The sequence below is a fragment of the Solea senegalensis genome, linkage group LG20, assembly GCF_019176455.1.
Source record: "Solea senegalensis isolate Sse05_10M linkage group LG20, IFAPA_SoseM_1, whole genome shotgun sequence".
In the NCBI taxonomy this organism is placed as follows: domain Eukaryota; kingdom Metazoa; phylum Chordata; class Actinopteri; order Pleuronectiformes; family Soleidae; genus Solea; species Solea senegalensis.
In genome coordinates, this window is record NC_058039.1 from 13,359,124 (window position 1) to 13,414,332 (window position 55,209).

Genomic DNA, 55,209 nt, shown 5'->3' on the forward strand with positions numbered 1-55,209 from the left:
TAAATGAATCTAGTGTATAATATTATATTGATTGACTTGTTTCTTAAAATATAATTGATGATATAAAATAGAGAAAAGTAGCAAATCAACAACATTTAAGATAGGATAAGGATACAACACGATAAGATAAGCAAAATGTAATAAAAATGAAAATGTGCATAAAATATAGGACAAATGAGATCAAATATTAAATACAGTGCATGAAAACAGCTGTGTTTTTGGACTATTATGATTAGTTGGAGATTAAATTAGTTGCATTTTTTCTTGTAAACAAATGACTAATATACTGATATAGTGGCTCTTATAGGCTGACATACAAACTGTCAACACTAAAGTGAATTCAGAGAAGCAGAATCAGACTGAGCAGAGACGCTGCAGCTTTGACTCTCTTGATTTAAGGCACACAGACTCAGATTCACACGGACACAGTTTGTTCCCACAGCTCAGCCTGGGTTAGAGGGCTCTGTCTGTCTGTCTGTCTGTCTGTCTGTCTGTCTATGTGTGTGTGTGTGTGTGTGTGTGTGTGAGAGAGAGAGAGAGCAGGAGATGCTGACAGAGAGGTGGAGGGAAAGGAAAAAAAGAAGAAGAGGTGATGGGAAAAGAGAAAGAGAAAAACAGACGTGACAGAAAGTGGGGGTGGTGTCGTTCCAGAGCAGCATTCTTGTGTTGAAACGGACGCGGATGTTCACGGACATTCATGTTCAACACGCACGCACACACACACACACACACACACACACACACGCATACACACACACACATCTCAGGCCCTGCACATAACCAGGGCGCAATGTTTGTTAAATGTGTGCCGAAATATCATTTTGGATTCATTATTGCCTTGTTCCATGCACGTCTTATTCTACAGACTGAAGAGAACATGTTTGTTTCTCACAGTTCTGCACAAATATCACACAGTAATTATTATGAAATGTGTTTTTCCAAAAGAAAATGAGAATAACAATGTAATTTTTCTTTTACCTAAACATAACCAGTTCCTCAGAAATTAGTTTCTGCCTCGTCAGGACCAGGTTTTGGTCTCCACGGGGATGAGTGGTCCTGACAAGTTCAATGTTTTTGACAGAAAAGATCGATATCTTCCACTCTGGTACGTCACAGTTAACATCATGAATAAGACATTTGAATTTCTGCTCCTCAATGTCACCCTACAACATTTGCATTTGGTGTGGTGGTTAAACAGCCACACCAAGTGGAAAATATGCATTTCTGAACAGAAATCCCTGAACTCGGTGACTCTGAGTCTGAGCAGAATCTCCTGATTTAAATCAAGGTCACTTATACTCTGAGTGAAGTCCTTTATCTACAACATCAGAGACACTTGTGTGCTGCAGTCTTGTAACTCACAGCAGTGGACTGTGACTGTTTCTTAAGAATGCACACAGCAAACAATTAAAACTGTCTGTGTGGATATGTATTATTATGATTATTATGATTATTCTGATTATTATGATTATTATTATTATTATTATTATTATTATTATTATTATTATTATTATTATTATTATTAATATTATTATTAATATTATTATTAATTTTATCCTCCAATATTTATTAATTTTTATCCTCCAATATTTTCACATGTGACTGAAGAGGAGGTCTAACATGAGATGAGCATTTGACCATCTGGTATAAAGCAGCAGGGGGGATGTATATAAACCATAGTAAGACATGTGTGTGACATTTTGTCTGGTCCTCACAACTTTAAAGGGTTTTTGCGGGGGGTAAAGACCTGGGTTTTTAAGGTTAGAATTAGGATTAGGTTAAGGGCCAGGCATTTAGTTGTGATGGTTAATAGTAGAGTAAGTGGTTAGGGACTGCATTATGTTCCAGGTATTCCTGATGTTGTGGGGACCTAAATCTGTTTATACAGTCACATTATATAATTTTAAATATTAAACCCTTTAAATGAAATGCTAACCAGCTAATGTGATAAATGTAAGTACAAATATAATGAAATATGTGATTTACATTAACTAGATCCTTCAGTTTCACCTAATTTTGTACATATGAAATATTCCAGTCACTGGGAAACAAAATACTGTTAACAACTGTCGATTTTCTGGGGATTGAAAAATATGAAGAGGATATGAAGCCGCTTTTCTACTACTACTCTGCACGACTCGACTTTTTTAGTACCTGCTCTGGCGAGGTTCAAGGCGACCTGAGCTGATACTAAAATGTGACTTCTGATTGGTCCGAGAGTGTCGTCACTGGAAGAGTCATGATGAATGCTGTACATCGGTTAAAAAAAACTTAAAAATCCTGAAAACGTGCGTTAATCTCCAACATTTAGCAAGGAAATGTGAATATTTCACAGAGGAGTCTGGTGTATTTAGTGACAGCACTGCTGAAAGCCGCCGATCATGAGCCCAATCACAACGCGCTCAGTGACTGATGGAGTCTGTGCTCCGATCATGCAGGAAGTACTGAACGCATCTTTTTAATTAACTGATTCTAATGATTCAGTTACACAGAAAACAACTGCTTTACAAGTCACTAGTTGGTGTGTGTCGCGTGTAAAACAAACACACAGTGATGACTCCGCTCACGCTGAGGAGGTACTATAGTAATGACAACACAACCACACCGTGTAGAGTCCAGCCGTGGCGTGAAGTATGGCCCCCTTCCAACCCCTAAACTTCCTAGAAACACCTCTGCTAGACAGACAGACACAGACAGAGACAGAGCCTACAGAGATGAGACCACTGGGATTCATAAAGCCTCACTCATCAGGTGGAGGTAGAGGTGGAGGAGGTTATAATGATGAAGAGTCTGTGGCTGTAATTACCTGCGGGGTTTGTGCACAGATCAATAAAAATATAAAATGTCTGTGCACATTATTGGATGAAATAAAGAGAGTTACAGCTGCCGCTGGTGTTTTTAAATGCCTTTCTCTTTCTGCCTCTGTCTGTCTCTCTGTGTGTTTGTGTATGGATGTGAAGGGAGGGGATGTGTTTGCATGAATGGACATCAGACATGGACACCACAGCATGTCTCTGTGAGCAGATTTGGTCTCTTTGTCCAGCAGCAGCAGCAGCAGCAGCTCTGCCTCTTCATCATGAACACATATAAACCATTACATTACATTTAATTACATTTATCCATTTGTGGCTGTTAAGGGAAAACTCATGCTGATGATGATGATGATGCTGAGGCTGCTGCTGAGTGTGACATTAGTGGATATAAAAACCCTCATGAAGCAGAAAAACCTCCTCTGTGAGTGACTCTCCCTCCACATCAAGCACAAACCCAACGATTCCCGGCAATAACACAGATTATAGGCTGCGTCCCATTCAGATGAGTGTCAATAAAGGGACAGTCGCGCTAGTTTTCGGTCACACAGCACTAAACTAGTGCCGATTAACTGTGATCGATTAGACTGATTTGGTTTCCTATGAATTTTTCCTCCTCAGGAAGAATTCACGTCACCACACGATTCCAGATAAAACGCGTGTTTAATGGTGTGAACGAGCACAGAGAAGCAGCAGTAGCAGTAGCTGCAGTGTGAGCTGCGGAGCCTCTTACCTTCACCGGGCAGCAGCGCTCCTGGAATCCGAGCAGAGAGCAAGGGAGGCCGGGGAGAGGATGGTGCCTGCCGCCGCCGCTGCTGCTGCTGCTGCTGCCTCTCCTCCTGCCGGGTGTATCGCTGTGTGGATGGATGTATGGTTGGATGAACGGATGGATGGAGGGTTTCGGCTCCACGGATCCGGGATTAATGTTCCTTCGATTCCTCCCGAGACGGAGCGAAACTGAGGCGGAGGAGAAAGGAAGCAGCGTGATCATGAATGTAATGGCTCCTATTCCTCCTCCTTCATCCCCTCCTCTCTCTCTCACACACACACACACACACACACACACTCTCCCTCTCTCTCTCTCTCTCTCTCTCTCTCTCTCTCTCTCTCTCTCATACACACACACACACTCACACACACACACTAACTTACATTCATTTGGACAGCCTGAATAAAGGTTTATCCCTAACCTCAATAAATCATAATCTTAGCCCTCAAACCCAACCAGTTTCTCAGATACGAGGTTCTGCCTCATTAGGACCAGGTTTTGGTTCATGAGGACCCTCTGGTCCTGACAAGGTCAGTGTTTATGCCAGAAAAAGTTCCTAAAATGGTAACAAATACACATACACACACACACACTTGGGGCGTTCACTGTGGAATATTTGCAGCAGATTCATATTTCAGGATTACACAGAGGAAGCAGATCATCACAAACACATGTGAGATAGATAGTAGTAATCTCAGTCTTTATAATCCCTACACACATGCACATTCATTTCCTATAGGCTCGAGCATAATCCATACTCACCTGAATTTACATTAAAGTGATAGTTCAGGGTTTTTATTTGAGTGGTTTATATGAGGCACAGCAACATTAACTAAAACACAACAATCCTTTGCCCAAGATTGACACTGACCCTTGGTGGAAACAGTGTTGACACAAGGAAGCCATGTATTTTACAATTTTCTATTCTTTTCTATCAAAATTATTTTGTTTTATTTCTTATATTGACATTATTATTTGCCTGATCTATCCATCAACTACATATCTACCTAATCAGATAGACATGTATGATATAGATGTGTATTGCTGAGTGATCTAATAATGTTGGTTGGGGGGTGATGGTGACTGTTGTAGGTTAATCCAGACTCTCATCCTCCCTCCACTGCTGGATTATCTCTGCTGCTGCAGCAGCTTTAATCGCTGACCGCGCTACATGAACATGAACCAGAGGCTGTTGTGACCACAAACAAAGGGTAAAGTTCACCGTACAATCACTACTCATTCTCCAGTTAATCAGTTAATTATTGAACAGCTTCACATTGATCCATCTTTTCTGCAGAAATGGAGCGGAGGGAACATAGAAAGTGATGTTACCTCATCATAATGTGAGTCACAGATTGTGCATTTCTGATTTAAGGCCAAAGATGAGATCAATGAGGACCTTCAGACGACGCAGCTTCTTCTTTCTTTTTTTTCTGTGTGAGTCATTGTTCATGGAAACATTTGTTCATCCACACGTGGACCAACACACAAAGACAACTCAGCTGGGTTTAATGGACTGGATTTTAAGATGTGACAAGTAAAGTTGACTACACAGTTTAGATGTACATGTTCTCACAGGAAGACAAACATCCCTCACATTCACTTTGACTCCGACATCAACTGTTAAAGCGGTTACAATAATTGCACTTCTGTGATCAGACCTGAGTGTCAGAGGAAGGTTTCTGGGTCAGCAAGTTTTTATTTTTGATGTTCTAACTAATATGCAGTAATTATTTTTTTAATTAATTGATTCATTGTTGTATATTTTTATCACATACTTTTATATTCTTGTTTCCTTGTAGTATTACATATTGTATACTTTATATTTGTCTTGCATATTTTATCTCTTATCCTACTCCTGTTTGTATTTGTCATGTCAACCCTTTTTAGCTGTTGTCACAAGTGAATTTCTTCAGTGTGGGCTCAATAAAATCTAATCTAATCCAAATGGAGAAATGACTAGACATACCTGACACTATTCGTATCATTTTGGCTCCACCTTGTGGTGACTCGCGGCGCCCCTTAATCCCATCAGCCAGATTTAAATGCTGTAATTGAATCAAAGATGTCAAAGAGCACGCATTCATCCAGTATATCCTCCTGCTGTCTTCAGACTGAGTGGTCCAGTCCTCCCCCTCGGGAGCATTTACTTGCTCAACTGCTGAGCGCTTTACTAAAATTAGGTCAGTGGGTTATGAAAATGGACCGTAGTTCAACTTCCACTTACATGGAAGGAGGAGGACGGACATAAAATCATTCAACAGAGGCCATTAAACCTGCGTGTTAAGTAAAAACCTGTTGCTCTGCCTCATGGTACAAGTATTGACGGCTTTTTCATTGAGCAAACACGATTGAATTTACCGCCTCTATGATCAACAACAACTGACATCAACACATGAACAGTAATATGGTTTTTGTCTGTTTTATACTTGAGGTACATTAATCATTAAAACTAAATAAGTCCTTTATCAGTCCTGCAGGGGAAATTCCTTCTGTGTATTTAACCCATCCTCTAATAGAAAACATCCTAGAATCAAGAGCAGCAGGCAAGCAGCCACTGAGCATTGGGGGTTGGGCACCATGCTCAGGGGAAATGCAGCCCTTTTTTGACCTGGTGGGGACTTGAACTGGCCCCGTGGTTACAAGCCGGGCTACCCAAGGGTTTACAAATAAAACAACTCATTAGACCTCATTGTGTGTCGGGTTTCAAATCCAGACCATTTCTTGGCAATTGTTTTCAAAATTTAGTTAGTGTCAGAAAAATGTGACAGTCAAAGGAAAGACATGAGGGAGAGGAGGGTGGGTGTTAACATTTATTTGCAAACTTGTACAGGAGAACAGGATATAGTGACATCTGAATTATTATACACAAGAAGAGAGCGAGCTATGGACGCTCGCGTGTACCCTCACGGCACCTGCTCTTCTTTGCCTGAGTGGCTGGGAGGTGGAGTGTACTTCCCCTCCTTCACCAAAGCGTCTCGCTGCTTCTTGATCGTGTACAGCCGCTTATTCTGCAGGGAGGACGAGGAGAAGTCATTCAGAGGCAGGAAAGATGGTTATTTTGAATGAGTTAGCCTCAACCAAGGGTCAAAACAGTCTTTTAACTAAACAATTAAACCCTCACCGTCTTCTGCCTCCACATGCACTCATAGAAGTCCTCAAACTCCAGCTGACACTCCTTCTTGGCTCGCGTCTGCCCGATACCATGGGAACATTCGATCCACTCCTTCTCGAAGGCGTGGCAGCGACCTGCCCGCTTGTATGGCTGCTCGCTGCTCTGCAGCAGCATCCAGCGGTCCATGTTGATGCCCAGCCATGACTGCACGTCGATGAACGGCATGATGGCGCTGCTGATGGAGGAGGAAGTGGAGGATCGGGGGAGGGGTAAAAGTGATCATAAATTGGGGGTGTTACGGGGGAGACGGATAAAAAGGAAGACAGGGAGTGAGAGACAGGTTAGTCTCTGTTGTTCAGAAAAAAAAATCTAATAGATAAATCATCTGAACATGAAAGGTGTTAGATTCTTTTTATTTTGGGGGATTGTTTCAAGACTCCAGTTTGTACTAGAAGCTGGATGAAATGACGTCACCTCCGATTCGATTGTGTTCCAGTGAAGAAATGTAGGAAAAAAACAACAAGGTTTGTGAGGTTGTTCCAACTTTGACTTAAACGGGGCGTTCCATTCGAAGGAACACACCATAAAAGCAGGTGGCATCAACTGACGCAGACCTGCTTCTGAATGCTGACAGGTTTCAGTTTTCTTTCAGGAAATTAATATTAACAATAAAGTAAGTCAGTCTCGGCAGAGATTAAGTTCTGCTGCTGTGCTTCCACAAATCTTAGTATGTTACAACATATCCAGGAACTGAAGTCTTCAACAATAGATTAAAAAGGTCTGACTGTACTTGGATATGGATGAATGTAGGTCAATTTGAAAATTACTGGTTAAAGTGGTTAAATTACACACAGAAAAGACAGTATGACTAATAATAATACTATCTAGACAGAAGTTATATACGTGTATATTTGTATACAGTATGTATGTGTGAGTGTGCATGTAAATATGTATACACAAGTTTTTATTACATATATAATTATATTTCCACAGTAAATGTCTTTGACATGTATGGTGTTTTTTTCAAATGACATATATTTATACAAGTATTTTGTTTTTTCAAATGTGTTTTTGTAAATGTCATTGTTATACGATATTATTAGTTATATTTATGTTCTTCTCAAAGAGAAGAACAGTATTTTCTGTTGTTAGCTGCCCGTAGCTAGCGAACTATTTAGCTCCGTACCAATGATTCAAACTGTTACTTTTTACTGTATAAGAAAAATACTTGTGTGATTATATAGTGATGTAGTGAAATAGATGATAAATGTATAGTTTGATGAATGTGTGACCGGGTTCTGTTTTTATTCGGTTTAGTTGCACGCAGACTTGCCGTGTCTCCTTCAATGACAACCGACTGTGTTCATGCTAATGACAAACCGCTTGCGATTAACACAACTTTACACGTCACACAGTGACAGTTTCGAACATTAAATACTTTCTACTGTGTCAATAAACGGACAAAGTGTCGATAAATAAGTGTAAATACCGTTTTGTGGCACTCGCTTTAACCTTCCTTCGACTCCGCACGATGTACTTTACGGCAGCGAAGCTACACACGGAAATCGTCACCGGTTGTCGTTCTTCTTCACGAGTTTTACCGCAGGTTGGGAAACAAAGGAAATGGCTCATTACCGCCACCTGCTGGAGGCAGGTAATGAGAAACGAGAAACGAGAATTCCATTCGTTTCCAAGAAACGAATAGAATTCTCATTTACATGATAAATATTATATTATATTATATTATATTATATTATATTATATTGTGTGCAATGCAACATTAAATATCATTAGCTGTGTGTTTTCCTCAAGAAACTACATTATGGGTGTTTTTTAAACCAAAACAAATACCATGTATCATCTGTAATTAACTTCAATTCACTGCTTTGGTGCAACGTCAGATTGTGTTTATTTATTTTTTTCCCCCTCAAAGATCCACAGGTTTTTCTTTCACAGTCCTGTGTGTACAACCCCACACAAGGCAGAGCATCACCAGTGACAGGAAATACACAAACAGAATCAGAACACTTAAATACAGTATTGCTATCTATATACTCTAAAAAACAACAAAAAATAAACAAAAAACCTTTTCAAATGAAGACAGGAACACCTGTGTTCTTAATCCTCTCTGTTAACACTCGCTCACACTCTTCTGCTCGGGAAGTCTGGGTTTCTGTACGTGGTACATTTGTGTGTTTTCTCACAGGCAGCCAGGAACACGTGATAAGTGCGGACCAAACAAAGCAGTTTCCAGTTATACACAAGCAGCTAAATCCATAGAGTTACTCTGAGATGATAGATATAAAAAAAGGTTTCCTTGGGGAGTGAAGGGAAACAAAAAACTTTTTCTTTTTTAAACAGAAGCACAGAGGTGATACAAAGATAAGAAGCAAGTAAGAGTAAGACGAGCTTATTGGCATCAGTGATGAAGAGTTTGGCTCGAAAAATGACTTGAACATTGACCTGTAAACTAGGGATGAGATAACTTAATATGTGTCAGTGAGATACTGGTCAAAACAATACTTGAAAAAGAGATTTTTAATAATTTTCCTGGTTAAATAAAAAAGAAATGGCTGTATCTGATATTGGACAGACACAAAATGGAAATAATAATCGCAAAATTCCATATATTGCATGCTTCTCTACTCACAGACTGTAAAGAATGTAACCGCATTTTAGCCGAGTCATGTTGTGTGCTGCTTATTTCATCAAAAAACTGATACTGGTAGATAATGTTATGGTGTTAGCATCGGACATGAGAAGTTCATATCAAGTCATCCCTATTTCAAAACAAAATAAAGTACAGAGGAAATGTATTTTAAGTTTAAAAAAAATATTTATTTGAATTAAAAGTGGTTTGAATGTTTTTGAGCCAAACTCTTCTCAAGTTACATCCAACATAAAAGGCCTGGTGGGTGATTTATTTTGGTTGTACCACAGACTTTAATACGCAACTGAAGTAAACTCACGCATAGCGACATGAACGACAATGAACTGCAAAAAATGTTTTTTAAAATTAAAAATACAAAAAAAAACATAAATAAGATCAATTCCGATAAAGTGCACAAGTGCTCATTCAAAAACAGACAAACATAAAGAGTGTACATTCATCAGGAGTCACATTTATACACACACACACACACACACACACACACACACACATTCAAGTGGTCAAACGGCCAGTTCACACACCAGAAACTGAACCACAACAGAGTTCTGACAACGAGGCGTTCACTGACACCACGCAGAAAAAACACAACATTCGTCTGTGGATCAACATGTGTTTTTAAATGAATAATTCCAAACATTCTGTGCTTACAGAATGTTCTCATGGATTTTGGATCCAAATAATTTACATTTGGTTTTGGGTTTTTTCACTATTTTCTGAAATTTTATTACTGATAATACTTCAAAACTAATCAGTATAATTTCATCTGTTACGGGAAATAAAAACTTAACTAAAGGTTCCACTTAATAGCTCATTCTGAGGGCATTTCCACTTAATTCCCATTTCCTATATTGAGACTTATTGTTTCTATGACGACACTGTTTGTCAAAAGAACACACACAGAAAACTTAGAGTAGAGATGTTTGGTCCAAACGCTGTTTTCCAATTTGAAAGAACAAAATGGCAAGCTTAATATTTCAGAAATGTTTGTCCAGTCCGTGTTGATTCTAATAAGGAAAATAAAGAAAGGTTGAATTTGTCTAAACTTTAAAACCACTTAAAATGGTTACATCTAAGATTGCTGTAATGTTTTTTAGTGCTGTTAATTAATGTGTCATGTGTGTTTTTAAGATAACACTTAATCACAGTCACAAGGTCAAATATGCGATTTAAATTCAAATCTAATGTCATATATGTCATCTATGATAAAAATCGAAAATAAATATTAATATGACTGTTGTTTTTACACACTTATGCTTGCAACTGTGTTTACGCTGAAAAATCTCTTTTCCTTTCAGTTAAAAATCACTGAAAAGTTTTTTTCAGTCAAAAATCACTGAAAAGTTGCAGGATAACTAACATCATTTTTAATTTATAGTTTAAGTTTGCTTGATGTCGATCAAATGTACTTGTTAAATACTGTATGTTTTCTATATTTTCTTTATATAAATGAATCAGTTTGTGTGTTTTTTCTTAAATACATATAGTTTTAATATAAGTTGTCTCTGTATCCGAGCGTCTAAATTGTAAACATATTCTGATTTCTTTGTTCATCTGCGACAGTAAACTGAATATCTTTGGTTTTGTGGATAAAACAAGACACTGATCAATATTTGCCACTATTTTTTGGACTAAAAAACAAATAATCATACGTCAGTGTTTATGAATCCAATTTTCCTTAAATTAATAAAAAAATACACATAAATCTTTCTTTAAATGGTTGGAACATTTTAGGGGGGGGGACCCATAAGAACTCTTCCATGACCCATCCGTGGGTCCCGAACCAGGATTTGGGGACTACTGCTCTACGTCATTGTCAGAACTCGGTCATAATGGACTATATTTTTGGCCATGCCCCCTCCCTCCTTCCTCCTCATGTGCAGCTTTTTTTCTTGTCTTTCTTTTACATAAACGTGAACTTTCACCAGTGCAAAAGAAACTTGCTTTCTTTCTTTTTTTTCAATCTGTCACGGCTCATGCAGACTCATGCACACATGGCGAATGATGTGATTTTCAACATCGTCTGAATATAAATAGAGGGCGGGGGGAGGGGGGAGAAAAAAGAACACAGAGTAAAATAAAGCCACGATAGTCGCGTACAAAGTCCACATTCATTCACTCATCGTGTTGTCATGAACATCCCAACAATCCGACTCCCTCTGCTGTGCTCGGTGACACTTCACCTTCACCATATTTTTTGTTTTTTAGTTTTTTCTTGTGGAAAATTTGTACCTCTTTTCTTTTTCTTGTTTTTTTTTTCTTTTTTTGCTTCAGTAGCCAAGGCATTTTGCACCAAGGAGTAAACATAAATGGTCATCTTATAAATCTCAGAGGTAGAACCCTGACAATATGCTCTGTGAGGAGATTGACAGGTAGAAAGATAAGACAGACAGAAGTAAACAAACATGTCTGTGAAGTAGCAGAAAAGCAGCAAAAATATGAAAATGACAACAGAAGAAAAAAGCTTGAGAGTTTTGTCATGTAAATGTCGCGCGATTCGTTTTGGGCTGTTGTTGTTGTTGTTGTTGTTTTCTTGTGCAATCCTGAGTCTTCTCTCAGACGTAGAGGATGACGTTGCTGTCCGCGGGACAGTGAAGGCCTTCGGTGGACGGGTTCAGAGCTCGACAGGACGGAGGCTGCGGTTGCGGCCCGGCGGCCACCAGGTGGCAGCTCTTGGGGTGCGGCGAGTCGCAGTCATCCGATGTCAGCTCAGCGATGTCGTCCGACTGCGTGTCCGACATCTCCAGGTCGCTGCGGATGCTCTCCGGCTGAGCCAGGGTGACGTCTCTGAGCCCCTCCCTGATTGACACCCCCGGCGACAGTCCCAGCACGGAGTCCGACAACGCCCCGCCCCTTCTGGAGCTGCAGTCCTGAGGCTCCTCCCCGCCCAAGGTCGCCGCTATCGTGGCGGAGCCCGGAGGCGGGGTCAGGTCCTCTTCACTGGTCAGGCAGAGATGGCTGGGTTTGGTCTCGATGTCCACCTGGATCTCCAGGTTGGTGCACTCCCTGCAGAAACACGTAAACAAAAACCATTATTAACCTATTAAAGGTGCAGTGCGTAACTTCTGGTCATTATTGTTGTTTGGTCTTCACATACAGAAACAATGTCGGGGGGAAAATCTAAACTGGATGAAACGGCAAACACTCTTTATCCGTCTTTTTTCATTTTTCATTCGTGCACAATATTGGAAATTGGAACTAACGACTAAGTCGTTAACCATTTTTTAATTTTTTTTTATTTTGAAAATCAAATTAACAGTGTGTCCCTGCTGGTGACATGCCTGCCTATTTCCTAAATGATCACTTTAATGTATGGAAACACTGGAAACCACTTCAGACACCGTCCTGATGTGAGCAGAAAAACATAGAGCAACAAGGGAATAAAGCACAAATGTTCTGCTCCGATCAAACACACACAATCTAACAATCACGTGTTAACGCTTCAAAATGATTTGCACGCTGGAGTGAAAGAGAAACAGGAATGAAGGCGGAAGAACAAAGAGCTCCTTTAAACGCAGTCACTGGGGCTCTGGCGTGATATTTGGGACGGGGTTTATTTGCTTGTTTGAGAGGGATTTGTGCCGCTTTAAGTCGACAGGCCGCGGAGGAGAAAACAACCTGAGATCATCAGGGCGTCAAAGCTGCCAAGTCATCAGATTAGTTTTAATCCAGTTTCCTCAGTTACATCACGTCTAAAATCCAAAACAGTGACGGTGGCAGAAGAGTCAGTCCTGTCCCCTGACGGCAAAAACCAAAACTCACAAATGACTCTTTTGTTTTAGTTCTGTTGTTGTCTGCAACCTTTAGAAAGAAAAGAGACATTTCTGTCCCTTCTCCACCCGAATAACTAACAAAAAAACAGTTTGACCCTTAAAGTTAAGATATTATCGTGTGTTAAGTTATTTAATACATAATACATATACACTATATTTAAAGAACTACAATTTGTCACATTTATGAAATTTAAGAGCTACAAAAAGAAAAACCTCAAAAAAAGAACTACTTTGAAATAAAATATAACAATATTTATGTAATAATTATTTTGGCATAAGTACACATTACTTTAATTTAATGGCTTCCTGGGAGGTTTTTTAATATCACATTTGACGTAAACGTTGGATGTGATGCACAAAATATCAAATCACTTTTATTTATGCCTTCATTTCTATAAAAGGGGTAGAAAAACATGGAAATAAAATGAAAATAAACAATCCTTTTTCTTCAAAGCTACAAGGAGCCACTGCAGGGGGGCTGAAGAGCCACATTTTGTACTTCTTGTTTACCTGTTTAGTTTTACTTCCTGTTCTGTTTGTTCACAAGGATTTTACTGTTTTCCGCTTTGTGTTGTTTTTTGCCTCCTTTCTTCATGTTTATTTTTTATTTTCATGGTTTTTTTTTTGACATGACGTGGGACATCATGACATCTCACCTGTCAGGTAGCGTGTAGGAGGAGATGATGGATCCAGCCATTCCTCTGGTGCTGGCACAGTCACTTCCTGCTCCCAGGCTGCCCGTCTCCCTCTGAGCAGATTCTTTAGCCAACTCTGCTGCTTGAACCTCCAGCCTAGAGACAAAAAACAAACAAACAAAACTCTCAGTGACACAATTCTGTCCATTTTGAAGCCAAATGACATAAAGAAAAAGACATATTAACAGTTTTAAAAACAGTTCTCTCTCTGCAGGGAAAAAAAAGAGCGTGAAAAGTGAATCATCACCTGCTGTATTTTCCAGTGCGAGTTCCCAGAGCTCCACCTGCCAGAGTGTTGAAGTGCGGCGTGTCTCCCAGAGTCCCAGGGGCCACAGAGAGGCCCTCACTGGGGGACGTGGTGCTCAGACCACTGACCGCGCCGTCCAGGCTGCTCTCGCCGAGGCTCGGGGACTTGAGCGCGCGCCACGCGTCCGCCACTGCACGGGTTTAGAGAGAGTCAAGTCTGAGTTTGCCGCAGAGTGAATTAAAAGCCAAATGTGAAGATTTGTGGTTCTCACCTGTGATTGGACCGTCATCCTCGTCAAAGTCGATGCGTACGCCTCGTCCTTTTCCTCGGCTCACGCCGCAGCCTCCACCTCGACACAGAGAAATGGGCACCACGCCGTAAACATAGGCCAACATGATCGGGACACCGATGCCTGGAGGTAAAAAAAACAGGAACAATTATTTAATGAAACATAATGTTAGTTTTCATTATATTGAACTCCTGGACTGGAGACTAAGTGAGTTCATTTCATTTATTCATTGTAAATGAGGTCGGCCTCCATGAGAAGCACTTGTTTTTTGTTTTCATAATCTGCTGGTAAATGTAATCTAAAGTTTTCTTTTACTTTTTTGTTTCATTTGTCTTTTGCTTGCGTTTTAACTGTGTACTGTACATGTGTAAACTTGTGCTGCTGTATCAATGTGAATTTCCCATATGGAGGATCAGTAACGGTAAATCTTATCTTATTTCGTAAAGCAAAAATAAAGAAAACAATGAATAATATTTCTTTACTTTCAAGCTCTTGTGTTTCCTTTTCAAAGACATGCATTCTGATAAAGTGACTCAGCAGATTCTCCCACACTAAATGTGCTGTAATTCTCTGGATTAAACAGCAAAAGCGTGTGTATTTCTTTTCTTTTCTTCTGTCTCCAGTGACGAGCAACAGACACATCAGTTCATTGATGCTGATAAACACGACGTCCTTGGTTTGTTTTGGCCGTCAGCCTCACAGATTCACGCTGCATAACAGACGGCGGCTGCGTCTCTTACCCACGCTGACAGCTGCGATGACGGGCGCAGTGATGATGGACAAGGCCACGCCTCCGGTGATGGCCAGGTTCCTCCTGTGACGAGACGCCTTCTTCAGCTCATAGTGAGCGTGGATCTGTGAGAGGGAGAGACAGACAGACAGACAGACAGACAGACAGACAGGTGGACGGTTAGACATTTCTGAACTTGGAGGACGTGTTAGTGAATTTAAAGGACCAGTTCGTAGGAGTTGAGAGGCTCTATCAGAAGAAACTGGTTATATCATAAATGAATATAAACATGATGTCATGTGTGTAATCATCTGAATCACAGGACAACTGTTCTGGGGGCGGGGCCTTTTCTGCCATGTTTTTTTATATAATAGAAAACATGACGTACAAACCAAACAGTTGCGTTACAGGTGGTTCATAGATGAGAACACAAAAGTTACTGTACAGTCTATTACATGATTAGAGAAGGATAGGTGACGTATACCACCACTAGATGTCAGCAAATCCTACACACTGACACTTACAGCCAATAAAAATGTGTATTTTTCCACGTTTAAATATGTATTGTATGTATTTTGTCCACTGAATTAATCCTTATTAGGAGTTTATTTGTTTACCTGAAAGAAAACTTTTGTACACAAAATTGTTCACAAACTGTTTTTTTCAGAGCTGGATCTTGCAAAATCAGGATCTTATTGTATGTTTTGGTCAGGTTAGGACCACTGTCCAAGATGAATATGAACAAAAATAAACCCATTTTGTACTATACATTCATACATTTGGGATCCATGTAAAATGATATTTTGTGCGCATTTGTCTAAATAAAGGTTGTAAACTCCTGGGTTTAACACAATGAATTCCTTGTTAACTCACAAACTCAAAATCCAACAGTATAAAGACGGAGATAAAAGCAAAAAGCTCTGTGAGTGATTAACTGTGATCTACACCGATCTACATTCAACACACAGACCCAGTTCTTTCAGGAGGATTTTAAAGACCAGCGTCTCTGTCGTGACTCGTTCATAAAAACCTCCATTAGCACTGACATGTTTTCTGAAAAGGTTCACTGTTTTAAAAATGATGACCTTTATATTTTTTTTGGAGCTTTAAAAAAATAAAATAAAATAAAATAAAATAATTCACACAGTTCCAATAGCACCCAGAAGAGGGTGCTACAGTTTTTTTTGTAAGCCCACTGTCATCGGGGAAAATTGATCACATTCACAGGAAAGAGAGAACCTTCAATGGTATTTACTGGAATTGCTTTATATTCCAACTGTAACTGAACTACACATTATCAAATATGAAGTAAGAAGTATTTATGTCTTAATTGATGGGATGTTAAGTGAAACAGACATTTTCATTTAAAAGATTTAAGATGATATAATAACATAAAGACATGACATTTTGCTAATTTGAGAATTTCTGGAGGTTTCAAGCATTTAAAGGGATAACATTTAGCCAATTTCAAAAACCCTCGGATGGTTTAAGGATTTAAAGACTCAGTTGAGAATTTAAGTGACATTTCAAGTATTTGAAGACACAAAATGTAGCTAATTTGAACATTTCTGGATGTTTCAAGCATTTAAGTACATATAATTTAGCTTATATGAACATTTTCATGACGTTTCAAGTATTTAAAGCCATTAAATTTAGCTCATTTGAGAATTTCTGAATGTTTTAACTGGATGTTTGAATGACTGAAATATTTGCACTTTAGTGCAGTCACTTATTGGTTCTGCTTTTGAAAAAAAAAAAAAAGTCTTTGATTATTATTAGCGTGAATAGAAACCGCTTCCTGGAAATCAAGGGAAGTGGAAAACTTCCTGTGCTGTATTTCCTGTCATTTCCAGAAAACCCTTTTAACAGGGCAGCGTAACGAAACTTAGACAAAGAATCTTTGTATTTCTCATTATTATTATTGTTATGTCTGCGTTGTGCGGTGAATTCCACTTAATAGGCACAGTTTTGTAAAACAATGACCCTGCTGTGGTGTAAAGTGAAGTCTGTGGTTTTCACTTCTGTACAAAGAAAAACAGCGAGAGAAGCGAACAGAAAGATTAAAGAAGTGTGGAAAAACTGAAAAGCAACAAGGACAAAGAAGCTGTTTCGTTTTCACTGAAGTCAAATATGTATAGAACACATATAAAGAAGACACCTAAGTTCCGCTTTAAGATTATTAACTCACGAATGGTGTTTCATAATTTCCTCTTTCTTTTAGAAGTCTGTTTCCTGTGTGTGTCTCTCTCTCTGTTAATACGATTTCATTTTCTATTCAATATATTTATATATAATATAATATATATATATATAATTTTCTCCATTATTTCATCATGCTTTTTAAATTTAGTCCAGGTAAACAAACAGTTGAAGCCTTATTAGCTAAAAAATCAATAAAAATAAACTAATACTAATACATTTGACTAATCCAGATACTTCATAATGATTGATAACAAATTAGGAGTAGTTTGTTACCTTGCGGCCAACGTAAACGGGGATGCCGATGACCATGGCGGGAACAGCGATGCCCGCGATGAGGGTGATGCCGACTGGAGCTCCGATCAAAGTGCCCAGCTGCCACAGAATCTTCTTCTTCCTGCTCCAAGGCTTCTTCCCCCAGAAAGTGCAGCCGGATGGACTGATGGACGGTCAGAGAGACGGTTACGTTTGAATATGTGAAAATGCCAGGCAGACACATTTTTAACACATGTATTTATTATGGTAGTAAAAGTTTATAGAGTTTGGTTTATGGTTGTTGAGACAGAGAACGAAGATAAGCACCAACTTTTTTTTCTTTTGCACCACACAAACCGTTTTTATCGTTGTTTGTTTGTCTGTGTTCAGATGTAATGATAATAATTAACTTTGTGAAGACATGAAAGCAGAGTGTTGATACTTTTAAGAGCAGATTCAAGACCTACCTTTTTAGTCTGGCTTTTAATTTAATTAATTTATTTTATTTTATCATTTATTTTTATTTTATTGTATATATGCGCATTTATTTATTAGGTTATCTATCTATCTATCTATCTATCTATCATCTATCTATCTATCTATGTGTCTATCTTTCTATCTATCTATTATAGTATTGTATTTTTTATCTATCTGTCTCATAGACACATAGATTGTGTTTATAAAGATGTGTGAGTGAATCTGGGTGAGTGAATGTGTGATTGAGTGGGATGGGTGGGGTTATATATGTATTTTATTTTATGTAAATCACTTTGTGTTGCATTTCATATACATGAGTAGTGCTATATACTGTAAATAAAGACTGATTGATTTGTTTAATGGATGAGATTTTTATATAATGTGGCCCAATGAGAAACAGAATTGGTCCAAGAACTGAGCCTCGGGGAACTTCACAGGTAATTGTGGTCAGCCAATTAAGACAAAATTGCTTCAAATGTGTTCAGTAGTTTAAAGCGAGCTGTGACTGTCATGAAACAAACTCGAGCTGAGACTGGACCTACAGCACATTTGTACATTGTCAACGGAGATATTTTCCTACCTGAGGTAGTGCAGGTCGGAGATCTCCTTCATGCAGAGCCAGCAGAATTCGCAGCCGCAGACGGCGCAGGTCATGTGATTACAGCTGCCATCGTTCATCTTGATGATGTAGGCGCCGCAGCGAGGACAGGGTTTGATGTCATCTGCTGGAGACAGAAAAAAATAACACCTGAGATGAAAATACAACTGACATGAATAGTTAAAGCTCCAGTGTGGAACTTCTATCGCCGCCCCTGTACTTTATCACTTGTTTTCAGTCGCAGCCCAACTGTATGAAGACATCTCGCTTTACTAGCACTTTGCAGCTGTTGTGCTTACACCGTGCCTCCATAAGCCGTGATGTAAACTGCATCACACCGGTGATGTCGCCAGGCGACACCAAAACAAAAGACCATTGTACAAAACGTTTTGCATTTAAAACTTACACACTACAGCTTTAACTTGGTCGTCTGTGCAAAGCTGAGCTAACAGTCGACTTCTTTTCCACTTTCATGTTTATCATGAGGCGATCTACACACTCAGTTATAAGTCACTGAGGTTCATTGTTGTTTGGAAAAATCAGTCTGGAGCTGAGAACATAAGCTGTGACTCAGGAAGAAATTAGAGGTTTTAGACACAACAACTGTGTTCACAGCCCTCAGGCTTCTCCCCCAGTAATATCAAACACCAAACACTCTCTGCTTTGTTCTTTTTTAGTGTCTGCTTTAAAACGATTACATCACTAAAACCATGTGTTTGTGTGTGCCTGTGTGCAGAACGTAGCCTCCGGGCATCAGAGTAAAAGAAAACCATTTAATACTACATTTAAACATGGAATCTTTTTCAACTTCTGACATTAAATCAAACCTCATTATGGTAATGGTCGGAACAATCGCAGAACTTTGTCCTCTGAGGCTTTTTTAAAGGGGGGGCCAAAACAGGAATGAATTGATTGTGTGGTTAAATTCTGAGATGCCGGGTATGTTCTCTGCTCTTTAAAGGGCAGTTCAAGACATTTGAAGAGAACCTTCTAGAGGCCGCTGAATGTGTGTGTGTGTGTAGTTATTGTTTCTGTGTTTCTGTTTCTCTTCATTCTGCAAACATTACGTCTTCCAACACTCTTTCTTTTAGCTTTTTTCCCCGTTCCCTCTCTTTCTCTTGTAACTCTCTGTATATCTGTCTGTGTCCAGTCATTATTACAGACAGACAGACAGATAGACAGACAGACAGGTGGGCGCAGCAGGACAGCGGCCCGGGTCTCTTCATGAGTCAGCTTTGGTCGTCTGGCTCGCTGTCAGTTCTTTTTGGAAACTTGGCAGATGGAGGAAAAACTGGATGTGATGAAGATTGAGAAATGGCCAAGGACAGCTGGAGGGATTTATTTAATCAATCTTTAATCAAAATGTGATTAAAGACACACACACACACACTAGAGACAGATAAGAACGTAAAAGCTCTTACAGTTGTGTCCTGTTGTGTTTGCATCCACAACAAAACAACTGTGTTTACAGTCTTGTTGCTTAGCAACTGTACGTTAACCATCTCCTGGCTGTAGTCAGTGTCAGTGTTTACAATTAAAGCTGCGGTAGGCGACATATCTGTGTCACTGTTTTCAGTGTCATGTAAATAAAGAATTAGACAGTAAGAGAGGGGCCCTCCTATTGGCTGTTCTATAAAACTGCTGCCTTTACATATGCCTTCATTCAACAGGTGTCTTTTTCAGAATTGGTAACATTTTTAAAATTCTTTTTAAAGACTCACCTGTTCTCCTTTGCATTTTGAGACAGTGTGAGTCTGTTGTTCTGCATTTTCTCGGCGAGACATCGAGATGTTGACTCGCGTGTTTGGTGTCTCTTCTGTTTTTATTTAGTCGTCATATTCATTTAATTACTACTGTGCAGCACTTTGGTCAACTCCTGTTCCAATGTTGGGAAAGTGCTAACACGGTGCAGTTGCTTTGGTTTCTCCAGGTGAAGATTGCTCAACCTTAGGCTGTGGCTAAAGACTTAACCTCAACAGTTTCAGTGTGATGAGTAAACTTGTGGCCCTGGCAAACAGACAGACACTACAGACGCCATTTTCCACTCTGGCTTTGCCAAAAAAAATCTGCTTTACAAGGCGAATTTCCAGAATGTACAAGAGAGTTGGACATTAAAATTCATCATTTATGATGTTTATTCACTTTGGTCAAAGGTACTCAGTAACTATGATAAATCCTAGGCTTTTGTGACACTTCTGACAATGAATTCCTTCAATTGTAGTAAAATATATACGTATATGTAAAAGTAGTTTAAAAGTCATTTAAAAGCTGTTGCTTTTCTTTCCAAATGACATTGGCTTGCAAAGCTTTCCCTTCTTCTTCTTCTTCTTCTTCTTCTTCCTCTTCTTCTTCTTCTTCTTCTCCTTCTTCACCACCACACGAATCACAAGACGTTTTTTTAATTACCCTTACTTTAATAACACACTCGCTCCTTTTGTTCCACGGCCCAGTCCGTCCACCAGAACTGAAAATAACCGATTTCCTGCTATTTAACTGTTCTGTGACTTTTTAAAGTTTTCACATGTTTGAAGTAAAAAGAGCCACAAGGACTTTTCTTTTTTCTTCCACAAGCAAAGATTAAACTGATTATTTCAAACATGGCTCAAATGAGACACTGAAATAACTGTGTCTCTTTGGAAAGTCTGAGCAGCTTAGACGACATTTTAAGATGCTGCACGACAGGACACATGCTGCCGCTGCAGTCATCAAACTATCCAGCAGAGAAGCTGTGATATAAATAGTGTCTCATGCGTGATTGAGCGCTGTAACTTTTCCCTCAGCTGTGGGAAACGCCAGGGAGCCGCCGCCGCCGCTGCCTTCACCACCACCACCGCCGCCGCCGCAGACATGAGTCAACTTTGAATCAACACTGTGTGACAGACTGAGATCGACATGCGACACGAGTGACAGAGACTGAGATACAGACTCAGACAGTTCTCAGGGCTGTGAAGTAGACTTTCAGGTTGCTGGAGGAGAGGATTGTTTTTTTCTGTCTGTTTAGGATTGTGCAAAGACACACACACACACACACACACACACACACACACACAAAACCACAGAAACACACACGCTGTGCAGATGTGTGTGGAACTCTTGGCTCAGTCGCTGTGCGGTGAGAGTCTGTGGGTGTTTCTCAGAGTCAAGGTAAGGTAGGATGCTGAGATTTCAAAGATATTACGTCACTATACTGTTCAGGATGTTTCAAATTCCTCACCACTGAGATTTCAGGATGCATGTACCAAGCAGAAGTACCCACAAAACTTTGTGCATGCATGTAATTTGCAGGTTTTGCAAATGTAACTCCAGGGTTCCTACACCTTGGTTGACGTTACATACAAGGCATTTTCAAGGACTGTTCAAGACCGATTCCCTCAAATTCAGAATGTGCTGACACAGCTAAAGACGGGAGGCCAACTTGTGGGAGCCGCTTCGCCCGTGGCATCCACTGGGATCATGGGCAAAGTCAGCCTTTGTAAATTTCGTCATTTGCTCTCTCTCTTGCTTAACGTTACTCGCTCATTGTTCTGCGTGGATTCTCATGTTAAACAGCAGAGAGGGAGACAGTGGACAGTGTCCACAACGGCGCTAGTTATTACAGCTACAGTTTATGGACTCACAAGAATCTTGAATTTGAGAATGTGTTCCATTTATAATGGAAATTAGACCTAGGAGTGATGTCACACCCAAGTTCATCGCGTTCCAGGTGAGGGTTTGTGAGTTTCCGAGTCGGAAACACTCCATGAGAAACAACACATGTTTTTTTTGTTTTCCAGGTACTCACCAGGTCCCTGCTCCTGTGTGTAGCTGGGCGAGTGGTTGCTGTGGGTGTGCAGGGACTGCGCCCTCTGCTGGCGAGCAGAGTCGCAGGTCTGGTTGGGGTGCCAGGCCTGTTTGCAGTGGTAGCAGAACTCGGCGCCGCAGCCCTCTCTGCCACAAACCAGCCTGGGACAGCTGGCACAGCCTGAGGCGATGACGGCGAAGCTGAGTGAGAGAGAGACAGACGGAGAGAGAAGAGTTCAAAAAACGTGGGAACTGAAGAAACCAGTTGATCTTTATGAGGCAGTGACTCACAATCCTGCAGCAAATTAAAGCTTCATTAGCAGCGTTTTCTAAATGAAAGGACTGTTTGTACTCATGATCAAAAACAGTGGCTGCTCCGTTTTCCTCACTTTGACACCCACATCGAAAAACTGTGGGCAGCTACTTGCAGATGGAAAGCTCATTAAAGTTGATTAATCTATGCTACCTGTCAAACTAATCAAACATTATTCTTGACTCAGTCCCTCGCTGACATTTTACAGATGGTGACAATAACCCAAAGGGAATCGGCTCATCATTTTAGCAGCGTTCAGACATGCACTGAATATTCTTCTCCAAAACATTTCACTGAATCTAAGACACGTTTCAGAGAAGCTGTAAGCTTGAATGCTAATGTCCAGAACTGTAAATCTGGTAATTTTCCAGAACTTCTCCTGCCAGCACCCTAGCCAAATGTATGGATAATGAAAACACAGGAGGAAAAGCTCTAGTAAATCCACAGAGTGACAACCATTCGCTTAAATGCTCTGCAGATTCTAATACTAATGTGAACAAGATCCACATAATCTCCCACTGTGTTAGTCAGATGTAAACGTCAAACTCCACTAAATATCTGGAGCCAATTTACATGTCTGAAAAATACTTTCACACGCATATATCAAAAGTATAGGCAGCCAGTCCCAGACTGTGACCTCAGGTCAAATTAACCTGATCTATTCCTGTAAGAGGAATCATTTTACTACTCGAACCAAAAGTGAAAGCTGTGTGACTCACATTTTACAAGTGGTTAGATGACTTTAGCCCCTTTGTTTACTGGTTAAAACAGATAAACCGAGTTGAACTGAGCTACACTACGATAAGCTGAGCTAAACTAAGTTACACTAAGATAAAATAAACTGAGATAAGCTGAGCTAACCTAAGCTACACCACATAAGCTAAGCTGAGTTGAGCTAAGCTAAGATAAACTAAGACAAGATAGCTATGCTAAGATACAATAAAATAAGATGAGATGACCTAAGCTAAAATGAGTTAAGCTAAACTAAGCTAATACAAGCTAAATTAAGATAAGATTAGATAAGATAAATTGACCTGAGCTAAAATAAACTAAGCCAAAATAAGATAAACGAAGATAAGAAAATATTAGATAAGATAAACAAAGATGACCAAAGCTGAGCTAAATTAACCTAAACTAAGCCAATAGACAATAAACTAAGACTAGTTAAGATTAGATAAAAACAAGATAAGGTGAGCTCAGCTAAGCTAACATGAGCTGAGATTCAATAAGGTAAGATAAACTAAGATAATATAAAGTAAACTAAGATAAAAATGAGCTAAGATTAGATTTGATAAAGTAAGATGAGATAATAAAAAAGGGTCATAAATACGTTTGCCCACATTTTAAACACCAGAAAATATAAGAGACAAAGAAACATTGAACAATGTTGTATGTAAAGATATTAAAAATAGTAAATGTAAATAAAGCACTACTTTGCACTTATTTGAATGTTCACCATCGAGATCATTGCAATGATGCGCAACACTAAAGCAGTGATGTAAAATCATTCAGTTGCTGCTGAGTTTGAAAGAGGAACTGAAGTTAAAGACATAAAAGTGTAACCACCGTGACACTGTGAAACTGTCCATGTGTTTCCTGCTGTTGTGCTGCACGTTGATTATTTACGATGCATTTGTGACGTTGAACACAGATAAGCTTCTCCAACAGCGAAAGAAAAGAAGTCCTGCAAATACCTGCTAAACTGAATTTACACAATTCCACTGGACACAGCGTCTTCTGTGTGTCTGCTTGTCGCAATGCTTCTTTACAAACACAGGATGCTGACACTGAGTGAAATATCCCCAACCCGACCCACCATGTTTGCTAACACGTTATGTAACTTTAGAAATCCCGTCAGAGTTTCCAAGGGAAGAGGATTTCAGACGTGACCACTAATGGGCAGATTATCCAGCCTGAAAGCTGAGTCGACAGAGTCGACGGAGGACAGGGAGGTTTGATCAATGGACTAATCACTTAGTAACTACATTCAGAGAGAAAAGGGGAAAGAGTCAGCAGGAGGTCAATCAATGTGGATTTCACGTGTGAAAAGAGACGGAGCAAACTTAATTCAATTTGAATTTAAAAATAAATCGCAGCTTCTGCTTGTTGCTCGATCCATTCTTTCAAATTGTGATTCAGTCCTAGTGTACAGTCAATGCACTGATGACATATATGTCATGTGGAAACTCTTGTGACTGCATTGATTTACTGTTGTGTGATTTCTATGTTTTATTGTTGCTGAATTTGTAGGTTTGAGTGTCTTGAAATGTGTCTATAAATAACATTTATCATAATAATAGTTACTACAGTTATGATTATTGTGGAGCTCACACACGGACTATGACTTTTACCGAATGACACTGAAATGTTGTGTTTTTGTGGAAGGTAAAAGAAAAGAAAGTGCAGAACTCAGAAAAAGATTCTGACAGATTTTAAATCCAAGTGTATAAAATAGTCAACAGACGGGGTGACATTTAGGAAAAATTACAAAATGACAACCGAGGGAGGAACAATGGAGATACAAGAGGCTGTCAGTCACTGGAGGAATCACAAAGGAAGCCTGTCAGGAGTTATTGTGGAAGCAAACATGTCGGAGGATTTACAATAAAAGCACAAAGCAATTTTATTTAAATTATGTATTTATTAGGGTCTTTTTTTTTCTCCTCTGCCAAAACAAAGATGCTGCCACTTTTCGGCACATTAGTCTAAAGCTTTGCAATTACGAGTGAAAGCGTGGACGATCTGATAACAGGGCAAACTTGTAATTCTGTTCTGGAACGCCTCCAGCACAGCAACACGTCCCTCATTACCAGCCCGTCGACAAATGCAGTGACAGGTCTGTTCTAATGACGGAATACATTTATGAATATGAGAGGAGACAAGAGTTTTTGCTTTACCCCCCAAGACAAGACAAGATGAGACATGAAATGGGATTCCTGCAGAGACACGTCCTCCAGAGACAATCGCTCCAGTCTTTAAACACACATCTGCGCAATCTGCAAAGATCAAAATGGTTTAAACAGGATGTCCTTATTTATTTGGCCTTTATTGAAACAGGATAGTCTTATGACGTTTAACAAAGTGTTTTGCATGAGGTGTCAATCTGGTGGCCCGTGGGATTATATTTTTATTTTATTTTTTTATATCAAAACCAGTGGTTTTATATGAATACACCACCTTCACCTTGGTTCTATGCGTATAACTGTGATGCATGTTGAGATATACGCACTCACTGACTGGCAAAAACAGCGCACATTTTATGAATTTTATTGCATTTAACTCGTTTTTGTAATGAAAATGACCAACGTCTCCACCTTTCATTTGCAAAAACAAATGGTTTAACCAAAGTCATTAAACTGGTTTACTTGTTTAACACTTTTGCTGCCCACTATAGGTTAAGAAAACACACCAAAAGTGACACTGGGTTGGTTTAAATAACACAACTGTAATTAATGCAGTTTATAGTTCTCAAGCTACTCCAAGTTAGTGGCCTCCTAAATCATACTCTGCTTAGGGCCCCATAAAGCCTAGGTTTTGTGGGTTGGATTGTAAATTATTATATTATTACAGACTACAGACTTCTAACTTTAGTTAGCACTTTTTAGGAACAATAAATCTCAAAAATCTAATAACAATGGTTATGATTTCCATGTTTCCAATAGGACTGGAACACACACTCATACAGTGTTTTCAATGGGTGAGAAAACTTAATGTAACCTTGTAAACTTTCAGTACAACTGAGGGAAAACAAACAAAACAAAAAAAGATGTCAGTTTTGCATTTTCTTATTCCTGCAGCATCAGCGCTGTGCTTTAGCTTCCCTACACAGAAACCCTGCAGCAGCTTGTCGAATGAGCAACAAAACAAAGCTCTTCATCAAAGTGTTTGTTCACCATTTTTCCTCCTTTCAAACTCACTTACTATCGCTTTTTTATTGTCATGATGTCACGCATTTGTCTCGACTCTGCAGGTGACAAATGTGTGACCTCATGGAAATCCACTCAACGGCTTTTATGACTCACGATGGATGTAAAATAAAGTCAGGGGGATTTACCAAAGTCATCATGGAACCACAAAGATCTGGAGTGAATTTTTATGACAAAACTCCCCAATGGGAGTTTGTTGCTAGAGTAAATAGAGCAAAATAAAAGCAGGGGCATGTCTAGGGATTTTGGGGCCCTTATTGAAACCCCGTTTTATTCTCCACATGAGAATCCAGATTAGCCATAAACAATATTTCCACTAATTTTCTTTATTTTTAATCTATATTACACTTTAAATTTCCATTCTTTTTTATGTTGTATTGCATTTAGCTTCTCACTGTTTTTGGTTTTTAGACTCCCACATATACGCTAATAGACACTGTCCCCACGCTATATGAAATAAACAAAATTATATTTTAGTCATTTATGCCTAATTATTTGTGTCATAGCAGAATTTGACCATATTTATAGTAAATGACATGACATCTAAGGGTGAAGGGTGTTCCCATGAAAGCAGTGTTTCCATGGAGACATTTTTTTTTTGTGCTCTTCTTCAGATGAACCCCAGACGTGTGTCAGTCAGTCCAGAGCACCAATTGGCAGAGCCATGATTTGTTTGACTGGCAAAGCATCTCGCTGTCAACCCTGTCCCTAGGGCAGCACACACACTGATTTGGTTTGACATCTGCGGACAAGAGGACCAGGAGGAGAAGGAGGAGGATGAGGAGGAGGCGGAGGAAACAAATGGAAAAGGACAGTGACAGGTAAAACAAAAGCGGGCGTGTGAGATCAAGAGCTGAGATGTAAATGTAAAAGGCAATGAGACAGAGGCAGGGAAAGCCAGGGGAGTTTTATGAGCACTGACATGCACAGACAGTCCTGTCAGTGTTCAGAGCCACCTGGGAATCCTTTCCGAGCTCGTAAATGCAATGTTACAACACGCACACACACACATGCACACACACACACACACTGGCTGTAACAGCAGGCTGCGTTTAACACCAGTATCACCATCAGTTTGACACGAGCGCCACGTCACAGGTCGATCAGCGACAACCAGAACGGTAGAACACAGACACACGTGTGTGTCCAGTCCAGTGAGTTCGTATTGATCTGTTTAATTAAGTGTCAACTCCTGTTACCACTGGCAACACTCCCTCTATGCCGCATTGATAGTCGCCATAGCAACTGACAGCCAGAGGAGACGGTCTTTGTTCTCACTGGATGAGCCGCCCTCTGACAGTCGCGCAGGCTGCGATCCCATTGGTCTAGAGTGGCGACAGCGGGTCAGAGGTCAGAGGACGGGTGTTGTCGTGTGGCGCCCGGCGGAGTTGTGTCGATTTACCACGAGTTAGTGTTTTTCTTTCTTTTGTGATGCAGAGAGGAAAACAGCGACAGCAGCAGACCAGACTGTGTCCTTGTGTCACTGTTAGATCCACATGAGTCGCTAACAAGAAGCTTTTAAATATTTGTTTATATTTTTAATGCTTCATTTTAAATGCTCAGTGTCTCTCTCACACACACACACACACACGCTGGCTTGTACAGCTATATCTTTTCATTTGAACAGCCTAAACTTAACCAGTTAATGTCCTAACCCGAACCTAAACCATAACCACAATTCTAATCTTAGATCTAAACTTAACCTGCCTCATTAGGATTAGGTTTTGGTCTCTATGAGGAACATAGAGACACACACACACCGAACACACACACACACACACGCAATTTCTCAGATATCAACATTCAATTCTCTGTAATATTGAAGACATTCACACTTGTGTGTCTCTGTGATGGACAGTGTGAAGCAGCCGACAGCTCCTGCACGCGCGTGTGTGTGTGTGTGTGTGTGTTTACTGAGCCGAGTCTCCAGCCCCGGCTATCTGTGGTGAATAACAATTAGGTTCAGTCAACTTGTCTGATTTAAAGTGAGGGGTGAGTCACTGCTGTCGTCAGCCAGAGAGGATCGTCCTGGTAAATATGTAAGTCAGCGGGGCGAAACTGTGGCACCGTGATACTGCTGTGTTACTGCAAACACCTGCAACGTTTGACACTGACACACATGACCTTCGAAACACCGGGGACTAACTGCAACAATTACAGGGCAAACAGTTCCAGCTTGACACTTAAAATCATCCGTTTTGTCTACGGGGGTCTGAGCAGAATACCAAACATGGACAGCATTATGTCTGACAACTGAAAGTTTGTGTCCCCCTGCACAGAAGCCCATAGAGAAAATCAGAGATTTAACATCATGACCCACTGCTACGTTTTTTTGTGACACTGATGTTTGAAATACTTTGTTCAGACTTCGCTAAATCACAAAAACTTAGTAAATAAGGCAGGTTTACACCTGACCTGAGCTAAAAATGGACTTTGGTGCATGAGAGTAACAGATATAGAGACTTAAGCAGTTATACATTAACATAAGGTGCATCTCTCACAGGAGGAGCACAATTCATACAACCACACTTTCCAAAAGAAGATTTAGAGCAAAAATTCTCACAGTTTGTTTCCTTTTCTAATTAGTTTATATTCAGATTCAGGTTTGGTTAAGCTCAACACAACACAGCTGTTCACATTTACTCAGTACTAACATATGTTGCGAGACTTGTGGTGTGACACATTTGTACGCGGTAAAAAAAAGAAACCCTAAACATCTGACCCGATTAAGCTTTGAGTCAAAGAGGCAGGAGTTACTCAGAAAAGCAGAGGTCAGAGTTCAACAATAGGGTCACTGATAATCGATTAGTGTTTGAATTAAGTGTTTCATAAAATCAGCACATGAAATTTCCTTCAAATGCCTGTTTTTTTTCCCCAAAAACAAAATATATATTCAATTTAATAATAAGTTATTGAGTCCAAATAATAAAGACATGTATGAATATATTATAGACAAAGAAATGATGCTAATTTATAGAAAGTCACTTAACAATAGTTGTCGTGAAATAACAACCTGCAGGTTCCACAGCCAACAGACCTGTTGAATGTTCCTCTACACTGTACGTAACAGGAATAGTTCAACGTGTGTTTGACCCTAAACAAGATTTAGGCAAAGACACCGCACGCACAGACACCGAGGCCTTCCCCTGTGACAGCGCCGGGATTACTGTACAAAACCACAACAGAGAAATATCACTGCGTATGTGCATCTCGTCTGCCCACACGCCCAGAGAAACACACAGAGACACAAACACAGTGAATCACTCCTCTCACGCCTCTCATTTGTTCCAGAAAGCCAGATGTGATTCTGCTGCTGCACCTCCAAACTCATCTAACTGCCCTCCTCAGACCACAAGGTGAACACACAGCCCTGGATAACCCAGTTACTCTCGCTCTGTCTCTGTCTGTGTCTCTTTTTCAACTCCACTCTCATACTTAACCTCCTCCTCCTCCTCCTCTGTCCCTCTTTCTCTAACAAGCTCACACTGGTTCCTGTTCTTCCAGCGCAGAAAGAGAATGTGTGTGCATACGTGTGTGTGCGTGTGTGGATTCTGAGGCAACACAAGTTATTCTGAAATCCGGGCAATTACAACAGAAAGGGTTTGGAAATAACCCAAAAGGCAAGTGAACAAGTTTTTGTGCTTCAGAGAAAACGGAAGAGAGACAATGAGAGAAAAGTCCATTTGTGGCCATGATGAGGCAGATAATGACTGAAACAATGATGTTACACAAACGTGTTCCATTCAAAACTAGATGGACTGTAAAAATCTAGTTTACGGTCCAGTGTTTATATAGTTTTATATAGAAATTGTTTGTTTTCTGTAGCATTAGAAGACGCCTTCTTTATTTTGAAGCTGCAGTCCCACCATTGGACAGTAGAGGCCACTGATTCTTAAACACTAGACAACAGGAAACTCAGAAAAAATCAGAAAAACTTAGTTAAAGATGATGAGTTAAACAACGTGGGATATAATTTGGGCATTAAATGGGCTGCCAATGAGAAAGAGAAAAGGAATTGGGCTTGTAATGGGAGGGTTGCCAGGTTAAAATCCCCCAAGCGATGAACCCAATCTCCCCATTGTTTCCTTGTTCCATTTATAACTAACAATCTGAAAGTCAAAGTGCCAAAGCGGTCGCTGCTGTCATTGAAAGCTAACGTGGGAAGGACTTCAGCCAACACACCCTTTCTTCTCCTCCTCCTCCTCCTCCTCCTCCTGTCAGCCGTCTCATCAAAGCGTCTCACACCGAACACAGAAAGTCTTTTCTGAAGAACGTTGAATTTTGGCTGCACTTTCTTTGCAATTTCTCCCATGACTCACTTACTAACTCTCGGTTATCGCGTTATACCACGACAGCACCATACGTTATAAAGAAAGTACCAAACTCTGTAATAGTAACCGTACCGACCAGATTTTCGATCATGAATTAGGCAGTGAATGCAGTGAATTAGGCAGCCGCTCTGATGTTGTGTTAAAATCTCCTTGACACCCTGGATACGCACCGCGTGTTTTCCCCCCGACGACAAACACGTGCAGTGTAAACAAGCATTAATGCACACATGGATATGAGACGCAGACCCGTGACTGCTCCTCCTGTTGAATCTGAGACGTTTGAACTCATTTTTTCATAACTTAAACTACATAGAAATAAAGGGCAAGTTCCCAACCTCAGTGTAGAGCACGGGCAGGTAGTGAAAAACAACTCATTCCACTGAGTTTCTATGGAACGACAGCTGGATCGAGATAAGAAGAGGATTTCAATAAATACAGACACAAAGTGATAAGAAATAACTTGGGGCAACATCTGCATTCACACAAACATCTGACTCTCCGGCTTTGTTACATTTTCTCTTCTCCCGTTACTCACTGGGTTTTTGTTTCTGTATTTCACAATTGCTCGTTTGTTCTTCGTCAACATCCTGTCAAAGTGATATCACAGAGATCATTTCACTTCTGGGACAAACACAGACGCTCGTGACGGAGTTTCACATTTACGGGCGTGATCTGCAGTCAGATAAATGTATGACGATCGCAGGGAACACGACGCCTGAAAACTAACAATGAACACACAAACAAACGACACAGTGAAATTTAATCTAATCCCAAATTTGCTCAACAACTTTGTCGAGTTTGTATTTTTTTTTGTTTTTTTTAAATGCCATGATCCTTTCATTTATAATCTTTGTTTGATTTGTCTTTGAATCAAGATAAACTTGAAGCGCAAGAGCTCATGACTGGATTTGCATTGACCACAAAAAGGTAAATAGATGACTCACTGAATTAATTTAGACATTCTAAATGTCTCGGGTTACATTAAATAAACACCTGGTTGCTTTATATATGTATATATACATATATAAAATATAAAAATAAACACAGAAGAAGCGCTTAGCACCTTGAATATAGACAAATAAAAGTTTTGGGTTCTTACCCGCAGTCAGGCGCAGGGCACCATCGGCAGTCCGGGTCGGAGGCGAGGCACCTTCGCAGCAGGAACTCCTCATACTTCTCCAGCAGGGCCGCATCGTCCAAGATGTCCGCCACCTGGCGCGGGACCAGTCTTTCCGCGCACTCGGGGCAGCTGAGCTGGACTCGGCTCTCGGTGATCTCAATGCGGAGGTACTGTCGCAGGCAGCAGAGGCAGGAGCGGTGGCTGCAGCCCAGCAGCTCGGGGAGCTGGTCGGCGGGCTGGCACACCAGGCACAGCGGGCACTCGAGGAGGGCGGCCTCCCCAGAGGAGGGGGCTCCACCCAGCGACGGCTGGCTGGAGGAGAGTGGCTTCGGTGGAGAGCTGGAGGCAGCAGCATCCTGGGGGCTCGTAGTGGCTGTGGTGGTGGCGGCGGCAGTGGTGGTGGTGGATGTGGATGTAGCTGAGGTTGCAATGGGCGGTGGACTCAAGGCAGAAGGCAGGAGCTGTTGTTGAGTGTGTTGGTGAAGATGTGATAAAGGGGTGGCCGCTGCTCCTTTGGAGCCCCTTGTGCCCCGAGAGCCCCGTTTGCTGTGGAAAAGGCTGTGGAAGGAGATGCGGCCCTGGCGTTTGCCCGCCGCTCGGCACTTAGGGTTGGGGACGCCGCTCACAGAGGAGTGCGGCGACTCTGAGTCCTTTTCTGATCCCATGTTTCCCAGAAGAGACACACACACAGGGCGAATTACTGTCCCCTGAGACGTGCTAATGTATCGCAGAGGGACAGTGACAAAAGATGCACACTCACGCGCACAAGGGAGGACTTGTCCTCTCGTAAAAGATAAAGTGGAATTTAAATGCTGCTCAGGCTCATGGCAGAGAAACCACAGTTCAGCCTGTTCGTTTCACCAGAAACAAAACGTTGTCAGAAAAAGACAAAGTGAGATAACAGAGAGGTAAGAACACAGATTGCGCAATTTGAATGCGAGAAAAGAAAAAATCCCCCTTCGGCTTCCAGAGTTTCACAAATCTGGCAGTGAAAAGGTTCAGAAAAAAGAGAAAAACCACCCAGTCACTCATGTCTTTAGGCAGATGTCCAGGTCAAACATTCATCACTCTCACTCTCAAAAAAAAAAGAAATGAATGTCTGTTTCAGTGAATGTTTCCCTTCTCTCAAAACAGACGTGGTTAAAAAAAAAATGTAAAACAGTGAAGAGAAAAATCCACAGAGAGAAGTTCAGTGTGAACGCTGGGATTATATTTCCTCAGTTTGGGTGTAATTCTCTCCAGCTGTCCTCAGAGCCGCTCGTCTGCTCGTCTGCTCGTCTGCCTCTCGCTCTTGTTGAACATCAGCCGCTCGGCACAGTCTTTTCTATCAGGAAGAAGAAGAGAGCAGGAAGTTAACACAAAGAGCATGCTCAGTGTGACACACACACACACACCTCTTCTCTTCCCTCTGCTCTCACCGCCTCTCTGCTTCACTCTTCCTGGGTTTTGATTTGGTCATTAATTCTTGACCCTGAACTGATAATCTGTGTGTGTGTGTTTATCACATTATAATAAAAACACACACGTGAGTCCAGTCAGGCCATGAACATGTCCTACTGCATGTGTGTTTGTGTGCATCAGATCAAACAGAGCAACATTACGTCTCGTCAAATTATCAGTTTAATATGTGACATCATCAGCCAACCAGTCTGAGCAGCCGTGCAATCATTTGAATGCTCTCTCTCTCTCTCTCTCACACACACACTGAGCACTGCAAAGCTCTTCCTCCACTTCACACTGTGCTGCTAGTGCCGTTACCATGGCGACGCTCACTGTGAGCGAGGAAAACAGCGACCCACTCTGTGGCTCTGGCACTTATGTATAAGCACACACACACACACGTCCACACATCCACACACACATACACGTCCACTTACTTGCACAGTTGAACATAAGCTGGCAAATGAATACACCACACACAATAGTGCAAATTGCTCTATGACTACGGTGATACATGTATATACACACACACACACACGCACACACAGAGCTATTCTTCAAACCTTAACCACAACCAGTTAACACCTAACCCTCACCTCAACTTAAACACAATTCAAACCTTAGTCCTAAACTTAACCAGCCCCTCAGAAAATGAGGTTCTGCCTCATTAGGACCAGGTTTTGGTCTCCATGAGGAGTACTGGTCCTGACAAGGCCAGTGTTTTTAAGAGAAATACACACACATACACACGTACAAACATGCGCCACACATTCAAAACTGTAGAGGAACGCACACACACACACTTTCCAGCGACGTTTACAGATGTACAAATACTGCAGTGTGTGTGTGTGTGCTAATTGACACGTATACACACACACACACACGTACATACAGGCATGATAATTACACCCTGTGGCAGCTCTACTATTACAGGCTGTGTTAAGTTCAGAGTAAGTAAGACACACTCAGCCCTCACACGTGTTATTAAGATGCTTGTTACGTTTCCACGTACAGTAATGATCTCATGACTCAAAAAGAAAACAGGATGAGAGGATTTTTGTCATCAGACATCAGATAAAACCTGTTAGGTCCTATTAGGAAGAAGTCTTTAAAAAAGAAATCTTTAAAAAAAAAATCGTTCAACCGAATTGGAAAACTACTGAGTATTAAGTCGTAATCTTATGAGAATAAAATTGTAATTTTATGAGAATAAAATTGTAATTTTATGAGAATAAAATTGTAATTTTATAAGAATTAAATTGTAATATTATGAGAATAAAGTTGTAATCTTATGAGAATAAAGTCGTAATATTATGAGAATAAAGTCATAATATTATGAGAATAAAGTCGTAATCTTATGAGAATAAAGTCGTAATTTTATGAGAATTAAATCGTAATTTATGAGAATTAAATTGTAATATTATGAGAATAAAGTTGTAATATTATGAGAATAAAGTCGTAATCTTATGAGAATAAAGTCGTAATCATGAGAATAAAGTCGTAATTTTATGAGAATAAAGTTGTAATCTTTCGAGAATAAATTATTATTTAAGCAAAATCTCAGATGATCAGCTGCAACCTGTGTCAAAATGAGAAACTATGGAGGCACAGGCGCACACACACACACACACACATACACACACACACACACACACACACACACACACACACACTGCTGGTTTTGCATTCTTTGTGTGGACACTCATTGACACAATGCAAGTCCCTTACCCTAATTTTAACCATCACAGTTAAGTGTTTAACCCTAACCCTTACACTTATCCTAACCCTAAAACCAGGCTCAAAAAGCCCATTAAAGTTTTGTGGACCAGCCAGAAATGTCCTCACAAAGATAGGCTTGTTTGACAATTGGTCAACACAGCCTACTAAAGACATGCGTGTGTACACACACACACACACACACACACACGCACACGCACACACAGAAATAGAGACAGAACGCTGACCCAGTAAATGTCAGACCATTCAGCAGGTTAAAACCAGGGTGTGTGACTCAGACAGATTATCTGACCAGAGAGTGTGTGTGTGTGTGTATGTGTGTGTGTCCTCCTGACTCAGTGGAAAAGTCTGTCATCATTTCCAGGTCAACAAGGAAACAGAATGCAGGAAACAACAAAGTTGATGTTATCATCATATCATCTGTGACATATTTGTTTTTAAATCTATTGAGAATTATTTGACTGTGCTGGGTTTTTTTTTGTCTTAGCTAAAATGTTGTGATTCTGGTGACGTGATGTGACAGACAGATAATCTGAAATGTTTTGAATCCAGTGGAAGTGACTCACAGACGTCTGCTTGGCTTTTCCTCACAAACTACAAGTCATGAGTCCATGTTTTCCTCTCCTCTCTCCATCATCACTTGCTTGTTTTTGTAATTGAAAGCGTCACTGGTGTTTTATGAAGGTCACCGTGTGATGAGTGAGTGAAGGAACACTTTGTACGAACACTTGTGCGTCTGGAGTTTGATGCCACTTCTCCTCTGACCTCCTCGCTGCAGATTCTTTCACGTGTCACAGCAGGAGAGGTAACATTAAAGCTGATGAGTGTAGTTCTTTTTTTCGTTCTCCTGCTGGTTTGTTGCCAAACAGGTCCTTCAGCAGCAGCAGCAGCAGACACCGAGCCACAGCCTCTGCATCTCTGCATCTCTGCTGATGCTGAAACTATCATTTCCACGCTTGTAAATTATATTTCATGTGACAACGCGATGGGTTTCTGAAGAGAGAGAGAACTATTCTGAATGAAAACGTGAATAAAAAATGTGATTTCAGCAGAGGAAACTGTGAGAGTGTGACAAGTGGGAGGTTTACTGTTGTGTGTGGTTGTGTTTCGTTTGAAGGCAACTTTGAAACAAACAACGATCATTTCAGGGTAAAATGATGGTTTATGATGATGATGAGCCATGGTTCTCAAACTGTGGCATGTGTACCACCAGTGGTACGCAAGCTTCCTCTAAAATATTGTATATTTTATTGTTAATTTTCTATATTTTATTTGTTTCATTTATCTCTGACATACAGTCAGTTGTTGTTTTTAAAGTGCTTTATAAATAAAGTTGGATTGGACTGGTACTCTTTTTCTGAACATAAACCTAATCTAAACCATGATGAATGATGCCTGATCTTTGCAAGGCTGGTTTTCCCACTAACAGACAAACAGTGACTCTGATGCTGTTAAATTAGGGTAAAAAGTTCTGCATTAGCTAGTGTGGTAGTTAATATTTTGCAAGTGTCTCATGTGGTAATAAGACTCAATCTCCCTTTAAATATGAAGCAGTAAATATCCAAAATCAAATTGTAATCAAAATATGTGTCATAGAAATCATCAAAAAAACTGTGTGTGTGTGTTAAACTGAGCAGCAGTGGAGTAGGAGTACAGAACACAGTGTGTGTGTGTGTGTGTGTGTGTGTGTGTGTGTGTGTGTGTGTGTGTGTGAGAGAGAGCGTCTTGATAAGAAATCAAGTCCAGATTGTGAAGTGCTCAGGCTGTTCCACCTCGCCTGCCAACAACACCATGAACTCAATACACACACACACACACACACAGACACACACAAACACACACTTTCTACGTGTGTCCTTGACCTGCATCACAATATAAAACAAATTAAGCATCGACATTTAAATAAATACACAGGTAAAGTAAACAGAATTAAGAGCGTGAAGTATCTGCTTCAACTTTGGAGCAAAAGCGACATCAAATTTAACCTTTGATTATTTGAAAGTAGAAGTTTGTCTGTAGCCCATAATTATGTCATTCAGTCCATAATATGATAAGAAAATATATGATATTATGTTAATTTATGATATATTTGATGTACTTTAATCTTTAAATTGAAACTTTTTGAATTAAATTAGCTTTAATGAAGTATAGCAGTCAGTGACTTACACCTGTATATATACACACCAAGGTATGTATATACACACATATGTATACACACATATGTATATGTATATAAAAACGTGATGCAAAGAAAAAGCACAAAAAAGAAGCATAGGATGTAGAAGAATAAAATGTCCAGAAAACATTAACACATGAAAAATATCCACAGAGGTTTAGAAACATTTAAGCCGATTAAATAACATTATTGAATATTTAATGGCACTGAACACAGTCAGTGAGTGTGCAACAGGTTGTTTCACATTAGACACATTAGAGGCCTTAATGAAGAGTAATTGTGCACGCACACACACACACACACATACAGGTCTGCACAGCTAGTCTTCTGAGGTCACTGCATTGACTTCCATTCATTTGGACTCTAACCTTAACCAAACCACAATTCAAATCTTAGTCCTTAACCAGATTTTAGTCTCCATGACAACTCCTTTAGGTTCTGAAGAGGCAACAAATACAAGAACACACACACACACACATATAAAAAGGGCTCTGCAATCAGCTGAGGATTCCAGCAGTTCTGTATCCACACAGCTGTTATCCCAAAAATAACAGCTGTCCATCGACATGTTGACATGTGTTCAGGTGCATCCTCATGTCTTTAATTTTAGTTAGAAATACTCGAGAAGAGATAAAAAAAAAAAGAAAACCTCAACGTTCTTCCAAAGTGCATAAAGAGCTTGATGTCCAAACACTGCCAAACAATTATTCACTGTGTTTCCTGAGAAAGTCCCAGGAAACTTGTCAGCCCACTGTGAACGTGTCCTCTAATGAATCTCCGTCTCACTCAATCTGGATTAAAAGAATCCAAAAAACACAGGAGAAAAGTGATTTATCAGCATTTAATGCTTCAAAAACATGGTTTTAAAGGGATATATATCAGTGTGTTGTTTGAGGAACTGTATTCTGCAAAGTCACTGTGCAGAAGAACAGCTGACTGTAAACATGGCTGCCAGTGGGGACAAAAGGAGCAAGTAAATGTAGCCATTTAACAAAAAAAAAGTCTCACCTCATAAAATCTGTGTCTTCAGAATATATCTGACACTTTATCTCGCCGTTAAACGGCCTTTTCTGGCTGCAAACTGAAGTTTCCTGCCCCTTTTCTAAACTCCCCGACACCAAACCCTGTTCAGAAAATGAATGATTTTACATCACAGCACACAGACGCTGTTGATCCACCACCACACACATTAGACATTTTAAAATGTGTTATTTTATGGATTCTGTGTTTGACGTCCTTAACTGAGATTTACCCGAGTGGCATAAACGTACCAAACAATGCAGCAGCAGATCAGCAGCCTCCCTGTCCCAACAAGCTAAAACTGCTGATTTTCTCTATGGAATTTGGTGCGAGGAGAGAGTAGTTAACAAAAGTGAAACAAATTGCAGTTTCCTGTTGGAAACAGGTGTCTAACCACAAGGTAAAGAAGCAGTGACTGTATTCTTAAGGTACTTTACACTTATGTTGGTACAGATTTGACTAAAATCAGTTTTTCATGTTTTCAGTGACCTCACAGTTCCCTGGCTCACACATCACGTTTGGCTCCACGTGAGATGCTGACGATGTTTAAATACCTCATGCAAACACACACACACAGAACTCAATAAGCCAATGGAAATAAAACATCCCGAAAACATTTCTCTTTCTCTCGTTTGACTGAACGGAACAAATCAAAGTGAACTAATTATCCTCTCGTTGCACTCAGCGTTCAAGAGCACCGTGTCACTCTGGGTAAGAGCGTCAGCTAAAAGGCTACAGGAGCTGATTCTCGGAGAGCTCAGGTCCGGCAGACGACTGATACCAACGAAAGAAAAACAAAAAAAGCCGCTAATCTGAGAACCAGGGAGCCCGAACAGAACAGATGGTCCTCTGCTCAACCTGCAGCTAATAATGCATTATGAGTGTGTGTGTGTGTGTGTGTGTGTGTGTAATTAGGGATGAAAAGGCTGACTCTGCTGTATTCTGCTGTAATTCTCTTGTGTTTTTTGTGTAACTATCGTCAACTGCTGTGTTGTTTTCCTGGAGAAACATAAATGTGAGTGTGCGTGTTACTTCAGTCCCATTGTGTTAAAATTCCTCTATTACCATGGTTCTCAAACTGTGGTAAGTGTACGTGTGTAGAAAATTACATTTATAATAATACACTTCAATTGCCACCTCTAGCACAAACTTGCTGTACTTTGCAGTTAAGTTAACGTCCTCAAAATTCATGTAATGAATACAAAAATTCTACATTTTTCAGGTTGGAAACTAGTACTAAATGTGTAGAACATTTTAACAATGACACTATTTACCCGGCATCTGATCTAATTCTCTACAATTAAACGTTTCACATGTAAAGTGCTTCTTCCACTGAAGCCTCTCTCTGAGTAGCTGCTCTCCTTCCATGGAAGCAGTGAGTGTATTTATCCATGACTGAAGAGTGACGTCTCTGTTTGAAAAGCTGCAGCAGAGTGACAGAACTGGACAGGGACTGGAGTCCGCGGCTGTGACCACACAGAGACCCACATCTTCAGTCATGAAAGCCACTGACTGTTTTTATGAGGATTTTATTGTTTGATCTGCACTTTGTAAACGACACAGAAGCAGCCGTGGCTCCGTTGTCAGGCACTGAGGTCACTATGTCTTTAATGGACAACTTAGATCACAAGCACAGGGCGGCACATCCCACATTATTACAGACAAAATGTTCTTAATCACAACTGCATGCCTGCCGGACTCTAACCCTGAACATAGGCCTCATCTAAACGTGAGCTGCAACCAACAATTATTTTCTTGCTTAATCGAGTACATAAAATGTGGACAAATGTTGATCAGTGTCCTCAAATTCTCCAAGGTCTTGTTTGTCCACAAGCCAAATTTCAGTTTCAATAATTATTTGTCTAATGGTGCAAATAAACCAGAAAATATTCACATTGGTTATTCACTATTCATTAATTTAACAATCACTGCAGCACCTAATCTAAAACTTGTTCTAAGCCTGATCCTAAAAGTATTAGCCTTTATAAGTCCTTTAAAGTTGTAAAGACCAGATAAAGTGTCTTCATAAAGGTCAAAGGGTCCTCACAAAGACAGGTGTATGTATACATATGTATATATATAAAAGGTTCCCTCACAGCTTACTACACACACAGACTCACACAGACACATGCAAACACACACCACTTACAAATGGTTTTTCAATCAATAATTCAGAAAGGTCATGTCCTTTGTCAACATCTCCTACACACACACACAAAACTGAGACCTGCTCACGTTGTAAAACTGTCTCACGTTCAACCAGGAACAGTTTTTAAAAGATAAAAATATTTTTAAATATATTCTTAACTCACCTTTTCAAGAGCTAACAGCTAACAACAACAAAACTGATTTCAGCCAATTCACCAACGGTTCACATGATAAAAATCCACACCTGCCAAAGTCTCTGACACTGACGCCCCTATCTGGAAAAATGAAATGCTTAATCATGTGACTTCTGCATTTAAAATCCTTCATTTGAGTTTACTTTAGTGACATAAATGTATCAAACATGGCAGCAGTAGAACAGAAGCTCCAGTGTCGCTGCAGGCTAAAAACACTGATTTTGGTGTGAGGGGGAGAAACTTCAGCTGAGATAGTGTCGTCTTAAGCTGGCATATGTTTTTTTTTGGTGGGCCTTTTGTTGAGAGGCCAAAATCTGTTTTTGTTGTTGTGTGTTATGTCCCTGCTGGCAACACAGTGGATAACAGATTAATGAAGCGGTTAAAAACAAAATTTAACTGCTAAATAATAACATAAATGACCTACCTTTTTAGAAAAGCATACAGCTAATTATTTCTTTTATTATCTTGTTATGTTATAATAAGATTATGTTATGTATAAGATGTTATAATGTAGCACTTTGAGATTTGTTGTTCAAATGTAAAGTGCAATACAAATAAAATCTGTTATTATTATTATTATTATTATAAATGACACATAATTGCCTAACCTTTTGTGTCTGCACTTGAGTGCACTTATATATATATATGTATATACTTTAAATACAAAAATAAATGCAAGAACTAAGTCAACATTAAATGAAGTTTTTGAATGAAAGTCAAGTTTTAGAGCACTTAAGCGTTTTCTTTTTGTGTGCACTTACATAAACAACACATAAATGATTATAAATAATGATTTTCTATCCAAGGGATGATTGATTTGTCCACCTGTAGCACACGGCACACAGTCAGCTGTCTAAGAATGAAATAAACTGCCCTTATCTTTACTTAAGCCATTAAATCACCCGCATCTTTACAAGAGAAGACAGGTCATTGTATCTCACTGAAAGCTGAAAGCACTCATGGAATCTACAGCAGCATATTCACAGCGGAGCCAGTTCTGGTGAAAGGAAGACATCAGTCAGTGATTCATCTGTGATAAGAAAATGCGTCAACAAGTGTTTTTTTTTTTTGTTTTTTTTTTAATCAAGTCTATCAATCACTCCTTTGTCTCGCCATCAAAGACAAGAAAAGTCCCGTCATCTGCTGCAACAGATCAATCTGACAGACAACAAATCTTTAAGATTCAAAAGAATTAAAATCACAAGCCTCAACATGTGTCACAAAAAACACAACAAACGTGCAGCTGTTCCATTCCATTATTTATCAATGCATCTTTTCCAGGATGGAGAAATCAACTGAGATAATAAGATCATGTTTAGTCAACCAGAGATGAGGTTAATATTACTTTTTCCACACAGGTAAAATAAACACAGACACAGACACACACACACTGTGTGTGTGCTGCTGCAGGTTCATTGTTATTTTAGAACATGATTTGATTTTTGGCACTTGAATGTACCAGCAAGTTTATCTCACTGAGATAATGAAAGCAACTTTCTGTGGAAAACCAACTCCAGCTCTTCCTAAGAATACAGAACAGAACAAAGGGTGTGTCTGTGTGTGTGTGTTCCCGTATTTGTTCCCCCTTTCAGACCTAAACACCTAAACACAGGACCTGAAGTTCCCATGGAGACCAAAACCTGGTCCAACTGAGGCAGGACCTCATTTTCTTCCACACTGGACAATCAAATGTGACTTGATTTTAGAGACCACAGACACAAAAGAACTTACTTTCATAACCGATTGTCAGTGTTTTTACTCCTGGGTTTGGGATCTCACAAAAAAGTGCGTGATTTAACGTGACTTCGGATCCAAACGCGTAAATATTTATGATTTGAAATCGGGAAGACTCTAATGTGTCCGATGACGTGTGACGGTTAATCCCTCACACTGCAGGAAAATTTGGCCAGATAATCTATTATCGGAATCATCGGAAGACACAGACGATTAGGAAGGGAGAGATCGGGACCGAAATCTGGCCAATTATCCTCTCGTGTTGGGCTTAAGTTCAGGTGTAAGATCTGAATGTGGTTATGTTAAGGTTCAGGATATGGCTTTGTTTCTTCTCCCTCCTCGTCTAATAAATTCCGTTAGACACCAGTACCTCTGTACACCAAGAGGTGCAACACTGCCCCCCATAGTTCAAAGTTCCCAATCACATCCACAAGTCCGATAGAGCTGTGCAATCCTCTGCGTGTGTGTGTGTGTGTGTTCCCAGAACATTTTGGAAAGTTCTCAATCATTCATGATTGAAATGATTAATTACAGGGTTATAATTTAGTTTGGACTCGCCCTCAGGATGTGGCTACTACAGAACTCGTGTTTCCAAACTACCCGCATCAACCCACAACACTGTTGACAGGAAGTTGCCAAAAGAAGAGTATAAACATGGAGGTGGAGGTGATACTGAAGAAATTAAAAACAAAATAACCTGCATTTTGGAAGGAACATGTGCTCTGAAACAAACACGTCCATGATGGCTTGAGTGTCCTGAAAAATATGATGTCAAAAAGATGAAAACCATCAAAAACATCTGGGAGAGACTCACCCAAAGTCTCTTTGCTTCCTTTATCACCAGCATGAGAAAGGAATAAAATATTCAAAGTGTGTGTACGTGTACTAATGATGTTTACACACCCTTTTGCACTGGAACTGAACTCTGCAGTCTGCAGTCTGGCAGGTTTCCATACCTCCACTCCACTGATGCTGCGCCCACACTTTCCACAGAACTCCTTTTGTTTTTTGTCTGAGTTACGTAGTTAGTCACAGTTTAATGTTATAGGACTCTGTCTGACGAAAACCATTAGTCCATTCACAGTAATGCTTGTGAACGGGGCTCTTAATCTTAATCTGTTGACATTTCATCAAGCCGCAAAGAAACATCCTGTTTCCACTCACTTGCACTGATAACATGACTGAAAAACTTATTTTAAACACTTAACAAAAAGGCTCACCATATAAAAGAAGTATAAAAAAGTAGTGTTACCATTACTCAGCCTTTTCTAACTAAAGAACTGACATTCTTCAACCGCTCAGTGCTTTTAGCTTGCGGGGACATTGGCGCTGCTTGGCCACTGATCCCTTATTTGGGAAGTTTGTTTCACTCATGTAAATCTGAACAAAGGATTTCAAACACATTTGAACTTAGCGATGGAGGCACTCATGGATCAACAACTCCGGTGTGAGCGAGGGGGTCTCAAACTCAAATGATCTGAGCGGGCCACTGAGCATCTAGTCTTGTTAGGAGGGAGGGGGCTGGTCAAGTAGAGAAAAAAGTCAAACTTCTTGAGAAAAAGCAACCGTATAAGTATAAGCAGTCGAAAAAGATCCAAGTCATCGAAGCCACGACCTGGCGACCCCAGAACCGACTGACACTTCGACTCCCCTGCCCGACGGACCTTTCATCCGTGAGCCGCTCAAACCAGACGTGGTTCCCGGTGGTGAAGTGGGATACTTCAGGACCCTGACACGCGAGTATACCAGGGTCCGCGATATGTGACGCCAGTACAGTCATTTTAGATCATCTATGAACGTATGAAGCTGTTGAAACACATTTGTGCTGAGTTCAAAGACATAAGTCTCCAACTGTGTAACAAATATTGTTCTCCCCAAAAAGAAGAAATAAACAGATCAAACATGACTCTTTCCGATATCCGATCGAGTGATTTTGACCAGTATCGGACCGATACTGACCAATACTGACTGATACTGACCAATACTGAATAACATCCCTACTATTCACATACACACCCACATTTAAAGCATAGGGGCCCAGGTGGAAAAATATCAGAATTGCCAGAAGTGTTGCAGCTCTAGCTGGCTATAATAAAAACCAACAGATGTGTGTGTTTTATTTGGTAAAAAAAAAAGGCAGATATTAAATTCCTTGGGGGTAAAAAATAAATCCAGCGAGTACACAAATGGAGTGTTTGAGAATTTTCTTCTCACTCCTCCTTACCGATTCTCTCTCTCTCTCTCTCTCCCACACACACACACAGTACACAATGTGGAGCGATGCAACGGAAGGTGGAGGTAGAGAGAATCAGCCTGGGAGTGACTATAATTAGAGGAGCATTCAGGAGCCATACTGCTGAGCTGCTGAATGTTTAATGTCAGGACTGCAGGCGAGAAACCTCTGAGCCTTTTTACTCTGCACCTCTGAACACACACACACACAGACACACACACATCCATTCATCTGAACAGCCTAAACAAACATTAACCAGCACCAGGTAATGCCTAAACCCTAACCTTAACCTAACCACAATTCAAATTTAGTCCTTAACTGAACCAGTTCCTCAGAAAATGATCAGGTTCTGCTTCAGGTTTTGGTCTCCATGATGAGGACGACAGTGGTCCTCTCTCACACACACACACACACGCCCTCAGTTGAGAGTGAGGCCTACTGCACAGAGACACAGTGTAACTGTAGTAAAGAGCACAAGTGGCCTCGGGTTTCAGAGAGGAAACGGCAGCACAAAGCTCACACACGCTTGACGACTGAGCGTGTAATTCCCGGACATTTAATGACACGGGAACCCAACACGCCTCTGGATGAGGTCACAGTCCACCAGGCCCACGTGAACACGAGGAGAACACATCTGTTTTAAAAATCTGTTATCTGTTAAGATGTCACGTGTGGCTTTATGTTACGTGTTATTATCAGAGTTTACACACTCCAGAATGGTGGGTAAAATAAATGAGGATTATTTTGTCCAGAGATGCAGTGATTCACTGATGAACCACATGATCGATCAACAGGAAGTTAATAAATGACTATCTTTGATACAAAAACATTGAAATAGTTGCAGCTTTCAGCTTCTAAAATATGAAAATGGCACGATTTATTAATGACTAAAAATGTATATATTTGGATTTTGGACCTTTGGTCAGACAGCGTAATAGACAAATGTGGCCCTGCTTTTGATTATTTAAAGACTTTTAGTGTAAATAATATTGTCAGTTTATACAGTTTTTAGCCACTAAAAACAAAACGTTTCAGTGACGTCGATTAAGATTTCATATTTTGTTTTACAGAAAGAAACCATTGTTTTAAAAAATTAATCTATGCTGGTTTATTATGTGAAAATCCAAATATGATATCATTACTGACTTTAACAGTTAAATCACAGATTTAAACTATATCATGAGTTCTCAGGTAGACAAATAAACAGATATACTATAGTTTCTGAATTTATAATAGCACATAATAACAAATATTATCTATAGAGGCTACAGAAAACTAAAGACATTTATGTCAGCATGATGACACGTTCATCTATACATACATTCACTTTCTGCTAAAATGTTATGCACTGGATGTTTAAAAATCAGCTCAATCTTTGTGGTATTTCGTGATTAGAGACAAATGTTTGCTATTTATTAGCTGGCAAATCATTACAAATGACATATTTTTGTGTTTAGAAGACGTGTACATTTTTGCTAAGTCACTACAACTTTATTTTGTACAGTTTGTTATCATTAAACTGTTATATTTTATCAGACAGCGGGGAGAAAGAAAATCAAAATAATAAATAAATAATAATAATATCTCTATTTATTTTTTATTTTATTTCACTAATTTATGTTCATTTAAAGATAAATATATTAAAACATCTACTGAAATGACAGGGACTGGACACTGGTCTGTATCAGGTCCCATGGTAATCTCAGTTGTTCAAATATTATCATTATTATTATTATTAATGTTAATATATTTATTCGGAGTACAAATCAGTTTCAGGTTAATGAAGACGAACAGCTGTGACACAGATGTGTGTGGTTTATATTCAGGTCAAAGTGGAGTCTGTTAAACACGTCAGTCATGCAGCAGCAGAGGCGTCACCACCGGGAACTCACCTCACCCTGGACCGGATTCCTTCGACAGGGAGGCGGCCGAGCACAGCTGCGTCGTCCCGGTTCTCCTCGCACTCGCCCTGTGAATTAACCGTGTGGGCCGGCCTCTGTTCCCGTACCGCTCTCTGTCCTCTCGGTGAGGAGGAGGAGGAAGAAGGAGGGTGTCGGCTCCTGGTAGGGGACAGCGGAATGTTGTCTTCCTGTGCTGCGGGAGAACACCGTCAAAAACCGGGACTAATCTCCGCAGCTCGCTCCGCTCCACTTCGCCTCCTGTTCGCCCCGTCGCTCTCCGACGTCATGGAGGGAAAGCCCCCGTCAGTGACGTCAAGAAACAACGGCAACGCCCCTTTCCCCCGTCTTCAATGACTTTTCAGTGGAAATAAAATCATTTAACATTTCAGACATGTAGTGTCTCCCTTCCTCCATAATTGCACTTTAATGTATCAATTTATTTTGACGAGTACGACAAGTCAAAAAGACAGCGGTAACTCTAATTCAGTGGTGATTTAACAGGGCTGTCATTAAATACATCTTCAGTAACTCTAAAATATCTGCATTTTGACAAGTCACAAATCCAGTTTGGAGAAATTGGCAATGTCGTGATGAGGGCTGTGCTAAAAATAAAACACAATATGGTCATATATACATAACATACAGTATATATTAACATGAACACATGTATAAAAGTGGACATGGTCTTATGGTTTGCTGGCTGAGGAGAACCCAGATCAAAGAGGATATTAAGTAGCCACCAGGGGGCGACTTTGCAGGTTGCAGAAACAACTCAGTGAACGTTTGTCATTGGGGAAAATGAGCTTCATTTATAAAAGTCAGTTAACATTTACCCGAGGAGTCACTAGTTTTATCTCTGCTTCAATAAAACATGAGGTGAATTTTGTAAATGACGTTGTTCCCATTTTGAAGAGGAAAATACAAGATAAAAGGCTGGTATCGTCCATATATGTAACATCTGTAAACGTTCAGCAGCAAAGATTCTTAAGTGTGGCGTCTCAAACGGTTGCCATGACATGGAAACGCCACATACTATATGGTGCAGTGTGGAGAATAAACCAGTGGGGGGCAGCACAAATCACTTGACATGTTACAATACAGGTCATTGCCTTTGTTTAAAGCAAACACTGTGACAATTTCTGTGTAGGATATGCTCATTATTCAAAATCACCATTCATGTCTATACGATAACCATCATGGTCTCAGTGTCATACCGTGAGGTTGTAGGAAATAACTCTTTAAAACTTAAATTTACTATATTTCCCTTTTTACTTCAAAATGTCACCAAAACGATCCGTGATATGACAGACTGTTTATGCAAGTCTTCAAGTCTTTAATCATAACACATCATTTCCTCTCCGTCAATTGTTCACCAAAAACTTAACATATTGCTGCTTTAAATAAAAACATGTAGACAAAAAGTGACGATGGTAGAAAAGCAGATTTATTAGCAGGGAAAACAAAGAGGACTTTGACAGGAGGACGATGAAGAACCTACTGCCAATAGACAAAGTGCCGACAACTAAGAGCCCAAAATGAAGCTCAACTTATGACGTTTACAGAACCGGCGACAGTCTGACCCTCCTACCCACCACCACTCCCTCTCTGCCGTCCATCTGCCTGCTCCAATCCTTCTCCTCAGTGGAAAATGGAGCAGCTCAGGATTCAACCAGCTGGAAGAGAAAGAGGGGGAGAAAAAAAGAAAAACAAAAGTTTTCAATGAATTAAATATCAGCAAGAAATAACATTTTCTGGTGTTTTTAAATGCTTAAACTGTCAATTTGGACAAAGCATTACCTTGAAAGTGCATGTTTAAAAATAAACAATTCAGTCAGTTTTATACATTCACACTTTTCTGATAATGTGGTCCAGGATAGTCTCGTTGTCTAAAACCTGGGCACAGAAAACAAGGAACATCTGCCACGGTTTTTCATCCCAACAGCCCGAGAGGACGGAGACACATCAGTATTCAGGGGACAGAGCAGGTAACACAGTCTGCATGCGAGAGGTTTCCACTGAACATGTAACAGCAGGAGACTACAGAGCAGCGGTGACACGGCGGATCGTTGGTCAAAGAAGAGGACGGCGAAGAGTCAAGGACAAACAGCCACAAGGAGATCCATAGGTCAAGTCAGTGAGGGGAGGGGGGAAAAAAACAAAAAACACCACTTCTGTCCAGAATTTAAAGGTCCAGTCAGTGTCACTTTGATGACTCACTGACTTGTATTAGGAAGAATGGAGTTTCTTTCATTCCCACTTGGCACCCAAAACTTAAGTGCAACTTAATGATGAGTGTATTTCTGAAATGACGGCAATTAAAAAGATGCATTTGCGGTCAAACATCTTTAATCTAGAGGTAGACCGAATGATTTGGCCGATATTTACCACTTAATAATCTGCATTGGCTGATTATGATATAATAATTTGCCAGTTGTTACAAGCTATACAATATTTAACCAATGTTTTGGGTTATTTGTTACCATTCATCTTTTATATTATATCGGAGGAGCAAAAAAAGAAGAAATCAACATCAGCTATAGAAAAACCCTTATCGGTCGACCTCTAAAAATCTACTTTCACTTACATAATGTTGCTCTAATAAACCTTATAGCAAGAAAATCCTGCTCAGTAAGCAGCCATTGTGAATTGACAGAAGGTCACATGACATGAGATGGTCCTAACCAACTCTCTGGCAGGTGAGAAAGTAGCAATGACAATCAAAGTCGGAAAAAAGAGGCAAAGTAATCGATCGGAAAGGCAAACGATGTTTACTACCAGCTTCTCCTCAGACGTGAAGGACACTCTACTCGGGTCCAAACATGAATTTCTTTGGGGACATTGGGCAGAAACTAAAATGATGTGTTTACTTCATTACCGATCAGTTTTACTGAGACAAGTTCCCGCTTAAATACTCAGTTTTGTGATGAAGAGCAGCAAAAAGTTCTTAACCGACACTGAATATTTTCTGTTCCTACAACAGGGATCCCACTGTGGAATACGGCGAGTTTCCCCGAGTCTCCATTTTCCACGTTTACCGCAAAAAAAAGCCAGCAGGGAGAAAAGTGAGAGTAGAAGAGGAAGAAGATGAAAAAAGGTTTTAAATGAAGAAGACTTGGTCTTTACTGGCGGAGGCACGGGCGGGGATTTCCGTGGCAGCAGAGAAGGCAGCTACGATGGAGGCGAAGACGACGTTCGGTTGTTGGGCGGCGTCGACGGCCGTGTGAAGTCCCCGGGCGCTGTAGTAGTGCACCAGAGGCAGCGTCTGCCGGTGGTAGGCATCCAGGCGAGAGAGCAGCGCCGTCTCGTTGTCGTCGCTGCGGTGCATGAGCGGTTCACCTGTCACCTGTGGGTGTAGACGAGTTTGCAAGATTACAAGATTGAAGAACTTCCTTATGATGATCTATTTTATAGTCTAATGCAAAGATGAGAACTTGTTTCTGAATGGTTTCCATAATACATTTGTCTGTACTGCCATAGAAAAGTCAATCACAGAGCAAAGTGCAGCCTTTGTATGATTTGCTAATTGCATTATTTTAAATTGCGACTTTGAATTAAAAAAGATGAATTTGTTAGCCCTCCACAGGCTGAGGGTCTGATGTCAGACTACTTACGTCATCCTTCATCGGCTCTTTAGGGGGGTTGAACTCCTTATGGTACGAGCGGCCACTGGGCTGATGAATTAGTCTGATGGAGAGGAGGAGAGTGAGAGGGTGGAGGAGATGGATGGAAAAGAAATCAGAGTTGGAAGAGGGCAGATACAGTGACTCACTAAACTGTGCTCTTCACATCCCACGTGCTGCCCTTGTCCTACTTGGGCTTGAAAAGACTCAAAAGACACAAAAGACCCCCGTGGACACACATGGCTCCGTGTACACTGCCTAGTATTTTTATTTAATGTTCTCAGCGTGCAGATAATGCAGAGAGGTCATTGTGGAAAAGGAGGACAAACACTGTCTATGCCACACTACCACACACACACACACACACACACACACACACAAATAAAAGGATTTCACAACGTGTTTTTCTAAAGCCGTGTCACATGTTCAGACAAAGCGGAAAAATTCTGCTTTTATTTTTTTTTTCTGGGTGATGTGATGATTATAACGACACTATTCAATACTAGTCAAAGTAGGCCATCAAAAGCATGAAGGATTCTTTGATAATAAACAGAGCCATCAATACATCCAATGTGCATTTTTCTCAATTAATCAAATAAATGTTTTAATCAATAAAATGACCACCTTGCAGGTGTTAGCCTCTGCTGACCAAAGCACCATCAGTGTCACCATTATTCCACACTCATGAACTTGTTATTTTAAAAAGGTGTGTAACATTTAGCAGGGCTTACTGGCAGAAATGTATATGTATATAAATGTGTAATCTCAAATATAAAAATCATAAGGTCCATTTAGTAATTTTTTATGTCCGTCTGGTGCATTTTTATAGCAGTCAGAATGACAAACTAGTTGTTAAACATTTAGAAATGGAAGCTTAAGACACTTGGATGAAGAAAAACATCCTTTACGGTGCATGAAGGCCACCGTAGAAAGAGAGCGTTGAGCTGAGCACTTCTCCATTTGCCAAATGAGACAAGAAGCCAAAAACCACACCAAAGAAGCCACACAATCAGACACAGAGCATCTTTGGTATTCATCAGGTACAGACATGTACACATGCTCACAGACGCTCTCATACTTCTTCTCTGATAGACATATACTTTCAGGCTCCACTTCCTTCTGACATTATCTACCTGCCCGACTGTGGATTTGACACAGTGACACTATGAGGAACGCCTCAGCTGAAAACTCTTGACAGTACTCCACAGCAAAGTGGTCAATTCCTAAATCACTGCTGTCCTCCTGCAACGTGTCTGTGAATTAAGCCTGAATAATGAATCGTCTTACCTGCCACAGATCCTGCTGACCAACAGAGAGTCGTCGACAGCGAACTCAATCACAGAGTCCAGCTTCTCGTCTCTCTTCTCCAACAAGTCGTCCAGCTGGAGGAGATGAACAGAGGCGCCATAAGTAATACCTAGATTTTCTTGTCCTGTGTTGATTTAATACCAGACCTAATGAAATGAGTGGTACAGAAGAAAAATACCACCATTATTCTCACCATCTCTGCTTGTTTGACAGTTCGGGGGAACCCGTCCAAGAGGAACCCGTTCCTGCAGGGTGGCGAGTCCAGGTTCTTGTCTATGAGCTCCACGACCATCTCATCACTGACCTGCACCACAACAAAAACATTATCAGGTTTTCTCCACTTAAGGTTTTAACATGTATTCTGCACGCCTAAACTCTTATTTGTCAAACAATTTATCTATTTTTGTGATTCATCTAATGACTAAATTACCAATTAAATTTATTTCCCTCATTACTCGCTTAATTTAAAAGCAGTGGGCTGAAATTAACAAGTCATTTGGTACTTAAAGTTTTGGACACCTGAAAATGTATACATTTTTATTTATTTAATAGTAATAAAATTTAATTTCAACATCATAAATGCTTGCAGCTTTGTGGCTTAAACTTCATTATGATGGAAACATGGTCTGCACCGTATACACCCATCATTTCCACCACACGGTACAGATGCAGCTATTTGGACACAGAAATAACCAATCAGTGCTGTCTGCACCTTGGATGACATCAAATTAAAAAGGACTTTTCAGGAACAATTTTCTCAAAGTCAAGGACTGAATGACACAACTTAAGATGGGAGGGCAACTTGTAAGCTATATATATATATATATATATATATATATATATATATATATATATATATATATATATATATATATATATATATATATATATATATAAAAAGGGGTGGAGTTTGACAGACTGAAAGCTGTTGATTTGTCAACAGAGTTGTCTCTTAACAGCCACATTCCACGATGAAACACAGAATTCTGTGTGTCCTCCATTTTGGTGTAGTCTTCTTCTTCTTTGAAGAATTTACTGGCAAGCTTCGGTGCGCCATGTTGGTATAAAGTCGCACTGTTTACGTAGGTGACACAGCTGTGTAAACAGCAACGTCATTTATGCATGCGGCACCCCATGGTCAAAATGCAAATCCCACCAGGGAGTACTGTACAAACTGAACGTACAGCTTGGTGGAAATGAGACTTGCATGCAACAGAAAAAGCAGACGATCTAAATATACCACAATGTTTCGGTGAAATTTTCCATAACTTGGTACTATTGTAGAACTTTGGGGTCTGATTTTAAAAAGGATAGAAAAATTGTCAGGGAAATTCCTGCTGCTGCTGCTGCACTGCACATTTGCTTTGCTTTGCATCAATGTAAACATTTAAGAGACGTGGTCATGCTGACGGGCGGTAAAGTCAAGCAGAGACCCAGAGAGGTCAAAGGGACAGCGAAGGAAAAATACACACAGAGATCGTGACATGAGCAGATGAGCGGAAATGTTACCAGTTTTCCAGCATCCATGGTCTCTTTGAGCTTTTTTCCAAGCGGAGAACCTGAAGCCACCATGGCCCTGAGCATGTCTCCTGTGGACAGGTGGCAAACACAGTAGCGCTCTGCCAATCGAGGAGCCTGCACACAAGACAGGAGGTGAGACCACTCCACTTAGCGTCCATGAGTTATCGATAGTGCAGGCTGTAGGGAATATTTCAATCAACATTCATATTTTTGTTGTTCAATAAAAGAATTAAGCAATGATACAGTTCTACTCACAACTTTCCAGGGAATTCCAATGGAAAGTTACATCCACTGACCATTTTCTTAAGTTGCTCTTTTTATTCAAAGTGCAAAGAAAAGCTCAAAGTCTTCACATTTATAAAGCTACAAACGTACAAACAGAAAATCTCGGTAATAAAATGGTTTGCCTTCTAATTCAAGCTATTACTATAAACAAACCACAGAAATCTCACTCTCACTTATTAAATGAATAAGTCTTTTTGGACGAGTGAGATTTCCACAGAGAGCAGATTACAACACAGGTTAATGAAATCAAAGAGTCCATGCTCTTGTTACTAATCTGATACCACATGACCAACTGCAGGAAGCCATTAACATAGTTTAGTAACAACACCCCACTGATGTCCATTTATCTGCCTGCTGCAACACAGAACCTACTGAGACAGAAAGCAGTGTGCTGAAAAATTAAAAATAAAATTAAAAAACAAAACCTGACGCACAGGTTTGACAGATCCTGCTTTTCCCATTTTCTATTCATATTTTCACGTGTCAATATACACAAATACAGTACAAATGATGCATTGGTGGTGCAAAAAATAATTTTAAACTAAAGGTGGATGCGTGATGGCATTTTAGACCAAATCTAGTTCTGTCCTGTCCTGTTTACATCAACACAAGATGGGAGATGGTGCTGTTTATAACTCAGTTTAGACCATTTTCTAAATACACACAACACTCTTGACTTGACAGTGAGTGTTCACAGTTCCTTAAGTGAAAAACTGGATTAAGGCTGCAAGATTCTTTTCTTCACTAATACCATAAAATGTCAGAAAATGTTGACATGGAAATATTGATGCTCTCAAATGTCTTGTTTTGTCCCCAAACCAAAATCTTTTAGTTTTAATGAAAAACTTTATTAGGTGATAGAAAAAAAAACAGTATACGTAATTAATAGGGGTGGAGTGGCTAAGACCGGTACCCTAAGTTCGAAAGACATTATAGTCGCAATGGTCGCAAGTTCGACTCCACCCCTCGCTGATTGTACTCAATTCCATTGTAAGTCGCTTTGGACAAAAGCGTCTGCTAAATGACATGTAATGTAATCGATTATCAATATAGCTGGCGATTAATTAATAGACGTAGCCCTTAACTGAGTAGATAGTTTAATCCAGTTTGACTTTTAAATGCAGGAAGAACAAGTGATAAAACAGACTTTGCTGACGTCATCGTTTCCCTCTAAAGCGAAAACCAGAATGTGCAGGTAAAGTCTGGTACGTTAGCGTTAGCATTAGCCACTAATAATAACTGCGACCATGCGTTTTACACTGCTGAAATTCCCACGAGCTAACAGCTAGCCCCGCTAGCTCACCTGAGTCCCTTTCCCGGCTCCGGGTGGCCCGAGCAGGATGGCGCGGATTCCCTCGTGGACATCGGCAAAAGCCTCCTTCAGCTGCACGCTGGGAGCCATGTCTGAACCGGGAGAGTCTCACACACACACCGGGGAAGAAAGTTTAACCGAGTCCGTGCGGGGGTCCTGGTGAGTCAGGGAAAGGAGAGACCGGTCGCTTTCTTCCTGCTTCAACGGCTAAGCCCCGCCCAACTGTCAGACCACACGGCATGTGATTGGCTGCAAAGACTTTTCGGTCAATTGGTGTGAGCGTTGATTGGTCGAAAGCATCACTGTGTAACATCCTCGTAACATCCGTATATGGCTTCACTGTGGGAAGTAAAAAAAAAATGTAGTATGAAAGTATGTACTGAAAAAACAACTGAAATAAAATGACTGATATATTATTTCTTTATTTTAAACAGTGAAATACATTTATTTTTGTATTTTAATTGTAGTGGCTTATTTAATTCAAA

General features: G+C 40.2%; 3 protein-coding genes across 6 annotated transcripts; all 3 read right to left on the minus strand.

Moving 5' to 3' along the window:
* Positions 1-6,378: 6,378 nt before the first annotated feature.
* ndufs5 (NADH:ubiquinone oxidoreductase subunit S5) lies at positions 6,379-8,266 on the minus strand. 2 transcript variants are annotated; one of them, XM_044052410.1, is made up of 3 exons: positions 8,184-8,266; positions 6,704-6,929; positions 6,379-6,590 (listed from the first exon to the last, which is right to left on the minus strand). In XM_044052410.1, the coding sequence occupies exons 2-3, from the start codon at positions 6,917-6,919 to the stop codon at positions 6,486-6,488; spliced, it is 321 nt and encodes a 106-aa protein (XP_043908345.1). In that variant the 5' UTR covers positions 6,920-6,929; positions 8,184-8,266; the 3' UTR covers positions 6,379-6,485. The 2 variants fall into 2 exon arrangements, with proteins under 2 accessions (XP_043908345.1, XP_043908346.1); XM_044052411.1 differs by having other exon boundaries at positions 6,704-6,926; positions 8,184-8,265.
* A 2,693-nt stretch (positions 8,267-10,959) lies between these two features.
* On the minus strand, positions 10,960-46,941 carry rnf19b (ring finger protein 19B). Of its 2 annotated transcripts, none has more exons than XM_044052339.1 (10): positions 46,670-46,941; positions 32,075-33,419; positions 22,407-22,606; positions 18,608-18,749; positions 17,572-17,734; positions 15,107-15,221; positions 14,349-14,489; positions 14,078-14,267; positions 13,792-13,926; positions 10,960-12,368 (listed from the first exon to the last, which is right to left on the minus strand). In XM_044052339.1, the coding sequence occupies exons 2-10, from the start codon at positions 32,758-32,760 to the stop codon at positions 11,918-11,920; spliced, it is 2,223 nt and encodes a 740-aa protein (XP_043908274.1). In that variant the 5' UTR covers positions 32,761-33,419; positions 46,670-46,941; the 3' UTR covers positions 10,960-11,917. The 2 variants fall into 2 exon arrangements, with proteins under 2 accessions (XP_043908274.1, XP_043908273.1); XM_044052338.1 differs by having other exon boundaries at positions 18,608-18,752.
* A 1,159-nt stretch (positions 46,942-48,100) lies between these two features.
* ak2 (adenylate kinase 2) lies at positions 48,101-54,927 on the minus strand. 2 transcript variants are annotated; one of them, XM_044052394.1, is made up of 7 exons: positions 54,716-54,924; positions 53,116-53,241; positions 51,800-51,910; positions 51,586-51,680; positions 50,290-50,362; positions 49,802-50,021; positions 48,101-48,351 (listed from the first exon to the last, which is right to left on the minus strand). In XM_044052394.1, the coding sequence occupies exons 1-7, from the start codon at positions 54,812-54,814 to the stop codon at positions 48,344-48,346; spliced, it is 732 nt and encodes a 243-aa protein (XP_043908329.1). In that variant the 5' UTR covers positions 54,815-54,924; the 3' UTR covers positions 48,101-48,343. The 2 variants fall into 2 exon arrangements, with proteins under 2 accessions (XP_043908329.1, XP_043908328.1); XM_044052393.1 differs by lacking the exon at positions 48,101-48,351 and having other exon boundaries at positions 49,431-50,021; positions 54,716-54,927.
* Positions 54,928-55,209: the final 282 nt, after the last annotated feature.

What these genes read in the sequence shown, in the direction of transcription:
- ndufs5 (XM_044052410.1), bottom strand. Translation starts at nt 6,919, where the DNA reads ATGCCGTTCATCGACGTGCAGTCATGGCTGGGCATCAACATGGACCGC. An exon ending in GCATGTGGAGGCAGAAGACG is followed by an intron (nt 6,591 to 6,703) that starts GTGAGGGTTTAA and finishes TCCTCCCTGCAG; the next exon opens with AATAAGCGGCTGTACACGAT.
- rnf19b (XM_044052338.1), bottom strand. Translation starts at nt 32,760, where the DNA reads ATGGGATCAGAAAAGGACTCAGAGTCGCCGCACTCCTCTGTGAGCGGC. An exon ending in CACACAGGAGCAGGGACCTG is followed by an intron (nt 18,753 to 22,406) that starts GTGAGTACCTGG and finishes TTCTGTCTCCAG; the next exon opens with CAGATGACATCAAACCCTGT. An exon ending in TCCGACCTGCACTACCTCAG is followed by an intron (nt 17,735 to 18,607) that starts GTAGGAAAATAT and finishes ACCGTCCATCAG; the next exon opens with TCCATCCGGCTGCACTTTCT.
- ak2 (XM_044052393.1), bottom strand. Translation starts at nt 54,814, where the DNA reads ATGGCTCCCAGCGTGCAGCTGAAGGAGGCTTTTGCCGATGTCCACGAG. An exon ending in CTGTCAAACAAGCAGAGATG is followed by an intron (nt 51,681 to 51,799) that starts GTGAGAATAATG and finishes CATCTCCTCCAG; the next exon opens with CTGGACGACTTGTTGGAGAA. An exon ending in AAGAGCCGATGAAGGATGAC is followed by an intron (nt 50,022 to 50,289) that starts GTAAGTAGTCTG and finishes CTACACCCACAG; the next exon opens with GTGACAGGTGAACCGCTCAT.